The sequence below is a fragment of the Polypterus senegalus genome, chromosome 5 (assembly GCF_016835505.1).
Source record: "Polypterus senegalus isolate Bchr_013 chromosome 5, ASM1683550v1, whole genome shotgun sequence".
Classification (NCBI taxonomy): Eukaryota; Metazoa; Chordata; class Cladistia; order Polypteriformes; family Polypteridae; genus Polypterus; species Polypterus senegalus.
Window position 1 is genome coordinate 150,059,003 of NC_053158.1, and position 72,089 is coordinate 150,131,091.

The following is a 72,089-nucleotide window of genomic DNA, read 5'->3' on the forward strand; positions in this document are numbered from 1 at the left end:
CAGCATCTCCCAGCAGGTGGTGCTGTTTTGCAAAAATTAAATGAGTAGTAAGTTCGTCTCAATAGGCTTACATTTTTAAAAAATATTTATAAAAAATTCACCTTAGTCATCATAATCATTTTTTCCCAATTTCCCATGATATGCATAGAGCTGCCAGGGACGAGGAAAAGAGGAAGGCCTAAGAGAAGGTTTATGGATGTGGTAAGTGAAGACATGCAGGTGATGGGTGTAACAGAACAAGATGCAGAGGACAGAAAGATATGGAAGAAGATGATCCGCTGTGGCAACCCCTAACAACCCCAAACAGGAGCAACCGAAAGAAGAAGATGCTCAATGCAAATTCTTGTCTTAAAAAATATTTATTATTGGAGTATGTGAAATTTTCTTCGTGCTTTGGGTAGATGCTTAGACCCTGTGTTCCACACATACATTACCTTTTCTCATTTGTGTGACTATTCAGCCTGAATTTTTCAGTTTCACAGACACCTTTCAGGTAACCCCTTGGTTTGAATTTTTTGTGATGAAGTTTAAAGGGTGCATAAACTTGTACATCTCACTATTTTGGTGTAGTTATCATTATCAATATGAATCATGTTGATTATTCATGTACAGTACAATATAATTTACCACTTTGTCACTGAACACAGATTAGATATCTATGAATATTTATGTGTGCATTTCTGCTTCTGCTTCTGGTATTAAGTATTGATGCTGATGTTGAAATATCTTTTAATACTGTCCTTTAGTGGTTGTCCTTTTTCTCAAGCTTCATTCTGTGTGATTTTTTTATGGTATTATGATGCTAACAGACTAACACAAACACATTATGAAACGCTATGTCTCTTGCTCACTCTGTAATGGCTCCTTCATGTAGCTTCAATGATCTTTTCACTGCCTCATTCCCTGCCTACACATTCATTTTTCCAGATCCACCTCACATTGCTTACTTGGAGACAAGGTCAATACCATCTGCATTCACTTTCACTTTCTGTGAGCCGAGTCTATCCAAGACACAATCTTTTCCAAGATCACTGGCAGCTACATACCAAGGCTGTGGAATTGACAAGTGGAAAGGGTCTCATAAATTCTGATTTTTAGGTATTTAATCATCTCTCTCTTTCTCTCTCTCTCTCTCTCTTTTTCTGTGTCTCATCATAATTTTTATGTCAAAAAATACCTTTAAAAACTACTGAGAAAGAATAATTTGAATTAAGCCAATCAAACAAATGTAAACTAATACAGACCCTAAGCTGTAAGAGTGTATTCTTGAAAAACAAATGTACTTAAACTAACTTTTAAGGTAACTTTTGATATTGTATAACCAATTATTATGTGTGATGCTATAATAAGAATGTGCTGTGCATTAACCGACAGTATAACATTAATCCTTTTATAAGCTGAAATAAGATTCTTAAATTGTAACTGCCACATAGCCATTGAAGTGTTGTAAACCTGATGGTGCAGAAGAATAGGGAAGTACAGTGGTGTGAAAAACTATTTGCCCCCTTCCTGATTTCTTATTCTTTTGCATGTTTGTCACACAAAATGTTTCTGATCATCAAACACATTTAACCAAGTCAAATATAACACAAGTAAACACAAAATGCAGTTTTTAAATGATGGTTTTTATTATTTAGGGAGAAAAAAAAATCCAAACCTACATGGCCCTGTGTGAAAAAGTAATTGCCCCCTGAACCTAATAACTGGTTGGGCCACCCTTAGCAGCAATAACTGCAATCAAGCGTTTGCGATAACTTGCAATGAGTCTTTTACAGCACTCTGGAGGAATTTTGGCCCACTCATCTTTGCAGAATTGTTGTAATTCAGCTTTATTTGAGGGTTTTCTAGCATGAACCGCCTTTTTAAGGTCATGCCATAGCATCTCAATTGGATTCAGGTCAGGACTTTGACTAGGCCACTCCAAAGTCTTCATTTTGTTTTTCTTCAGCCATTCAGAGGTGGATTTGCTGGTGTGTTTTGGGTCATTGTCCTGTTGCAGCACCCAAGATCGCTTCAGCTTGAGTTGATGAACAGATGGCCGGACATTCTCCTTCAGGATTTTTTGGTAGACAGTAGAATTCATGGTTTCATCTATCACAGCAAGCCTTCCAGGTCCTGAAGCAGCAAAACAACCCCAGACCATCACACTACCACCACCATATTTTACTGTTGGTATGATGTTCTTTTTCTGAAATGCTGTGTTCCTTTTACGCCAGATGTAATGGGACATTTGCCTTCCAAAAGTTCAACTTTTGTCTCATCAGTCCACAAGGTATTTTCCCAAAAGTCTTGGCAATCATTGAGATGGTTCTTAGCAAAATTGAGACGAGCCCTAATGTTCTTTTGCTTAACAGTGGTTTGTGTCTTGGAAATCTGCCATGCAGGCCGTTTTGCCCAGTCTCTTTCTTATGGTGGAGTCGTGAACACTGACCTTAATTGAGGCAAGTGAGGCCTGCAGTTCTTTAGACGTTGTCCTGGGGTCTTTTGTGACCTCTCAGATGAGTCGTCTCTGCGCTCTTGGGGTAATTTTGGTCGGCCGGCCACTCCTGGGAAGGTTCACCACTGTTCCATGTTTTTGCCATTTGTGGATAATGGCTCTCACTGTGGTTCGTTGGAGTCCCAAAGCTTTAAAAATGGCTTTATAACCTTTACCAGACTGATAGATCTCAATTACTTCTGTTCTCATTTGTTCCTGAATTTCTTTGGATCTTGGCATGATGTCTAGCTTTTGAGGTGCTTTTGGTCTACTTCTCTGTGTCAGGCAGCTCCTATTTAAGTGATTTCTTGATTGAAACAGGTGTGGCAGTAATCAGGCCTGGGGGTGGCTACGGAAATTGAACTCAGGTGTGACACACCACAGTTAGGTTATTTTTTAACAAGGGGCAATTACTTTTTCATACAGGGCCATGTAGGTTTGGATTTTTTCTCCCTAAATAATAAAACCATCATTTAAAAACTGCATTTTGTGTTTACTTGTGTTATATTTGACTAATGGTTAAATGTGTTTGATGATCAGAAACATTTTGTGTGACAAACATGCAAAAGAATAAGAAATCAGGAAGGGGGCAAATAGTTTTTCACACCACTGTACATGTTTTGCAAAGTGCTGTCTCTGTAACTGTCTTGCAAAACTAGCCATAGCTGAATTGCATAGTCTAAGCTGGGTGGGAAGCCTGAGACTGTGGATATGCTGACAGTTCCTCTTATCTAAAGACTACCGTGTACTTCTGCACGTAATGATCTAATGTATCATCTTAAACTACTTGCAAACTCTCTGTGACCTCAAAATGAACTGCCATACTTCCTTGTTTTGTTTAGTAAACAATTTAGGTATAAAAAGAGGGAAACTCCCTGCTGACAAGAGGCTGCCTGTAGCAAACTGAGCTGACAGCTGCTGCGGTCTCCTGCTCACAAAAAATAAAAAAACTGCTTTTTACTTTACTTTGGTGTCCGTCTCCTGTTGTTCCTGGCTTTCAGCGACCACACTACTAAATATTCAATGCTCAAAATGCAGCAGCAATACTTTATTCCTTACTTACTGGATAAAGTAATTACTTTACTTTTATATTACTTCCCAAACTTATGCAAATCTATATTTTAATAATGAGGAAATAGCTGCTAACTGTGAAAGTTAATTCAATAATAAACTATATGGATTACAGTGAACCCTCGTTTATTGCGGTTAATCCGTTCCAGACTCTACCGTGATAAATTAATTTTCGCGAAATAGGATTCTTTATTTATAAATCGAATATTTTTGCAGTTAGAGTATAGAAAACCTGTTTACAACCTTCTAAATACTTTTTTAACATTATTAGAGCCCTCTAGACATGAAATAACACCCTTTAGTCACCATTACACTCGTATTACCCAATATATTAGACAAAATAAGAGAAAATAAGACATATTAGACGTTACAAATATCATATTATTACTAGGCTCACCCGCCTTTTAAGGCGACCGACTTTTATCCTCAATTTGTATGCGCTCCATGTGTACATCAGGCATGTAAGTGTAGGGAATGAGAACATCAAAGTGCCCATTCATAACATCTCCCGAAAAGTTTTTTTATCCCCTCAAGTGCCTGTCCAAAGTTGTACAATGTCAGCCCGAATCTGTACCGCTAAAGACGGAGTTTCATGCACAAAATAAGCTATAGATGAGAATAAGCAAGCACCATCTCCCCTGATATTTACTACGAAGTGAGGCATTTGTACTCCATCAACATTAATTATTTCCAGAGACATAATTTTGTCTATTTTTCCAGTGCATCGCGCATAAAAAGCAAGGGAACAATGGAAGCACCAGAACTCTGCTCACATCGTGTCGCGTCGCACTGCAAGCTGCAAGTAGTAAGTCTGTGATAAACGGAATACCGCTACGCTTTGCACTCACGGGATGGAAGGACAATCCCAACCGCTTTTATATAGTAGATTATTGTACTGTACATTTAATTACACACACACACAGTTCTTACACACAACCACTAACCTATGATGGCACAATCTCAGTAGGAGAATCTTCAGCAGGTGCGTCGTTAACTTCTTCCACTGAAGGAGTACTAGGAGTAGGCAGTGTGTGTCTGGGTGCGTGGCTGAAGAACAATAGGCAGTTGCTGGCGCTGTCTTTTCATATGCGTGAGGAGGCTTTTGTAGGGTATTGCCATCTTTGATCATATCCAAGAGTTTCACCTTCTCCTGGATAGTAAGCATCTTCCTCCCGCGCTTAGTTTTATTGTCAGAAGGCTTAGAAAAAGCAGCATGTTTAGGAGCCATCGTGAGGCTTAGATAAAAGTTCTCAGAAAGCACATGCGTAGTGACGTAAGTGTGTATGAGAAAAAATCGCGATAGAGGGAAGCCACGAAAGTCGAAGCGTGATATAGCGAGGGATCACTGTACATTAGCACTGTGCCATTTTAAACATATGAACACGCAAACAGAGGCCTTCAGTTCACAAAAAAACCTTCTTAACAAACATTTTTGCCCTAACAATCATAATCCGCTCAAGGAGATTTTTATTAAATTGCCGAATAAAGCTTCACTTAGGCTAGCCACTGCCTCTGGGCAAATTAAAGCACAGCACAACTGTGCACAAACAAATTAAAAATTAGCCAATTTATCCTTTCAATACTTTATTGTTTATTTTTATTACCCTGACTAATAAGCTATAGGTTTATAGAGTCATTATTGTTATGTGTACAGAGTATGGTGAAATATTTCTTGCACGCACTAATCAATATGCAACACATCACTGCTGTTTGGTGCCATGATTAGTTAAGTATATCTAGATAGAGAGGTAGAACAATAACATTTATTCAGTTAAATTGGTGTAATTTTCAATTGTATGTGCGTTACTCATTAACCAGCTGCCTTTCATTAAATATTTGAACAAAAAAGAAAAAAGTGAATGGAAGAGGAATTAATGACACAGCAGAATGGTAACAGGTATGACAGAAGAATTTCTAATTAAACATAATGTTCCATAAACCAAAAGAATTGAATTCTAATTAATAAATGACTTGGTTTCAAGGCCTGTGGCATCTGCATTCCAAGACTCCCCAGTTCTTCTCAAGAAACTATTTTTACCTAGTCAAATAAAATGTCCATTGTTATTAGAAAAAATAAAACAATTTAATTTTATCAAAATATGTGCTATATGTAGAGAGCAATATAATGATTTGAAAAATTGTTGTAGTGGGTGGCTTGGTGTATAGTCAATAGCACTGTTGCTTCATGGATCCAGTGTCCTAGTTTAAAATCACATGCCCAGTTATTGTCCAAATAAATTGTATTTGTTCTCCCAGTACCTGGGCTTCTCTCACATACATTGATTTTCTTCCATGCTCTTGAAGAAAGGTGTTATATTAATGATTCTAAATTGATTCCAGTGTAGTTATGTGTATGAGCGTTCTCTGAGATGGACTGATGCCATATCCAGTTATGTTTGAAACTTTACACCTGATGCTGCTAGGACAGCCTCTGGTCCAATGTGAAGGTGAATTAAATTAAGCAAGTCTGTGGATGTTATGTAATTTCAAATCTATACTGTATTATGAAAGGAGGGGCAGCATGGTGGCACAATGATAGCACTGCTGCCTTACAACACAGAGACCAAGGTTTGCGCCCTGGGTGCTCCCTGTGTGGAATTTGCATCTTCTCCCCATGCCCGTGGGGTCTTCTTCTGTGGGTGCTCTGGTTGCCTCCCACTGTCCAAAGACATGCAGGTTAGGTTAATTGGTATTGTTAAATTGGCCCTAGTGAGTGGATGTGTGTATGTGTTCACTCTGCAATATACGGAGTTGAGTGAAAATGACATCAAACTTGGAGACGCTCGTGGAAAAATATTTCTAAGTGCACAGTGCTGCTGAGGGGACGGCTGTGTATTCCAAATGGTTAATTATAATGAAAGGCTGGTTATGCTTGTGCCAGAATAATGAAAGACAGGCTGAATATGATGCAACCTCTCATCAAAACAAAAGCTAGACATGCAAAACATTTGAAATTAATCTACCCATCATATAGGTCCCATGTTATGAAAATACCAGTAAACCCCCAATTCTGTAAAGAATCGCAAATCCAAGAATGGCAATCACTTTCTGTTCCCTCTGATCTTTGTAGGGATGAAAAATCATGGAGAGTGGGAGTGTCCTGGGAAAGTTTTCATTTAATTAAATAAATATATTTGTACTAAAATTAACCAATTTATTAAAACTAAAATTAAAATTTAATTGTTACATCATTTAAGTCCAAAATTTCTTTGAGTTGCTGCACTCATAAGTAAAAAAAATATCGGAGTGCAAAGGTTTAAATGAAGTAAATTGGAAACAAAAAATTCATAAAATGGTAAATTCAAAATAGTTAATCAAAAATTTCCTTATAAACAACATTTTTGGTAACGATGGTTTCTTGTCCTTGAATCAGCTCTGCCTGGTATGGAGTAATTAAAACCTTCACTTTAACATCACACAAATACCGGACTCTTGAAAAGGCAACATAAAGTTGTCCATGTCCAAATACAGGCTCAGATAGGTAAATCCCTACTCTGTCCATGGTTTGTCCTTGGAGTTTCCTCTGATATTCTTTGTGATGAACAATTGCGCAAGCCTTCCAAACACTTCTCTCGTTGTTTTGTTGTCTCTTTTGCATGGCTATCCGATACCTGAGTTCTTTCTTTTTGGAGCCATGACTCCTTTGCTTCTGGTGTTTCAGAAGCATGTTGTAAGCGCCTTCGTTCATTGCTTTTATCCATGCGGTCTCGTTTTTGTTTTTCTGTGGCTGTGTCATTAGCTAGAAGTCGTTTGCTGTTAGGAATCATAATTGAACTTACTTTTAACACTGAATTACCCTAATGTGATTCAAATAAGCCACACTGACAGCTGCCACACTGACTGCTGGCACAGTGGATTAGACTACACTGACTGCTGGCACTGTGTATTGGAGTAGCTGCTGGCATTGTGGAGTTGAGTACTGCTGGCACTGTGTAGTGGAGTACTGCCGGCACTGTTGAGGCACACTGACTGCTGGCACTGTGTAGTGGAGTAGCTGCTGGCACTGTGGAGTGGAGAACACTGACTGCTGGCACTGTGGAATAGCTGACTGGTGTCAAGTTTAAATTAGTCACCATGGCAACTTGTTGGCGTGCACGCTTTACCTCAAGTTTACTTTACAGGTTGTGTTGTTTGTGTGCCACCTACTGACTCTGGGAAGCTGCTGGATTTGACTCTGGGAAGCCACTGGGTTTGACTCTGGGGTGCTTTTGGCACTGTGCGCATGCGCTTTCAGCGCCACCTAGTTCCCTGATGGTGACGGCGGTGGATTCACGTGCTGAAGTGGCCATGGTGGCGGATCCCGGCTTGGAGATCTACATTACTAAATGAAGGTTGTACATGTCGTGGTATGCGCATTCGCGTTCGGGCGGCGGTTGTATTGTGCGCGTTTGCGTTCGGGTGGCAGTTGTATTGTGCACGGCTTGCTTCTGGCCTCTGGCATCAATGCACATATACAACCTTCATTTAGTGATATAGATCTGTGTCCTGTGGAATTCATTCACATATTAAGGTGTGATTTTTACCAGTCTCCTTGTGTTCATGCATCTTTGCATACCATTTCTCTTTTAATTTAATGTATACTCAATGCAAAATGCTGGCATGTCCATCAGTAAACATGTACAAGCAGTTGCCTGCCTGGAGTTTCGTCACGCACAGCAACGTGATGAAGTCTGCATTTTAAGGTTGATCGTCCTCATTTTACCAGACATGTCCTCATTTTTGATGTGCCTTGGACTGTCCGGGAGGAATTTATAAAATTTTGAAAAGCTCTAGAATTTTGCCTCTTAAAATTTGCAAATCTCAATATCCTTATCATTGTTAAAAATTGAAAGCCATACACCAATCATCATTTGTGGAAGTAGTGCAAATATTTTTTTCCCAGAATCTTCACATTCACTCCGGTAGTAAACAACGCAGATATTGACAAGAATAGTCAATATCTGTCCAGATTGGCTTTGTCACTTTTTTAAATAAATAATCACCGCTCTCGTGGCGGCTTAGTGAGGGGGCGTTGGGCCATAGCAAGCCACGGGGCGATCTGCGGTGTGGGCGTTTCTAACCGAGTGCACAGGTGAGGGACTGCCCACATCCGTGATTGTTCCCGTGGTTAATGTGCTACGGCTGCTATGGCCCCTCGCTAGATAAAAGAAGTGCGAGTCAGTTGGGAGGATATAGATCAGAAATGAATAGAAGAAAAAGAAGGAAAAAGAAACAAAGCTCAGAAAAAGAAAAGAGAAGGAGACGGAGGTTATTGGGAAGCAGGTCTGTGCGAGAGAGAAAGAGAGAGAGAGAGAGAGAGAGCCTTGGCCGTGTGAGGAATTCCCAAGTCGCGGTCTGGAGGGAGCGGAACCAAAGCCAGGGATCGGGACACCGCCAGATCTGTAGTGAAGTGAAGGTCAGCTGCAGGTAGAGTGGCTCCCCTGTTGCGAAGGCTGGACAGGGAGAAGCAGGGGATTCACCAGTTAAAAGAAGGCACCAGGCTTATTGTTGGTTTTAAAGTCTGCTTCCTAAAGAATGTTTTAACCTCCTTTTTAAAAGGATTGAAGTATTGTTTTTTTGTAGTATTTTTAACCTCCACATTTCTTTTATGGATTATTTATTTATAAGACTTTGGAAAGCACTGCACTTTATTTATTTGAACACTTTGTTTTTGATTGTTGACTCTTTTAAATAAAACCACTTGTTCACTTTTTACCATCCCCTTGCTCAGTTGTTATTGCCTCCACTGACTAGCTCATTGGTGACATTACCGACGGTGTTGGGTTCAAGGGCTTCCAAATATCAGATGGGAGAATGGAGCCAGAACCCACATCGTCACAGTTGATCAAGTAATAAGTCACATCTTCAAGTAATTTAATAATATTTTCATAATTCTTTCATTTACATAAATTCAGGAATACCCATTAGGCCGAAAAGAAAGTGCAAGTTCACAGACTACATGAACAACAAATATCCATGTTTTTTCAAAAGGGAAGAACAGCTTCAATTGTATTTCTATTCATATGTATCCAAGAACCCAGCTTTACTGAGAAAAATAGCTTCAGTGGCAAAATATAAAACAATGTAGATAAATGCTAATAAACTAAGTTGAAAAGAGTAAAATTATTTTTATTTTACTAGAAGTAAAATTAACATGTGTATCATTTTTTTACAGGTTGCAACAGTTAAGCTACCCAAATAAGAATGGAAGGAATGAAGTCTGTTAATTTAAGAGGCTTGATATATTCAAAATATTTAATGGGTTATTAGTTTGTCAGTAACTGTGATTGTGGCCATCATATCCTAATTATAGTGATAAACTGCTCCTAAAGGTTTATATCATTTTAAAAAACCATGAGACAGTATAAGGCATATTATGGCATCATAGGGACAGGTGTCCTCAAACATTCTCATTTTTTGACCCAAATGTTCTCATTTCCAGAGAAAGAGAGTTGGCAGCCCTAGATTTGACCTAATGTAAAAGGGAAACAATGAATATACATTACTTGTTTTTAAATACATTCATTTGTGTTGATTTAAAATTTGTCATTACCTGCTGCTTACCTGCTGCTGAAAATGTCTGGCTCAGCTAAATATCTTGGTTTGAAACTGTGGCCCAACTGAAATTGTAATTGAATAGCCCTGATCTAGACTGATCAACATAATTGTTCCACTTTTTTTCTCATTTTATCTCTCTGTTATAAAAAAAATCTTGGAAGGAGAAGAGACGTAATTTTCTCGGAGAGACACTTATACGTTCCGCGAGACGAGTCCATGCCCGGGGCCAGAAATAAAGGACAAAGAGTAGATGACAAAGTAGAACATTGTAAAGAATTCAAAAACATTGGCGCTGTACACATGCAGAGCAGGTTAGAAATAATGAAAGTACGAAAATTCAAAAGTCTCAAAAAAAGGATAGCAAAGATTGCATTAGCTCTAACAAACGGAAATTATTACTCAGTGAAATAGCGGAAGTGCTGCTGCCTCGCAGTTAGGAGACCCGGGTTCGCTTCCCAGGTCCTCCCTGCGTGGAGTTTGTATTTTCTTCCCGTGTCTGTGTGGGTTTCCTCTGGGTACTCTGGTTTCCTCCCACGGTCCAAAGACAAGCTTTTTAGGTGAACTGCTTGGTATGTGTGTGTGTGTGTATGTGTGTGTGTGTGCACCCTGCGGTGGGCTGGTGCCCTGCCCGGGGTTTGTTTCCTGCCTTGCGCCCTGTGTTGGCTGGGATTGGCTCCAGCAGACCCCCGTGACCCTGTAGTTAGGATATAGTGGGTTGGATAATGGATGGATGGATGGATGAAATAACGGAACAGCAAAAAGAGATTTAATATATTGTTCAGATTTAAACTTTAAGTTGGAGACTTGTAGATCGTCTAATTTGTGTTGCCAGCAAGAATTAAAAGATTCCAAAAATGTTGGTGCGGTATGAAATCCAGTGAGACTTACAATTGTTTTCAAACAAGACCACGGTTATCTAACCTCAGTCGTGTGAATGCTTTTGTCAGACACACTTCCTGTGCTCTCAGCCCTTATAAATTTTATCAGGACAGTAATTTTATATGTTCTAGATGAAGAAGAAAGAGCACGGACCAACATTTGAAAAAGTCATTTTATTTATTACAGAGAAAGAAACGATATTCACTCACAGGCAGTTATACGTTGCGTTGTCACAATGTAAGTCCAAACACTGTATCAAACTTCAATGCGATCTTGAAGAAGAGTTAATTCCAAATATTCTTTTGTCACACACGTGTGCATTGGAGGCAGCTGAAAGGCTTAGAGAAGACTGATTATACATCTGCCCGGGGGGGCGGGGTGAGCTAGCGCTCTTTCTGAGTTCTCTACAGGTCTTTCCCGGGAAATCCCACCAGGAGCCGCCACCTCGAAGCGGGACACATCACTTCCGGTCCCAGCCCAGAGGACGACATCACTTCCTGTTCCGGCACAGAGGATGACATCAGTTCCGCCCACCATCCTATAAAGCCTCCTGCCTTTGCTCTGGGAGGCAGTTCTGTTTTAGACTCTGTCGTGTAAACTTGCCTTACATGAATCAATTGCTTTTGCAGCCAGGAAACCGAATTAAACGGGTGGCTGCCCCAAACCTTGCCATGCCTCAAGTCTCTTCTTATTACACTTTATACTAAAGTTTTAGAGTAAAAGTGAAAATAATGCATATGTAACAATTCCCATGAAAATAACTCTCTTTAAATTGTATATCCGGTAAACCAAACACAGGGGAGGGCAAGTGAAATTAGCAGGGGGCGGAGCCAACTACTTTCTGTGAGAAAAAGACAGAGAGAGAGAGAGAGAGAGAGAGATATGATGTATTTATTACATTTTAATAGAAATTTGAAAATGAAAGAGACATGGCATTGTTAATAACAAGTTACAAAAAGTGTACATGGTGTAATAGTCAAGTGAATTTGAAGACTTGGTTAACTGACTTGAAAGTTGGAGCATTTAAAAATTTTTTTATATATGTCATCAATGAGTCTTCTATTCCTTTTATTACATATTTTCTATAAATTAAGTAATATACTAAATGAACAGTGATAATCAAATGTATTTATATATTCTAGCAGACTTTTTAACAGTAGTTTACAACATCATATAGTTAAAAACATAGTGCAAATGGGCAACTCAATACCTTTCAAACACAGTAGATTCAAATTCAAGCAATGTAAAACCAGTAGAGGTTGATGTTTTATTGTTAGTTGCTGTTTGTAAAGGGTCTATGAATAATAATAGTTCAGATTTCATAAACATAACATTTTTGAAAGTAGTACCTTATGGAGAGTTTAAATTAGTGAGAGGTCTCAAGATAAAATTGCAGGACCATGATGGAGCTTGGCTGATAAAATGTAATGTGAGAGACTCCTTCTTCTTCTTTCTGCTACTCCTGTTATGGGTCACCACAGCGGATCATCTTCTTCCATATCTTTCTGTCCTCTGCATCTTGTTCTGTTACACAAATCACCTGCATGTCCTCTCTCACCACATCCATAAACCTTCTCTTAGGCCTTCCTCTTTTGCTCTTCCCTGGCAGTTTTATCCTTAACATCCTTCTCCCAATATACTCAACATCTCTCCTCTGCACATGTCCAAACCAACGCAATCTCACCTCTCTGACTTTGTCTTCCAACCGTCCAACTAGAGCTGACCCTCTAATGTACTCATTTCTAACCCTATCCATCCTTGTCACACCCAATGCAAATCTTAGCATCTTTAACTCTGCTATCTCCAGCTCCGTCTCCTGCTTTCTGGTCATGTGCCACCGTCTCCAACCCATATAACATAGCTGGTCTCACTACTGCCCTGTAGACCTTCCCTTTCACTCTTGCTGATATCTGTCTTTCACAAATCACTCCTGACACTCTTCTCCACCCATTCCACCCTGCCTGTACTCTCTTTTTCACCTCTCTTCCACAATCCCCATTACTCTGTACTGTTGATTCCAAGTATTTAAACTCATCCACCTTCTCACACTCTCCTCCTTGCATCCTCACCATTCCACTGACCTCCCTCTCATTTACACACATGTATTCTGTCTTGTTCCTACTGACCTTCATTCCTCCCCTCTCTAGAACATATCTCCACCTCTCCAGGGTCTCCTCAACCTGCTCCCTACTATCGCTACAAATCACAATGTCATCAGCAAACATCATAGTCCACGGGCACTTCTGTCTAATCTTGTCTGTCAACCTGTCCATCACCATTGCAAATAAGAAAGGTCTCAGAGCCGATCCCTGATGTAATCCCACCTCCACCTTGAATGCATCCATCACTCCTGCTGCAGCCCTCACCACTGTCACACTTCCCTTGTACATATCCTGTACCACTCTTACATACTTCTCTGCCCCTCCTGACTTCCTCATACAATACCACAACTCCTCTCGAGGCACCCTGTCATATGCTTTCTCCAGGTCCACAAAGACGCAATGCAACTCCTTCTGGCCTTCTCTATACTTCTCCATTAACACCCTCAGAACAAACAGTTGCATCTGTGGTGCTCTTTCGTGGCATAAAATCATACTGCTGCTCACTAATCATCACCTCACTTCTTAACCTACCTTCCACTACTCTTTCCCATAACTTCAGGCTTATCAATTTTATCCCCCTGTAGTTAAATACGGTCCTGCACATCCCCCTTATTCTTAAAATATCAGCACCAGTACACTTCTTCTCCACTCCTCAGGCATCCTCTCACTTCCAAGATTCCATTAAACAATCTGGTTAAAAACTCCACTGCCATCTCTACTAAACACGTCCATGCTTCCACAGGTATGTCATCTGGACCAACGGCTTTTCTATTCTTCATCCTCTTCATAGCTGTCCTTATTTCCTCCTTGCTAATCCGTTGCACTTCCTGATTCACTATATCCACATCATCCAACATCTTCTCTCAAAGTACTCTTTCCATCTGCTCAACACTCTCTCCTCACTTGTGATTATGTTTCCATCTTTATCCTTTATTACCTTAACCTGCTGCACATCTTTCCCAGCTCGGTCCCTCTGTCTAGCCAATTGGTACAGGTCCTTTTCTCCCTCCTTAGTGTCCAACCTCTCATACAACTTATCGTATGCCTTTTCTTTAGCCTTCGCCACCTCTCTCTTCACATTGCACCTTATCTCCTTGTACTCTTGTCTACTTTCTGCATCTCTCTGACTATCCCACTTCTTCTTTGCTATCCTCTTCCTCTGTATACTCTCCTGTATTTCCTCATTCCTCTACCAGGTTTCCTTTTCCTACTTCCTCTATCCTGATGTCACGCCAAGCACCCTTCTTGCTGTCACCCTTACTACATCTGCTGTAGTTTCCCAACTGTCTGGTAATTCTTCACTACCACCCAGTGCCTGTCACACCTTCTGCCTTTTTCAACTTCCACCATTTCATCCTTTGCTCTGCCCTCACTTTCTTCCTCTTCTTGATCTCCAATGTCATCCGACAGACCACCATCCTATGCTGCTTAACTACACTTTCCCCTGCCACCACTTTGCAGTCTTCAATCTCCTTCAGATTGACTCTTCAGCGTAGGATGTAATCTACCTGTGTGCATCTTGCTCCACACTTGTACGTAACCCTATTTTCTTCCCTCTTCTTAAAATGCATATTCACCACAGCCATGTCCATCCTTTTGGCAAAATCCACTATCCTCTGACCTTCTTCATTCCTCTCCTTGATGCCATACCTACCCATCACCTCCTCATCTCCTCTGTTCCCTTCACCAACATGTCCAATGAAATCTGCTCCAATCACCACTTTCTGTCCCTTGGGTACACTGTTAATCACTTCATCCAAACACAGTCCAAAAATCTTCTTTCTCATCCATTGCACACCCAACTTGCGCGGCATATGCACTAACAACATTCATCATCACACCTCCAATTTCCAGCTTTATAATCATTACTCTGTCTGACACTCTTTTCACCTCCAAAATACTCTTAACATACTGTTCCTTCAGAATAACCCCTACTCCATTTCTCCTTCTATCCATAACATGATAGAACAATTTGAATCCACCTCAGATCCACCTGGCCTTACTCACCTTCCATTTAGTCTCTTGCACGCACAATATATCAACCTTCCTTCTCTCTATAATATCTGATAACTCTCTCCATTTACCAGTCATACTGCCAACATTCAAAGTTCCTACCCTCAGTTCCTCTCTCTTTATCTTCCTCCTTTCCTCCTGCCTCCGGACACGTCTCCCCCTCTTCTTCTCCTTCTTATTCTTCTCCTTCTTCTTTGGCCAACAGTAGCCCAATTTCCGCCAGCACCCTATTAGCTAACAGTACTGGTGGCGGTCGTTGTTAACCCAGAGCTCGACCGATCCGGTATGGAAATTTGTATTCCTGTCCGCATATTGACTTGGCAAAATTTCCTGACATAACCCTCCCCATTTATCCTGGCTTGGGACCGGTGCGAAAAAACACATTGGCTTGTGCATCCCCTGTGGCTGGGTTAGTGTGAGAAACTGAAACAGCAATATGTATAGATTAATGCAACTGTGAGGTTTTTTTCAGGGTAATATAAATACTGAGTACATACAGTATTTACAGTATTCACTTTATATATAGATGGATGCTTGTGTTATTCCTTTTCTCATACATACATTTCTAGGTAAGTGATGTTTTATTTCTACTGTGACAGTTAACCAACCTCAAGCAGCAGGAGATGTGTGCCAGTGTACACGCAGCTTGCACGCACACTTCTCCCACTGCTTGTTTAGCTTGTATTGGTGACATATTTTGCATTCATCAGTATTGACTAAAAGAGGAAAACATGCAAAATATATAAGTTGATGGAAACTCTCTCAAGGGAAATTTGAAATAGTAAACTAATCTGTAATTGAAATCTCATAGAATGGCTTCTCTGTTTTAAGAGAGACGAGTTTGCATATTTACCAAGGTTTTTCAATGGAAGGGAATAAAATGTAAAATCTTTGTACAGCATTCTGTGTTTAAGATATCTCAAATAAAATGGAATTTTCCCAGAAAATTTCCTTGAAGAATAAATGTGCAAAAGTTCCACAATCAGTCCACTTGGGTCTCAGTTATATCATAGTTAGTTAGACAGACATGATGATCGCAGTAAATGCATTTTGAATTATTTGCATACAAGGTGAGACACAAAAATAACTGGGCTTGGGGCGTTCCTTGGAAAACTGTCTGGAGATCGGTAGAATGTGAATCATAGAACTATACCCCCTCCTACATGTCCTCTCAAACTGCCGACCGGCTAGGTATATCCTGTGAATAGCCCAGTCAGTATTTGCACAACAATCGATACACAAGATGCTACTATAATGTCGGGTCAAAAAATCTAACACCGAATCAACATTAAATTTCTCGCGAAATTGAACAAAACAGTCACAGAAACTTATGAAATGATAAAAACAGTGTACGGTGATAACAGTTTGTCTCGCACACAAGTTTTTGAGTGGTACAAAGGAAGGACAAGAAAATGTGGAAGACGTTCAATGGCCAGGTTGCCCACACTCGTCTCGGATGGATGAAAACATTAAAATGGTGAATCAGATTGTTCGAAATGATCGTACTGCTTCTTCCGCAAAGCAGTTTTTGACTGACAAAAACATTCCTGTCCTCGATCATCTTCTCTATTAGCCCGATTTAGCTCCCTGTGATTTTTACTTGTTTCCAAAAATTAAAAGTGACCTGAAGGGAACACATTTTTCTTCAATGGATGAAGTGAAGACAGAAACGGCAAGCCTGTTGAAGTTCCTCAAGCAAGAAGACTTCCAACACTTTTTCAATCAATGAAGATACATATGGAGAGGTGTAGAGATCGGGAGGGGGAGTATATAAAAGGTGACAATGTTTAGAGTACTATAATTCATCAATAAATATATATATTTTTTTACCAATCCGGTTATTTTTTTGTCTTACCTCGTATATACTTGAAAATCAAAGCAATCAGGATATTCTGCATATATTGTAAGAAGGTACTTTTATTTAACAGAATATTATAAATATGGTTAAAAGGTTTCAACTTCACAAAAAGGATTATTCTCCTATCTCCTAATCATTTTCAGGCTAGGATAAAGGACAAAAAAAGAGGCAATTCAGTTCAGTCCTTTGAGTAAAGTATGAACTCACTAATATTGATCTAAAGTTTTGTGTGTATGTGAAGTGTGTGCAAAAAGACATTGTCAGCTGTATGATATATTGAATATTTCGTGTCTTTCTTTTGGTGATATTCTCATTTATTTATTTCAATTTTCTTGGCACGAGAGCACATCACTAAAGCCAAGTTCAATTTCTTGTCACTCTGCCTGGGAATCACTGCTGCCTATGCAAAAATAGTTGACAATGTCCTAAAGTAGCATTTCATCCACATAACATTTTTAACGGTTTCTTACACTTTGTTGTCCCACAGTGCAATATAGTTAGACAGCAATTAAAAATCAAAAGACAGTTCAAAATAACTTTGTATCTCCAGAGAGAGCTGTAAATAAATGCATAAAACCAATATAATTCCACTCACAGTCTTTGATTTTCGGCACCCAGGTATCCAAGATTGCTAGCAATATATTCAATATATGTTGTGTGAGATTAAAAAATGAGGGACACCGGGTCATTAAAGGGTTAATACAATAATTGTGTCTGCTAGTCAGTGCTCACATGCCTTCTTTAATTTGAATCAAGAGACATTTTTCATCTATGTCTGGAGCTTGAGCTCTCTGGCAATCTAAATCTGGAGGCTGTCTTATCTTTCTTTGCTTATACATCAATCCACTGTCCTTGAAATCTGTTAAATCTTGTATCTCTTTGCTCTTACTTGATGGGCCTTTAGCATGAAGTGGCAATTACGACAGTACATTTCCAGAAACTAACATAAAATGATGAGCTTAACATGTTATACAATATGTACAAAATAATGCCTCTGCATTTTTAGGAGTTGCTTGGTGTAAGCTGTTTGATTCTCCATGGTTACAGTGCCCTAATAAATAAACCCATATTTATCTATGCTGTGCAAATTTCCCAATAGAGAAGATTTCCCTTCCACAGCTCTATCCTTGCAATGGAGAGACCTTTCAGTCAATTAAACTTCTTTGATTAGTGCTCTCAACTTACAAGTTTTATTCCAATGACCCTTTTTGTGAAGAAATATTTTCTGGTTTCTAATAAATGTCCAGAAGCAGGGCTTTGAGAATTCCAAGAACCTGGATTAGGTCCCTGGTGGCTTTGGAGATTTTGTGAGTTTTTGCTGTCTTTCTGGCTCTTAAAACATTTTTGCTTGTTAATTTATTAGTTTTCAACTGTTTGGTTTGTGTTCCTTGTTTTGCTTGTGTTTTGCTACGCTTGGCTTGATTGTATGAATTGCATATCATACTAGATGGGGTTCACCCAAACATAATACCAGGTATTACACTGCTTTTTTCATGTTTATTTTTGTGAATGCATAGTCAGGGTTATACATGGAATATTTTAATGGAGCATCCTGTCTTTTACCTTTATTCTCCATTCCTCTTTGAATAGTATTATGATGAATGTGAAGAGTTTAGTTTGCACCTTTAGCTACCCAGTTATGCCTTGTTATATAAATCTTATTAAACAACTAATCTGCTTTTCCTCTGCATTATCACGATGTGAAAAACCAGAAAGCAGTTATTTGTATGCCACTGTCACTGTTGTGACTGTCACCGGCTTTGACACTGTATATTGTAAAGTGTGTAGCATGGAATGCAGTTAGCTGCTTTGACATCTATTTCTAATGTGTAGGAGCTGATAGACATTGCTGTGCCTTAGAGCTGAGTTCTTCAGCCTCAGCATCATTTGAACTCAATACAGAGATGGAGTTGTATATAATTAATGCTTTGGCAACACTGCATAGATGTGATTTGATCAAAGAAAGCTCTCTCCAGCAGAGTTTCTGTATACACATTTATATAAAAGCTTAAGGATTTCTACTTCAAAAGGTTAAGCAAGTGATTTGAAAGCGTTTTACTGGAAATTTAAGTGAAATATTAGGAAAATTAGCAACACAATAAAATTTACTTTGCCATAAATAGGCAGCACTGTGTTTTGTTAGTGATAATTATCATTGTTATTTTCTTTGTGTACATAGCAAGTGTGAATAAGGAGCTATATAAGCGCCCGACCCGGCACAAATTCACACTGAGGCACGTATAAAAGGGACAGAAATCTTTTATTTTTTCTTCACATGTGGGGCACGACTTCCCAATGAACCGCACGGGTATAACATAGTCCTAAATCACCTTAATTTCCACACAGCAATCCTTCCACTGGCATCACCACTTCTCACAGGTAACCTCGTCCTCTTCCTCCCGATTCTGGCTAATGAGTGGTGGATGCTGGCCCTTTTATAGCCCACCCGGTAGTGCTCCAGGGGCTTAATCAGCTGTGGCTATTTGCACCTCCAGGCGGGGCTGTAGAGATGACCAGGTGGGCTCTGGGATCCATGCAGCACCCCCTGGCGGCCATCCCATATCCCCACTGGGTTTTGATAAACCCTGCAGGAAACTGAGGCACCATCGTTAGCCAGAGAGGCTGCTACCAAGTGTCCCAGGGAAGGTAGTGAGGAGCCCATGGCTGCTCCCCTGGACCATATACAGCAGGGGTGTCCCAACCAACCGTCCATTACACAAGCTACAAACTTAAAGCCTTCTATCACAAGTCTTTTTCAGTCAGATCTATCCATAGCACATCCTTGTCATTATATATATAGACAGGTATCCTATTTTGCACCATATAGTTGATTTTTTGTTTTCAAGTTAGATTATTTTTTTGCACTGAACTAAGCAGTCTTTCACTGGTGAAATGGATGTTATATAAGATAATAATGTTATTTTGGTTGTATTTTTGCAGATATAATACTCTAGTGATTTTGTTTAAAAAACGTGAAAACGTGGGCTATGATCAAATCTGACCCTGTATATAAAACGGACAATAGCACAGACCATATACAGTGGTGTGAAAAACTATTTGCCCCCTTCCTGATTTCTTATTCTTTTGCATGTTTGTCACACAAAATGTTTCTGATCATCAAACACATTTAACCATTAGTCAAATATGACACAAGTAAACACAAAATGCAGTTTTTAAATGATGGTTTTTATTATTTAGGGAGAAAAAAAAATCCAAACCTACATGGCCCTGTGTGAAAAAGTAATTGCCCCCTTGTTAAAAAATAACCTAACTGTGGTGTATCACACCTGACTTCAATTTCCGTAGCCACCCCCAGGCCTGATTACTGCCACACCTGTTTCAATCAAGAAATCACTTCAATAGGAGCTGCCTGACACAGAGAAGTAGACCAAAAGCACCTCAAAAGCTAGACATCATGCCAAGATCCAAAGAAATTCAGGAACAAATGAGAACAGAAGTAATTGAGATCTATCAGTCTGGTAAAGGTTATAAAGCCATTTCTAAAGCTTTGGGACTCCAGCGAACCACAGTGAGAGCAATTATCCACAAATGGCAAAAACATGGAACAGTGGTGAACCTTCCCAGGAGTGGCCGGCCGACCAAAATTACCCCAAGAGCGCAGAGACGACTCATCCGAGAGGTCACAAAAGACCCCAGGACAACGTCTAAAGAACTGCAGGCCTCACTTGCCTTAATTAAGGTCATTGTTCACGACTCCACCATAAGAAAGAGACTTGGCAAAAACGGCCTGCATGACAGATTTCCAAGACGCAAACCACTGTTAAGCAAAAAGAACATTAGGGCTCGTCTCAATTTTGCTAAGAAACATCTCAATGATTGCCAAGACTTTTGGGAAAATACCTTGTGGACTGATGAGACAAAAGTTGAACTTTTGGAAGGCAAATGTCCCATTACATCTGGCGTAAAAGGAACACAGCATTTCAGAAAAAGAACATCATACCAACAGTAAAATATGGTGGTGGTAGTGTGATGGTCTGGGGTTGTTTTGCTGCTTCAGGACCTGGAAGGCTTGCTGTGATAGATGGAACCATGAATTCTACTGTCTACCAAAAAATCCTGAAGAAGAATGTCCGGCCATCTGTTCATCAACTCAAGCTGAAGCGATCTTGGGTGCTGCAACAGGACAATGACCCAAAACACACCAGCAAATCCACCTCTGAATGGCTGAAGAAAAACAAAATGAAGACTTTGGAGTGGCCTAGTCAAAGTCCTGACCTGAATCCAATTGAGATGCTATGGCATGACCTTAAAAAGGCGGTTCATGCTAGAAAACCCTCAAATAAAGCTGAATTACAACAATTCTGCAAAGGTGAGTGGGCCAAAATTCCTCCAGAGCGCTGTAAAAGACTCATTGCAAGTTATCGCAAACGCTTGATTGCAGTTATTGCTGCTAAGGGTGTCCCAACCAGTTATTAGGTTCAGGGGGCAATTACTTTTTCACACAGGGCCAAGTAGGTTTGGATTTTTTTTTCTCCCTAAATAATAAAAACCATCTTTTAAAAACTGCATTTTGTGTTTACTTGTGTTATATTTGACTAATGGTTAAATGTGTTTGATGATCAGAAACATTTTGTGTGATAAACATGCAAAAGAATAAGAAATCAGGAAGGGGGCAAATAGTTTTTCACACCACTGTAATAGTGAGGAGGTGTATTTCAATTGCAAACATACAATAATTTCAATGGAAGGAGAGAAAAAAAACAAAGTATGCCCTTCTGTGTCACAGTTCTTCAAGGATGTTTTTTCATTTTATGTTTATATCACAGACTTTATTTATCATTTGATTTTTATGCAATGCCATCTTGATTAATCCAGGTGTGTTGCCCAGCCTGTATTCTGCGTTTTTCCCAGTTGATTGTGGGGTTCGTCTGAGGTGTGTTCTTGCTCCTACTCTGTTCCATGCTCGCATGGACTGGGTGTTGGGTATGGTCATGGGGTCCAGCAGCTGTGGGGCATCTGTTGGTGAAGAAAGATTCACTAATCTTGACTTTGCCGACGATGCTTTGATCTTCACGGAGTCCAAAGTGGCTATGATTGAGGCTCTCGAGAGACTGAGCGAGGAGTCTGAGTGTCTGGGCTTGCTAGTTTCCTGGATAAAAACTAGGATCCAGGTCTTTAATGACCTCTTGTGCATAGCCATCAGAGGTGTGTTTGTCTGCAAAGAGAATGTCGACCTTACTTCAGCAGCGAAATTTATGTCTCTGGTCACACTACCTATAAAGTCAGTAGACAGATTGGGAAGGCATGGGGGATCATGAGGTTGCTGGAAAGGGGTGTTTGGTACTTCCGATATCTTTGCAAAAAGGATGAAGGTCCACGTTTTTAGAGTCCTGGTGCTTCCTGTTTTGCTATATGCTTGCAAGACATGGACGTTATCCAGTGACCTTAGACGAAGACTGCACTCCTTCGTTAGTATGAGTCTTCGGAGAAACATTGGGTTTGACTTTGTGATGAATGAGCGTTTGCTCACGGAGTATCAAATGACACACATTACCTGCATTGTGAGGGAGCATTAGTTATGGCAATATGGCCATATGGAGCAATTCCCTGAGGGTGATCCGACTCACAGAATCCTCACAGACCCAGGGCAAGAAGACCCCACATAACACCTGGCTGCAGCAGACAGGTGGTCATTTCTGGGGTGTGACACTGGACTGCGTGTCTGCCTGTGGGGGTTGACAACCAGGATTCCGAGCTGATTTATTGTTTGGTGGGTGCGGCAACATGCTGTATCAGTGCATGCTGTCCAACCTGAGCTGACCTGACCTGACCTGTTGCCCTTTTCTCCTGCTTTGAACATGGGATGTAGTGGGAAACCTTTAGGTAGCATTTTTTAGCCTATTCAGTTTTCACTTATATTGCCTTTTGTCTAACTCTCTATGTAACCTAGTATAGTATGACCTAGTGTCCCATATATGGACTAACATATCAGATTAACATGTTATTAGCTATATCCTAATTATGCTGTATAGGATTCATAATACAAGAACAACCTGCTTGTATGGTATGCTCCAAAGAAATCTTTGTTAAATAAAGTTCTTATATGTATGTATTGCTGGAGTCTGAAGAACCTTTTTATGTATGACTGCTAAAGTAAACTGGGGATTAAGAAACTTTTTCTCTAAGAGGGCACAACCAACAACAACAACATTTATTTATATAGCACATTTTCATACAAAAAGTACCTCAAAGTGCTTTACATAATGAAAAAAAAAAGAAAAACAAAAGACAAAATAAGAAATTAAAATAAGACAACATTTGTTAACATAGAAAAGAAGTAAGGTCAGTTGGCCAGAGTGGACAGAAAAAACTCCAGACGGCTGGAGAAAAAAAAATCTGCAGGGGTTCCAGGCCATATGACCGCCCAGTCCCCTCTGGGCATTCTACCTAACATAAATGAAATAGTCCTCTTTGTAGTTAGGATTCTCACGGAGTCACTTGATGTTGATGGTAATACTGATTTCTGGCTTTTAATCCATCCATCATTGTTGGAACATCACGGTGCTTTCAGAAGGACACCGGAAACGGAAACAGAAGAGAGAATAGGGGTTAGTACAGTTTTAAGAGCCACCATGAATAGTTATTATAATGAGTTGGATATACAGAGTATCATGATTTTAATTACAGTGAAGTTATGAGAAGGCCATTTTAAAGTAATGTGTTTTCAGCGGTTTTTTAAAGTGCTCGACTGTATTTGCCTGGCGAATTCGTATTGGCAGGCTATTGCAGATTTTAGGTGCATAACAGCAGAAGGCCACCTCACCACTTCTTTTAAGTTTAGCTTTTGGAATTTTAAGGAGACACTCAAGATCTAAGGTTACGATTTGGAATATAATGTGTCAGGCATTCCGATATATAAGATGGAGCAGATTATTTAAGGCTTTATAAACCATAAGCAGAATTTTAAAGTCAGTCCTGAATGACACAGGTAACCACTGTAGTGACATCAAAACTGGAGAGATGTGCTCAGATTTTCTTTTTCTAGTTAGGATTCTAGCAGCTGCATTCTGCACTAGTTGCAAACGATTTATGTCTTTTTTGGGTAGTCCTGAGAGGAGAGCGTTACAGTAATCTAGTCTACTGAAAACAAATGCGTGAACTAATTTCTCAGCATCTTTCAATGATATAAGAGGTCTAACTTTTGCTATGTTTCTTAAGTGAAAAAATGCTGTCCTAGTGATTTGATTAATATGTGATTTAAAATTTAGATTACAGTCAACAGTTACCCCTAAGCTTTTTACCTCCATCTTGACTTTGAATTCTAATGTATCCAGTTTATTTCTAACAGCCTCATTGTATCCATTATTGCCAATCACTAAGATTTCAGTTTTCTCTTTATTTAACTTGAGAAAGTTACTATTCAGGGCGCAGTGGTAGCGCTGCTGCCTCGCAGTTAGGAGACCCGGGTTCGGTTCCCGGTCCTCCCTGCGTGGAGTTTGCATGTTCTCCCGTGTCTGCGTGGGTTTCCTCCGGGCGCTCCGGTTTCCTCCCACAATCCAAAGACATGCAGGTTAGGTGGATTGGCGATTCTAAATTGGTCCTAGTGTGTGCTTGGTGTTTGTGTGTGTCCTGCGGTGGGTTGGCACCCTGCCCAGGATTGTTTCCTGCCTTGTGCCCTGTGTTGGCTGGGATTGGCTCCAATGTATTTGGCTCCCCATGACCCTGTATTTGGATTCAGCGGGTTGGAGGATGGATGGAAGTTACTATTCATCCATTCTGAGATACAAGTCAGACATTGTGTTAGTGAGTCAAGAGAATCGGGGTCATCAGGTGCTATTGATAAATACAGCTGTGTGTAATCAGCATAGCTGTGGTAATTCACGTTGTAACATGAGATAATCTGACCTAACGGAAGCATGTAGATTGAGAAGAGCAGCGGACCCAGGATAGAGCCTTGTGGAGCACCATATTGGATATCATGTGTCTTTGAGTTGTAATTACCACAACTAACAAAGAATTTTCTCCCTGCCAGGTAGGATTCAAACCAATTTAAGACACTGCCAGAGAGGCCCACCCATTGACTAAGGCGATTTCTAAGAATATTATGATCAATGGTGTCAAATGCGGCACTCAGATCTAAGAGGATGATAACAGATAAATGGCCTCTGTCAGCATTTACCCGCAAATCATTTACTACTTTAACAAGTGCAGTTTCTGTGCTGTGATTTGTTCTAAAACCCGACTGAAATTTATCAAGAATAGCATGTATATTGAGATGGTTATTTAACTGAATAATGACTGCCTTCTCCATATTTCTTATGGCTACCAAGGTGGTTGCTGGTTGTATGACCATGCAACGCCACTCTAATTTATTTTTTATAAGGGCCAGTTTATACTTTACTCTCAGAACACATACGAGCATGTGTCATGACTACCATGCGTTCCCAGCCTTCATTTAACATGTTCTCTGAGCACGGCCTCAGAAATTAAACCAATATGTGCCAGAGTTGCAGTACCAGCAAAAAGTCAAGAGGGCAGTGTGTTCAAGATGGAAACATGACATCAGATTCTTTGTTTACTATCAACAAGCCATTTTGTAGATCCTACAGGATCAATGTGCATGCTTTGACGTTTGATGAATTGTTCGATGTGGTAAAGCAAATCATCAAACTTAAATGCTGACGTACAAATGTATTTGTGTTGCTTTTCTTCATCTATTTCTCACATAGACAATACAAGAGCCACATCTCCCATCATTATGATGCAATACATTTTAAAGGTCTCACATACCATCTTCTGTGCTGTCTTTTTCTGTGTGCCATCTTTGCAACAGCATTACAATGTACATAAATATATTTGAGCCACAGAGAAAAAACAATTAGGGGCACAGTGACTTGTGGTTTATTGTATCATTAAAGTAGAACATGTAAACATCATCTTAAAACTGACCCAGTTGTTAATTGCTACATGCTTCTGGGGCTTCCTCTTACACTGATAGCAGCAGCAGGCAGCAATTGCCACACAGAGCACATTAAAATTATGATTTTTCAGCTCTCCGTTCATTTAGAATCCTTAAATTTATACTTGATATCACTTTCATGATGAAATATGTTAAAACATGTATGTTACATTTTACAGATAAACCGTTAACTTCATTTAAATAATTAATACTGTTAGTAATTATACATATGGGGGCAGCGCAGTGGCAGAGCATTAGTGCTGCTACCTCACAGAAAGTCATGTCCCTGGTGTTCCCTGCCTGGAGTTTGCATGTTTTCCTAGTGGGTTTCCAAAGTGTGATCCAGTTTCTTTCCAAGGACATACAGGATAGGGATCTGGTGATGCTAAAATGACATTATTGTATGTGTGTCCTTGTATTCACCTTGTGATGTAAAGTATAGTATAAATAGTACACCGCTTGCATAACAGTAGTGTCTTAGGGGACTTCTACTGTTAGGTTTGGCAAGAAAATTTTGTGAATGCCTTTATGACTATGATCTTTCTTCTTTGGTTTGTAGATTTGTAACAGTAATAGTACTTTTTCACTTTCTTCTTATATAATTCCACTAGTCTTTTGTCTTTTCCCTGGACTCTTTTCTTGCCCAGGTACATGCACCATTTTTGTCCTTTTACTAACTAGCCTTTTTTTTCACCAAATGTCCTCCTCTATTTTGGAAACTTTGCTTTCATGATATATAGTCTCTTTCCTACCTCACTTTATACATCTTAGCAAAACTCCTGGCCTCCTCTTCCATCACACCAGGTGAGCACTTGCCTATTTCCTGCTCCCAGCTTCAAGCTTGTCTGACTTAAGATGTTGAAGATCCTTTTAAGGTTATTCTTGGGAACAGTATGGCTATTTTGACCTACTGGGATGCATGTCCTGGTCATCCTCATTCCTTTAGAGGCTCTGGATGAGCAGTACACTTTCCAGAAGTATCACTAGGAACCTGAAAATCTGCAGCATGTAAATGCTGCCCACTGGCCATTGGGGAAGCACAGAACCTCTAGATCTTGCCCACAGTAAAACATCTGCTTGCATGACATCCAACATAATTTTATAATTTCATAATTGTCTGCCTCATTCCCCTTACAGCTTGTAGGAATAAAGAAATATGACCAATACAGGGGAAAAATATTTAAATTAGCGTTTAGTTCATGGTTAATTTAAAGTAAAATATGATTTAGTTAATAAACATGCTCCCAAAGCTAATCAGATAATTTAGTGGACAAAAAAAGTAATTTAACCAAATCTGCATATTGCGAAATATTGTGCATGGAAGGTTAGAGTAAAATAAGCATGTTGTTGCAATGGCAAAATAAGCAATAATTCTGTAGTTTATGTAAGTAGATTATTAAAAATAGCATATTTAATCAATATTATATCATAAATAATGGCATTATTGCTAAACTACTTACCTGGGACTGTGTATATGAGTTAATGAACTAATTTAAGTTGTTAGATATGAAAGCTTCTGTGTAATTAAGTGAACCAAAGTGCAGATGGGCCTTTAGGAATTGTATGGAAGGAGGCATAAATTGGTTTGAAGAAATAATGCATGCCTCACAAAAAAAGACATCAGTTTTACTCTCATTTAAAACATCTTTACTAACTAACTAAATTTGTTTCCCGAAGTTAGGGAATTGTGAAGCACTTCCAGGATTCACCCTCTTCTGGCAAAAATGGGGTCTCTTTATAAAATCCTTTTGCTCGTGCATCTCTGCAGCATTATCAACTAAATGTCAGTAGGGCAATTTTCACCAGTCTTCAGATCTTTTGACATTAAATGATAATATATTCCCTAAAATTCCAAAAGTGTTCTTATTTTTGCCACATTAAACATAATTTTCTGTAAGATCTTTTCACCTATTATAGTATTGTTATGAGAGAAGGCATCAATTTAATGATCTTGGAACAAAATTACTGTTGCCTGTTAAGACAGTATAATGACTTGCGTTTGACTTTCTACCATAATATTATCTTTTTGATCTATACTTAATTGAATTATTTGAGGCTGTGCGCACAAAAATCATAGTCTTTATAATCTGTAACCTCTAATAGTAATGCCAATTTAGCGTTTCTTTTATGTATAAAATGTATGCATTATTTTTTTAATATGGGATATCTTCTAACTCACAGGGTATTTAGAAGACCTTCTAGTAAAGAATGACTACATGAGAGTCAGGGAAAGCAATAGCCTTGTACCATTTGGATGAGAAAAATGTTTTTGAAATGTCAATGATAGCGAGATAAGAAAATGCACTCATTCGTTTTTTAATGATTTAGAGTTAGCTTTATCTGGATCAGCTGTTCCTGCAACTGAAACCATATATATCTTCTCACATATAATATAAAAACTGTCAAAAGTATAAAGAACATTTTGTGTCCTTCCCAAAGACTATAAGTAAAAGGTTGAGTGCTGTGAATTGAAGTATACTTATATATACAGTATATCATCCATTATTTAATCTAATAATACATATAACTACATCTACTGAAATAAAATTGCATAGGATTTCTTTCATTCCATAAATCAACAGATTACAGACATAGGCACAGTGCTTATGTTTATGGTTGCTATTCAGGTTATTTATGGGGAATAATCTTCAAATTAAAGCCTTTAAATTTTGACTAAAACCATACAGTACTGTGAAAAAACATTTGATCCATCCTAATACCCTTTGTTTTTTTTCATCTTGTTTCAATAAAATCATTGTATTTAGCATAGATTTAAAAGTTACACTAATACATTTCATTTCATGAATGATTAACATGACAGAAAGCTATGGCATTTCTTTGGCAGATCTTTAATTGGCATTGTTTGTTATATTTTCAGATAAGAATAATTTGAAACATCCTAATACACCTAAACCTTGTATGCTTTAAGTGCACCAGCATTAAAAATGGGCTTGAACTTCACATCAGCAACACTTCAGACTGTACAATGAACAGGCAATAAATGGCAAATTGATTCTTGGGCTTCCATTGTGTTTTACACAGTTGTGTGTAAAAAATTTCACAGGTTAATAATTATTTATAAAATCAGTTTTATTTAACACATGCATATTGAGATTAAATCTCAGCACAGTAAAGACAAGGACAAAAGTTTCTGAGGCTAAAGAATCTGGGCTGGTAACTCGAAAGTTGCCGGTTCGAATCCTGGCAGTGATAGAATGCTACTCTGTTGGGCCTTTGAGCAAGGCCCTTAACCTGCAATTGCTCCAGGTCAGGTCAAGTCAGATTGGGGAGCATGCACTGGTACAGCACATTGCAGCACCCACCACATGATGAAACAACTACCCAAGGAAACGGTGCCCAAGGATTCTCCGAACAGACACAGTACCAAAGGAGTCGTGTCTTCATCTCAGGTTACTGGACAGCGTTTTTGTCTCGCAACCATATAGCAAGACAGGAAGCAACAGGACTCTAAAGACTTGGACCTTCATCCTTTTGCATATATATCAGGAGCACCACACAACCCTTTCCAGCAACTTCATGACCCTTCATGGTCTCCCAATCCATTTACTGGCTTCATAAGAAGAGTCACCAGAGACATGAATGTCACTGCCGACATAAGTAAACATCTCAATGCATTCGACACTCTCTCTGCAGACAGACACACAGCTGATGGCTGTGCCCAAGAGGTCACTAAAAGCCTACCTCTACAATTTAGCCTTGGGGATTAATATAGTATACTAAAAAAAACCTGTAATAATGCCATAAATGGTAAGGTAGTTAAGATTGTGTTTGCTTAATAACATAAGTTTTGAATTAACCCTTAATAGAAGTGTTTAAAAGTTGTAAATGCACTAAAAACAATGCATTTTAGAGCTTAGGACCAGCAACAAAGCCAATATATGGGAACAAAGAGAAAATGAAACTCTGAGAGGTGCCTCAAATGATGTGCCATGCATGACAGAATAAGACTGCAAAGATAAGTAGGAGCAAGGCACTTAAAGGTGGATCAAAAAATCGTATGCTGTATCCAAAATTTAACTGTGCCTATTAAGTTTTTGAAGTATAAGAGTAATGATTCCCAGCGATTGGATAATAATTCTGGCAGCTGAATTCTGTAAATACTGTAAATACTGTAGTCTCCTACATTCCTGTGATGAAACACCAAGCAGGAGGGCATTACAGTAGTCCATATGAGATGTAAACTAAGCATAGACAAAAGTTTCAGCACCACTGTATGTCAGGAAAGAGTATAGCTTGGAAATGTTTTTTCATTATAGAAAGCTATTTTAGTAATGTTTTTGATGAGAGAGTAAATAGAGGATCAATGATGATGTCAAAATTCCTCACTTCTGAAGAACCGTCAAAAAGTCTGCAAGAAACAGTCTAAATTATTCAAACTTCCTGATGATCTTTGCACTGGCAATAAAAAAGCATCACTGTATTTTCCCATTTCACTTTGACAAATTAGTTGTCTTCCAGACTTTTATTGCACTTAAAAACAAATTAAATCAACAAGGAATAATGTTTTTGATGGTTTGTTATAAGTGTAAGAATTAAATTTAAAATTTGAATATTCAATAATATGGTCAAAGGGAATCATGAGCGATAAACGTAATGTGGACCTAAAGTGCTAATGAAGCCAAAACTTCTACCTAACTATGTGACGTGTGGTCCATGGCACAGTTCTTATTTTTAAATAAATAATTGTGCCCGGTGTAGGTGCAGTCTCTAATTGGATGTGAGGGTTTGTAAATGTGCTTCACTCTGCAGTTATTGGAGGCACTTTCTGACTATGCCACATTCACGTGCTAAGACGGGCAGATCAATCAGGAGCCTCCAAGCTGCTGCAGAGGTAGTGGCTCCTCACACCTGCACCCAATTGTCTAACAGTTTTAAAAAAGAGCCTGCATAAGTTGCGGGGAGGAAGAAAGAGGAAGGAACATATCAGACGGAAAAGGTTATCGGAGGTAACAGATAATAGACATCTGAGAGCAGTCTTGTGTAGGATGCATCAGCCAGTTAGAGAGGACAGGCAGCATAATCTTGGGCCTCACAAAGGAGGGACTGAGTGGTATTGCAGGGGCTGGTTGACCCCACTGAATAAGTGTGTGGAGTGGGGTGAGCATGGTGGAGTCCTCTCCAGTGATCCAAGGTATGACTGTGGGTGTTAGGATGATGGGAGGAGGGCCGACATTATACAGTCTGGCTATAGCTGTGTGTGCAGCTAAGATGGAGGCTGTGATGAAGTTCGCGTCTATTAATGTTTTTCCTGGCTGAGAAAGTAAGGGGTAAGCTGAGCAAATGAAGGTGGGGTTGTGCCGGACTCGTCTGACTGTGCAATAAGGACCTGATGATTGTGTATTTTAACCTCTGCTTTTAATGGATTTATTCATTACAACTTTTTAATCTCCACCATCACATTCATTTTATTGGATTGTTTATTATGGATGATGCACTGCACTGCACTGCTTGGTGTGTTTTGTCCTCATCTGTCACGCTCATCCCAGTCATGTCTATTGATGGTGTCAGGTTCAAGGGAGCAAGAAGCCAACCTACACCATCACAGTATGACTGATAAAATTTTTACCAGGCAAGTGGTGTACTATTAACAGCAAAGAGTGTCTTCATGTAGTTCAAAAGTATATTGTGACTAATTGCATAAAAACATAAGCTGTGGGTAAAAAAGCACAGGAAGGTGACTTGTTATGAATAACTCAGAAAGAAAAAATTGAATACACTAAGGAATTTCTTTGCCAGAGATGTAAAAAAAGCATAGATAGAATAAATAAATGATATGGGAGATGTACATTCCAAAAAGGGAAATAAATAACAAACAGGGGTTCAATAGCAGAGTTAAAAATATCTAAAGAACAAAGCTCAAGATATTAACTAAAAACAATGTTCAAATATATGTGAAACTTTTTAAGCCATTTGATCAAACATACTAATAATACCTGAAAAGGGGTGAAACAGTAGAGGCGTCCAATGAAATAGCTGGGGAGCCAATTGCATTTAATGCTATGGTCCAAAATAAATAAGAGAAATAAACGCTTGATGGCACAACAGAAAATAGGAGGTTCAGGTACCGTTTCAACCAATTTAGCTTGTCTTCAGAAGAGGCTCTGTTAACACTAGAATCCGTGAAGCCTGCAAAAAAACTTGTAATCCTGGGCCACCTTAAATCCCTTCACAGCTCTCCGTCAGCATCTTTTGTTTTCCAAATGTGTTGATCAGCGCAAGCAGCAAACAGCCTGCTATTCCATCCTCCACACCACATCTCATAATTCTCTGAGCCTAAGTCTCTTTATCTGGCAGTGAGGTGCCTGGAGTTGTATAGGGAAAATAATATATCGTTATTTGGAATACATACATTTCATGATTTGTTCAGTGTCTACAATGGTCTGTATATCATGCATCATTAAGCAGTGTACAGGCAAGATAAAAAAAAAAAACATGTTCAAATGACAACCCATTTTCAAATGACATAACGTTTTCAAATAGTGACGTTTTCATGTATGAGTATGTGTGTGCATGCACCAACCTAACTCCCAACTCAACCCCCCCCCCACCGCCTTTGACACTGCTGTTTTCACATAAAGAGAATAAAACTGAATAAAAAAAAAACAAAGCTAACCTTTACAAGTATCATAAATTACACCGGCTGTTACAGACTGGAATCAAATGTATGTTTTTATTCTAAAATACAGTAGTAAGAATACAAGCAGCTCACTTCTCATGACGGACTCGCCGGGGATTGAACCTGTGAAGCTTTGATTACCTGTCAGCAGTTGATACCATTGCGACACCAAAGCTGTTGTAGGAACTTTGTGTCAATGTCACACCTTAACATGGGTTGTTTTTCTGTAGTTATATTTTTGAATGGAAGCACATTTGTTCTGTTATATTTGTACCTTTTGTGAAAGTGTTTCTTTGATATTTGGAATTCAGGCTGCACACATTACACACTTCATGTCTACATTTTGTCAATTATTACTAAAGCATGAAAAACATTTTTGTTTTAACGATGTGTTTACATAGATCATTGTAGACACGGAACACACGCGAAATGCAAGTGTTCTAAATAACGATATATTATTTATAAAAGGTGTAATTTTGCTTGACTTCTCACTCTATACAACTCTAAGCAACTGACACGCAGGTAAACAGACTTGAACTGAGAAAACTGTGCGGGGAGGGGGATGTGATAGCAGGCTGCTTGCTGTTTGCTACTTATCAACACATTTAAAGGACAAAAGACGCTGACGAAGAGGTGAGAAGCATTTTAAGGTGGGACATATCTACAAGTTTTTTCGTAGGCTCTGGTAATTCTAGTGATAAGTCCTTACCTCTTTGATTTGGTCATGGATGTTTTAACTCATGAGATAAAAGACCAATCCTCCATGATTATTTGAGATCATGTTAAGTTAAAATGTTTTTTTATTGCTTCAAAACAATTACTAGTTTATTTTTTGGTAAAAGGAAAAGTCAAAAAACTCGATTATATAACGCAAGAGTAGATGAGTTCTTTCTCTTAGTACAAGTGCTGCAGTTAGAAATATGTTTGATTTTTACTGAATTCATGATAATTTAACATTTTCCAATAAATCAAGTATTTCAAGTTTACTTTTGTATTTGTAATCTTACAATGGGCTGGCACCCTGAAGGATTGTTTCTTCCTTGTGCCCGATACGTGCTGGGATAGGCTTCAGCTTCCCCAAGCCCCTGTTCTGAATTAGAAAATTGATGGATGAATATATAAGAAATAAATTGAAATCTGTAGCATTTATATGCACATATATTGTTTTTTTTATAGGCAAATATTATTATGAGATATATTTCTTCCCCTATGACTTTGGTAAGTTGTGTTCAACAGTAATGTTTTTTTTATTAAGGTTAATTTATAGAATCCTATAGCTAGATCTCGTAAAACCATATGTACAATCACTGTGCCATCTGTGCACCATACATAAAATTTGAATATTATTAACATAGCAGTATGTAATTATTAGTCCGAATACAAATATTATTGGCATGTTAACTTTAAAACTGTTATTCTAATCAGATTTGTCTCAAAACCTAATCAACACATCGTCATCTCATAACAGGCTTAAGTTTCAAGTTTGGTGTTATTCCGTCGGGCCGTTTTAGCTATAGACTGATCTTAAGAATCTGTGACTCACAGACACATCATTGAGATATTGATATTTTCTGTATCAGGGGATCCCTAAATATTTGAGATCCATTGAAACCTGGAGATTGAAATGTTTGACGAAATGACTAAAGCTCATAATAATATGCCAGATATGCTCATGTTTTACACTGAGAGCAAGTACATACAGGGGAAACTACACAGCAATGTCTCCCCTGTCCAGACAGTTAACAGCCTCAAGTTCCTTGTTGTCCAGATCACTGATTGCCTCTCGTGGTCTGTCAACAACAGCTGCACCATCAAATAGGCTTAGCAAAAGAACTTTTTGCTCTGGAGGCTAAAGAGTTTTGTTTTGGGATCCAAAATCTTGGTGAACTTCTACTGCTGCACCATGGAGAGTGTCCCGACCAGATGCATTATGCTGTGGTTTAGATGTCTGACTTGCCAGGATCGCAAGCTTCTCCAAAGTATTGTCTGTACTGGTTCTAAAATCATTTGGACAGTCTTTACACAGCTTCATATCATCTACTCCACTAGATGTCTGAGGAGGGCTGAATTTATCATTTCCAATGCCAGCCATCTTGCTCATCCCATTTGCATTCCTGTGTTCTTGTAAATGCTACCTGTACCTCACCATACACTCTACACACTACAGGAACTGCTTCTTTCCCTATGTTATAATGTCACAAAACACTTTGTAATCTTATCATACCTAATTCTGCTACATGTGACATCTGCACTGCACTGTTTTTTTTGTGTTGCACTATAGTTAAACTGTGCAATCTATATGTCTGTACAGTTCTGTTTTGCACTATGTGCATTAGGTTATTTATTTATTTATTTATTTATTTATTTATTTATTTATTTATCATCTTCTAGCCTCATCACTCACTCTGAGCCTCCAGATAAAAGCAGAGGGAGGACCCAGAAGCATCTACGCCAGGGTGGTCCTGCCTCCTGGTGCTCTGCCTACAAAACAAATGGAATGTAGGCACGTTTAAAAAGGCAGTACATAAAACTATGGTTTCCAGCAACAGAAGGTTGGGTCTTCCATTATACTTGACTGTTCCTGATCAGGCTTTGGGTCCCCATGACACTGAAAATGGACTATTACACCCTTACAAGTTTACTGATAATTCTGGTTAACTCATACATTTGAAAGCGACAGGTATGAACAATCTGACTGTTAATTTTGAAAGAAATTATAAGATGAAGAAGAAAGAAATTACATAATAAAATTGATGCCTGTAAATCTATGTAATGATGTCATTACTTTTATTCAGAGTTATTTAAGAAGAAATTTACATCTGTTCTTAAATTAAATGTGCGTCTACAGCTGTATAAAAACAGTACATTGCCAGCACCATCTTCTATGTTGAAAATGTGAGATGCTTCATGTGTGTGACCTTCAATGACACCTTTTAAAAAGATTATTTAAGCAACAGTAAAGGAAAATGCTGGACAAAAAAAACCTACCATTTAATCTTACCTCATTTAGACTACTTATTGAGCACAGGGTTACTGTGAGTGATATGGAAAATTATATGATGCTTTCACCAGCATTTAAACAGATTATTGCAGTTCTCTAATGTCTTTTCCTGCTTCATATTATAGGCTCAATCACCTTAAAGCATCACCTCTAGTGTTGGTAACAAATGGCTTATAAATGTATTGTGATAATGGCTCTCTTCTCATTCTTGACAAGTCAGTTTCATTCCATGCACTTATCCTCGCTTTTAGACTGTCTTTAATCGTGCACCAAAATTCCTAGAATTTTGACATTTAAGTTAATTTGAACAAAGAATATATTCAAATTGAAAAGACATGTAATTCCTTTTTCATCAGATATATCAAAGAACTTTTCAGGGGGCTATTTAGTAAGTAATTAATTATATGTTAATTAATTTAATTAGGGTGCTCTCTAGTAAGTGCAGGGCCTTTGTTGAAATTAATAGGATATCACATTTAAAGGTTATGTTCATTGAAGATGGATTTTATAATCATGCCGAGTTATATAAAGACTTATGTTTGATGCACTTATGCTGTTTGAGATCAAATGACAGGGTCTCAAAACCTAACTCTGCCTAGGCTTCTGAGTTTATTCAAATGAAATCTTTGGTAAATGTGTGTATGAGTGGACCAGGTAATAAAAAGACAGCTGATATTTGGAATGCCACGAATAAGAAAATCTGAGATGGTGTTAGTTGTGAGGATACCTAAGTTGTTACCTACTTAGAAAGATCGGGCTTATTCTTAAGCCTACATATATATGTTTGGTATCATTCTTTTCAGAATTTATCAAACTTTAATATGATGTTGTTAGATTTTCAGATTCTCATTCTGTTTTTAAATTATAAACTAAAAAATATTAAGAACTCACGCCCTGCAATACAAGACTTTGTGCCAAGAGATTTAACCACACCCAGGCTGGAAATACAAGACAAAGAGTAAGAGATCTGCTGTACAATCTTTTAAATGTTCAAAGCGCAGCGTGACATGCAGATCACGCTGTACGGCAGCAGCAGCAAGCCAGCAGCTGATCGAGCAAAGCAAATGTAAAAAAAACTGTATTCATTTCCCATTGTATCACCATTTAAGAGGGGGTTTCAGAGGAGCGATTGCTTCTCCTTGGGGTGCGTTCAGCCCCCCTCTTCACAACGCGAGCAGCAGAAACGCAAAGTAGCTGGCGCATAGCGCAGGCTGGGTGGGTTGGCGAAGCGAGCGGGGGCAAACCCCTAGTTATATATAAAAAAGTATAAAAGTTAAATAACAGCTTTGCAACCTCGGCCAAGAAAGATTTTCAATAAAGTATTTAGCATGGTTATTTTAAAAACCTTTTAAATAATTAAAATATAAGAAGTAGGATTGGCCAAGGGTTTTAATTTCTCCTCCATTCTAATATTGAATTGAAGATATTCTTAAATGAATCCTTTTGGTGATTTCTAGTTTAATCTGATTTTGAACACCAGAAATAGGATATTAGTTCATTTGATATTTGTTTTAATTTGGACAGGTTTTTGAGAACACCTCTTCTTAAAATATAAATCCCCTTTCCAAATGCACAGATTTTTTTTAACATATTTGCAACAGCAAATATAAAAGCACTATGTCATACAAAATGCAATGATTTAAAAAACAGAATTTAAGCAATTACAAAAAAGCATGCTTCAAATTTCATGTAGTTAATAAAACATGCATTAATTTTTTCAAAAACAAATACATCTATCTATCTATCTATCTATCTATCTATCTATCTATCTATCTATCTATCTATCTATCAATTACCCCCGTGTTTGGACAGAGACATACTGTATTAAATGCTTCTAGGCAAAAATATACAAAAAGAAAGGAAAGAATTACAAAGGGATACAATTCGGCAGCATCCTGTCTCCTGTTTGAGTCTGGCCTCAACACCTCATCTACGTCACAAGAAATGTTCTCCCTGGCAAGACAGCAGAGAAATTATCTTCTGTAGTGATGTATCCACTCCCTGCATGCCCCCGCATCTGTATCTCCACAGGCCTCCTCCATTGCCTGGAGAAGTGGCACACATCTATATGGCTGGTGATCATATGCCTTCCACCTCCATGATGAGAAGAATTCTACAATTAGGTTTAAAAATGGATAAACTTGACTTGCTTGTATGGAATGTTATTTGATTTTAATAAAATCAATAAAATCCTTAAAATAATAAATAAACAATTTTAAAAATAACAATGGAGAGTATGGTGGGAAATACAGAACGGACATTGATGAATGGTTGCTAAACCAATTTTGCCAGACGAGTGGAAGCTCACATTATCCCAGATGATGACAACTGTGGACTGCTGTGATCCCTTCTGATGGTCATCAGGAATCAGGATGTTGTATAGGGTGTCGAGAAATGTTATGATGTGATCGGTACTTTATTGGCCAAGAATGGCATGGTGATATAAGAGACCCTTTTTTGTCCCATGGCAGCACATATAGTAATGTTACCTCCTCACTGTCCTGGAACATTAATAATGGCACATTGCTCTATGGCATTTCTTCCCCTGTGCCTTATTCTATTGAAGTTGAAACCAACCTTGTCAACATACAGTACTTGTGATGCATTCTGGTAGCATCTAGCTCCATGATTCTCTGAAAAAGAAATGGCAAGAACATTATAGAACACTCTATACAGATGTGGAACAGCCAATACTGTATGGTGTAACAATGCGCTGTTACTGTATACAGTAACTTTAACAACAATCACAAAAACAAAAGATAGGAAAGGCTCACCTGCACACTTTCATAACACAATTATTTTACTCTGCCAGAGTTCCTCTCAAATGGCACTCTGTACAGCTGCTTCATTCTGATTTGTTGCCATTGAAGTAGATGGGACAATGCTGACAAACAGACCCGTCTGATATTACTAAAGGTGGTGGTGTCTTGAGAGGATATGATTTTGAAGATCTCTTAATTGAATTCTGTTGTTTTCCAAGATCATATTCACAATATGCTCCTCATGCTATGGGGTAAAGAGACAGTTTCTTCCACCAGCAACTGGCCATCTTTCAGTTCTGCCTAACCTGTGAGTTTCCCCTTGGGATTAATAAAGTATCTATCTATCTATCTATCTATCTATCTATCTATCTATCTATCTATCTATCTATCTATCTATCTATCTATCTATCTACCTACATGATGTAATTGGTTATGGTGTAAGATGTTTTATTGCACAAAATGTTGTACATTTACTGTAATTTTTGTGTCCGTACAATATACATTATACGGTAGATCTACCATAGATGTGGTAGTACTACTGTATGTAGTGAGTAGTGAGTAAAAAAGTATTATAGCACCATGAAGTCTGTAGGTTACTTGCCTGATTTCATTTTCTCAATTTTAAGATGACACCAACTACCATGAAGTGATTAAGATTTGGCGGGACTCTTTGCCCAGCCTCCCTCATACTCAAACAATGGTTGACCACATGATCAACCAGGGTGGCACATATTTCATTATTAATGGAGACCTTCTTAGTCTTCTTCCTTGTCCACATCCTCCTCTTACCCTCACTCCTCTTCCACTCTGAGCAATATTTGCCTCCATTGTTGTTCAAAGCAAAATAACAAACTTATTGGTCATGCTGTCCTATCTAAGTGGAGAAATTAGCTGTGAGTGCTCTCACACCTGAGAATAGGGTGTAGCCAGTTAACTAATGAGTGTTGCATTTTGATTGGCTGTGTTTTCCAATGAACACACAACATGGTTCCAGTTTGTGTTTTAAAATTGCTGAGTGCTAATCAGAGCATGAGCATATTGTTTTGCAATCTTGGTAAAGAGATTTGGTACATGAGGTGATTATTTCTGTGACAGTGCCTCAGGTTCCAGTTTTTGTATGTAAGCAATCAGAAAAAACTGTAAATTCTAAGTGTAATAAATGATTTTTCAGGTAAAAAGTTAAATAAAAATTTTACAATATGAAAATCAAACTTCTAATAAATGAACAAAAGGAGGAACATACGGAGAACTTTATTTCATAAATGAGAAGAGACATTAAGTCCTGAAAGTTATTTTGGACAGCCAATAGATGATTTGCCAAACTATATATGTCAGAAGTTATCAAGTATTGATTTCAACAACATGGAACAACTTTTTTTCCAGAATCTGACAGCCCTTCTGTTAAGCAGTGCCCCCTGTCTAAAATGAATCAGAAAATTGTTTAGATGTTAATAATTTAGTTCATTGCCTCTGGAGCCATAAAAATTATTAACAAATACAAAGTATGGTATTTATAAAGAAGAGGTGTTTAACATCTGTGAACCCTCAGACTTGACTCCAGACACCACATAAAAGTCCAAATATCGACTTTATTAATACACAGCAGTGCACAAAGCACCCTCCTCTCCACAATTGTCATCAATAAACACAATACTCTCAATAATCAATTCCTCCACTCCCAGACGCGTTGCCACACTTCCACCTAACTCAGCTCGTCATCTGGGAGATCCCACAGTTCTTTTATAGTCCCTGACCCGGAAGTGTTTCCCATCCTTCAATCCTTTTCCTCACCCCGGAAGTACGTCATTCCTCCTGTCCATGTGACTCATACGTACTTCTGGGGCGTAGGGCAAATAGTAGTCCCTGGGTCTCCCTGCAGCGTCTCCTGGTGGTCCCAATGTTATCCAACAGGGCTGTACTGGAAAACTCCATAGTCCATGATGCCCTGCTGGAATTTGGGGCTTCTCCATGTCGTAGGGAGGGCTCCCTCTGGCGGCCTGGGGGTATTGGCAGGGCTGAATGGCTGACCATGGACCACACATCCCAGTTTAAGACACTCAGCAGTGTGGGTGGGTGCTTTTGTGGTTGAGAAGCTTGTTTCAGTAAGCTTAGATCACAGCTTTAAACCAAAAAGTGTTGCAATTTATACTAACAGAAAGGGGACATTTTCAAATAGGACATCTTGAGTGTCATATTAAACAGATTTTATGGCACAGAAACATGGATGTCTTTCTTTAAGGTGTGGCCTTAAAGGAGTTTTCACCATTTAGAAAAGATCTTGAAATATTGAAAACCTATGCAGTTATCACTGCAATTCTCCATTACAATTTCCCAGACCATGGAACATCTGTTTCATAGTTGTAGTTACATACCCTGATGTCTTTATTACATTTTGGAAGTACAGATACAATGTAACTATGTGAGTACACTTGTTTTTGGGTCGGTGATAAATTGTTACATTGTAATTATATAAACTGTGGAATAACAATGACAACTGAGTAATTAACTATAACGTTACTTTGTATTACGCAGCAAGTACAGAGTAATAACTCATAGTTACACTGTCCTTATACAGGTAATTACATAGTAGTTACAGTGTAATTATGGTCACTTCATGTAAAGTGTTACCTACACTTTTTACAAGTTTTAATAGAGTTTATTATTTATCATACAGTATATGCCTAGACCTGTACTGCAGCACCTGGTAATAAATGGTTCAGCAGTCAATGTATGAAACCTAAAACACACCAGTAAGTCAATATTTAGATTTACAGTTACATTTATACATTTATAATATACATTTATATTAGATCAAAATGTTTCTTGTAGGTTAAAATGAGAATGCTATAGTATCTTTAAGAATGGGCAATTGCAAGCTATGTTACGCAATATGAAGGTTTTAGAATTAGAATCAGAATCAGAAAACCTCTATTAATCCCAAGGAATATTATATATGTTACAACTGTATAAAGGCACAAGTAACACTAACAGCAAGTATAAAAAATTAGCATGTAAAAAATAGAATAGAAATTGTATTTATTTAAAACAACTAGTAGTTGACCAAAGTCCTTTACATACAATATTAGGTAACAATAGGAAATAAAACCTAATAAAAGAATTATTAAAAAGAAAAACAAAAAGGAAACTTTACACATACATGAACACACTTATATCAAAACACAAACACAAATAGCTTACATAAAATTACGTAAAAATAAAAAATACATATATAAGATGAACACAGTATAAACAATATAAATACAGTAGAAAGATTTCACCACTCAAACTCATAGGCTAAAAAGCAAATGAATAAAAGTGCATTTTAGCAGAAACTTAAATCTATGAAGTGTGGAAGCCGACCTTATTATGTGGGGCAAATCGTTCGATAATTTAGGACTAGCCACCATAAAGGCACAATCACCACCTCACCTTCAACACAGTGTCTGGGACAGTAAGCAACAACTGATCTGAAGACCAACACTGCCTGGCTGATGAATATGGAATAATAAGATCAGCTAAGTACAACAACAACAACAACATTTATTTATATAGGATATTTTTATACAAAAAAATGTAGCTCAAAGTGCTTTACAAAATGAAGAATAGAAAAATAGAAGACACAATAAAAATAAAAATAAGTCAACATTAATTAACATAGAATAAGTAAGGTCCGATGGCCAGGGTGGACAGAAAAAAAAAAACTCCAGACGGCTGGAGAAAAAAAAAATCTATAGGGATTCCAGACCAAGAGACTGTCCAGTCCCCTCTGGGCAATCTACCTAACATAAGTCAAACAGTCCTCTTTGTATTTAGGGTTCTCATGGAAGGACTTGATGATGATGGTCACGTAGACTTCTGGCTTTCAGTCCATCAATGTTGGTGCATCATGATGCTTTGAGTAGGTGGTGGTGGCGCAGGCCGCCACCACAAAGAAACCGGAAAAAGAAACAGAAGAGAGTAGGGGTCAGTACGGATTTTAGAGCCACTATGAATAGTTATTATGATGAATTGAACATACAGAGTATCAGTATTAAGTTAAAGTGAAGTTATAAAAAGGCCATGTTAAAGTAATGTGTTTTCAGCAGTTTTTTTAAAGTGCTCTACTGTATTTGCCTGGCGAATTCCTATTGGCAGGCTATTCCAGATTTTAGGTGCATAACAGCAGAAGGCCGCCTCACCACTTCTTTTAAGTTTAGCTTTTGGAATTCTAAGGAGACAATCATTTGAGGATCTAAGGTTATGATTGGAATATAGGGTGTCAGACATTCTGATATATAAGATGGAGCGAGATTATTTAAGGCTTTATAAACCATAAGCAGAATTTTAAAGTCAATCCTGAATGACACAGGTAACCAGTGTAGTGACATCAAAACTGGAGAAATGTGTTCAGATTTTCTTTTCCTAGTTAGGATTCTAGCAGCTGCATTCTGCACTCGTTGCAAGTGATTTATGTCTTTTTTGGGTAGTCCTGAGAGGAGTGCGTTACAGTAATCTAGTCTACTGAAAACAAAAGTGTGAATTAATTTCTCAGCATCTTTCAGTGATATAAGAGGTCTAACTTTTGCTATGTTTCTTAAGTGAATAAATGCTGTCCTAGTGTTCTGATGAATATATGATTTAAAATTCAGATTACAGTCAATAGTTACTTCCGTCTTAACTTTTAACCCTAGTGCATCAAGTTTATTTCTGATAACCTCATTGAATCCATTATTGCCAATTACTAAAATTTCAGTTTTCTCTTTATTTAGTTTGAGAAAATTACTATTCATCCATTCAGAAATACCAGTAAGACATTGTGTTAGTGAATCGAGAAAGTCGGAGTCATCAGGTGCTATTGATAAGTACAGCTGTGTGTCATCAGCATAGCTGTGGTAGCTCACGTTGTAACATGAGATAATCTGACCTACCGGAAGCATATAGATTGAAAAGAGCAGTGGACCCAGGATAGAGCCTTGTGGAACACCATATAGAATATCATGTGTCTTTGAGATGTGATTACCACAACTCACAAAGAATTTTCTCCCTGCCAGGTAGGATTCAAACCAATCTAAGACACTGCCAGAGAGGCCCACCCATTGACTAAGGCGATTTCTAAGAATATTATGATCAATGGTGTCAAATGCAGCACTCAGATCTAAGAGGATGAGAACAGATAAATGGCCTCTGTCTGCATTTACCGCAAGTCATTTACTACTTTAACGAGTGCAGTTTCTGTGCTGTGATTTGTTCTGAAACCTGACTGAAATTTATCAAGAATAGCATGTTTACTGAGGTGGTCATTTAAATGCATTATGACTGCCTTCTCTAAAATTTGACTTAAGAAGGGCAGGTTAGAGATGGGTCTAAAATTTTCAAAAACAGAGGGGTCAAGATTATTTTTCTTGAGCAGGGGTTTAACTACAGCAGTCTTAAGACAGTCTGGGAAGACCCCGTATCTAATGACAAATTAACTATGTCAAGAATATTGTCAATTAGCACGCCTGATACTTCTTTGAAAAACCTTGTTGGTATTGGGTCAAGGACGCAGGTGGAGGGTTTCAGTTGAGAGATTATACTATGTAATTCAGGTAAATCTATCCTGGTGAAAGCATTTAATTTGTTTATAATGGAGTACCGGGCTTTGGAGGTTCTGCAGTGTTGGGGAGATATACTATGTTATCTCTAATATCATTAATTTTTTGATTGAAAAATACAGCAATGTTCTCACAGGTTTCACTGGAAGTATTCTGGGGGCATTCCTTTGAGTTACCTGGGTTTAACAGACGGTCATTTGTTGAAAATAAGACTCTGGGATTACTAGCATTGTTATTTATAATATTAGAGAAATAGCAGCGCCTCTCAAGACGGACTGTGTTATTGTATTCTGTTATTTTAACCTTCAATATCTCATAATGGATAGTTAGTTTAGTTTTCCTCCATTTACGCACAGCTCTACGACATGTTCTTTTTAAATCAGACACTCTTTGGGTCTTCCATGGAATAACAATGCTAGAAGATTTTTTAACTGTCTTTTCAGGTGCAACTATGTCAACAGCAGCTCTTACTTTAGAATTAAAGTTTTCCACTTTACTATTTACATTATCCTCGCTATTATAGTTGGCATTATAAACGGACTGATTGCTTAGAATAGTTGTAAGTTTTAAAGCTGCTGATGAGTCAAAGAAGCGTTTTTTAACAAAATGCTTCTCATGAATGTTTTCTTTCATTATTTCTATATTAAATAGTATAAGGAAATGGTCTGATAGACCGATATCAATGACCTGTTTTATATCAACTTTTAGTCCTTTGGTAATCACTAAGTCTAACGTATGACCTGCTTTATGCGTAGGTTGATTAACGAGCTGTCTCAAATCAAAAGAGTCCAGGAGGTTCATGAATTCTTTTACTTTTTGGTCACACTGATTGTCGATATGAAAGTTAAAGTCGCCGACTATTAAGAGTGTGTCATAGTTCGTAATTTAAATTGACATTAAGTCAGAGAATTCCTCAAAGAAAGATGCATTATATTTAGGAGGTCTATACACGGATAATACTAGAAAGCAAGAATCTTCATGAATAACAACGGCAAGATACTCAAAGGACTTAAATTTACCAAAACTTACATCTTTACATTTTAACCGGCTCGAGTAAATGTTTGCCAAGCTGCCCCCCTTTTTTCCCTGGCGGTCTGCACGAGTAAAACTGTAATCCGGAGGTGCAGATTCAATTAAAACAGCCGCGCCGTCTGAGCTAAGCCACATTTCGCTTAGTACAATAAAATCAATGTTTCCATCACTAATAAGATTGTTTATAAAAAATGTCTTGTTAGTACGCTGAAGCTGACCCATGTAAGGCTTTAAAAACAAACACTAAATTCTTAAAATTCACCCTGTAACTAACAGGGAGCCAAAAGAGACACCAACACTGGAGAGATGTGATCTGTTTTTTTTGCTACGGTTCAAAACTCTAGCAGCTGAATTCTGCACCATTTGCCGGTGAGACAGTGTTGTATGGAATATCCCAACATGTAAGGCATTACAATTATCCAAATGAGGCATAACAAAAGCATGAATGAGCTTTTTTAGATCATAAAATGACAAAAACATCTTGACTTTATTGATCGTCCTGAGGTAGAAACAACTACTCTTTAGCACAGCATTTATCTGTTTGTCAAATTTAAAACCTGAATCCAAGATCATCCTAAAATTTTTAGCACATAGCTTTAAGTACCGGACAAGTAGACCCAATGTGCTAGCAATGTTTTGGGTAATAGTTGGTTGCCCCAATAGAATGACTACAGTTTCTAACTCATTTAACTGAAGTAAGTTAAATGCCATACAGTGTTTTATATCATCTAAGCAGTTAAAAAGCTTTGTCATAGACTCCATTTCACCCAATTGCAATGGGAAATAAACTTGGGTATCATCAGTGTAACAATGATAAGGGATGTTATACTTGTTTAGTATAGAGCAAAATGGTAACATATATAAAGAGAAGAAGTCCGGACCTAAAACCGACCCCTGGGGTACCCCAAAGTTTATCCAAGCAGTAGGAGACGCTGGACTACCCACATCTAGAGGAAATGTCCTGTTTTTGAGGTAAACTGCAAACCAATTAAGAGCGATACCCTGAATACCAACCCAATGTTCAAGCCTGTTAATCTGTATGTCATGATCAACCATGTCAAACGCAGTGCTCAGATCCAATTAAATTAGCACTGAGCACCACAGAACCAGTCTTCTGAATTTGTTTGTTTAGCCTCTTTATGTTCTACCAATTTCATGCTGCCAGCACACCACAGAGAAAAAAATGCCACTGGCAAACACACACTCATAAAACATCCATAGCATAGTGTTGCAAATCCTAAAAGATTTGAGTCTTTGTAGGAAATACAGCCTACTTTGACCCTTCTTACCTATGGTAAGTGAGTACTTGGAACAGTCTAGCTTACTGTTGATATACACCCCCAGATACTTGAATGATCTCCACATCCACAACCCTAATGGACATCCACCATCAGTTCTTTACTTTTACTGGTGTTGACCTGCAGCTGATTCAATTCACACCGGCCAACAGAACTGTTCAGTACCTTCCTATATTCTGTCTCGAGTCATCTGAGAATTCTGCAGATGGCAGCCCTCTGTGTTGTAGATAAAATCTGCAGTGTACAAGGTGAAAAGGAACAGTGGCAGAACTGTCCCTTGTAGAGCACCAGTGCTACACAGCACAATGTCAGATACAGAGTGCTGTAGCACAGATACTGTGGCCTTCCACTCTGATAGTCCATGATCTACGAAACTAAAGGAGCATCCACCTGCATTGCTGATATCTTACTCACCAGTCTGGCTGGCTGGATGGTGTTAGAAGCACATGAGCACATAAGAGTTCCTTCTGGCTTGGCTAGGTAACTGTAGACATGATAGAGCAGGTAAATAATGGCATTTTCAACCCCAGTCCTTACATGGTAGGCAAATTGGAGGAGGTTCACTGCTGACCTAACTTGGGGGTGAAGTATTTCCAGGACCAATCTCTCAAAAACTGTCATAAGTGCAGTGAGTGCCACTGGCTTGTAGTGAGATGGGGCACTAGGAAGTGCCTTCTTTGGAACAGGAACAAGACAAGATGTTTTCCATAGCACTGGCTCCTTTTGAATACTTGGGCTCATGTTGAAAATCCTTTGTAGCACACCACAGAGCTGTGAGGTGCAGATGTTAAGCACCCTTGAGCTGATGCCATCAGGGCCTGCTGCCTTGGCACAATGAAGTCTGCATAGTTCTCTCATGACTTGGTCTTCAATAAAGATGAATGGTGGTCTGCTCGTATCAGTCTTCTACACAGAAGAGGGGTTGGGGTGGGTTCAGCTAGTAAGAGGGGAGGAGGCAGTGATTCTACACACAGTTTCCCCTGCAATTAGGGGTTGGGGAGGGAACAGTGAATAAACTACGCCCTAATGGGGGTATTCAGGGGTACACTGTCAGCCACAGAGGTGAAGCTGCAGGTTGGACTGAGACAATTTGTCATGCCTATTAAAAAACTAATTAAACTCATTGTCCTTTTCTCTGTCACTTTCAGTCCCCTGGAAGCTAGAATTAAAGCCAGTGATTGTCCTCATATTCTTCCACACCTCTCTGGTGTTGTTCTGCTGCAGGTTTTGCTCCAGCTTTATCCTATATAGGGTGGTCCAGATCTAATTATGCAATTTTCATTACACTATAACTTATTAAATTTATTACATAGAAAATCACCCGAAAAATCCCGGACCATCGAGAAGTGTGCGAACTGACGACATGAAGAATCGTCTTCGCACCGAAGTGGAATCATCCCTGCATAAATCAAAGTCATCCAGACGATCTGGATCTTCATAATTAGATTTGGGCCACCCTGTAGTTGCACATCCTCTCTTTTATTTTAACAGACAACTGTTTCTGTACCCTCTTCACTGCTTCTCTGTCACCTGTGCTAAATGCTCTCTTCTTTTCATTCAGAAGGGCTTTAATGTCCTTGGTGACCCATGGCTTCCTGCTTGGGAAGCGGCATACAGATTTTAAAGGCACAGTATTGTCCACGCAGAAGTTGATGTATTCTATGACACAGTCCCTGAGACTATCAATATCCTCCAAATGAGGCTTGCAAAGAATATCTCAATCTGTTGCCTCAAAACATGATGCAGTGCTACACTAGCTTCCTTTGACCCTCATGGTCCTAAATTTGTCTAACTGCCTCTTCACAAGTGACACATAAAGGGGAAGGAGGTACACAAGATTGTGGTCTGATCTACCTAGAGGAGGAATGGTTATACAACTGTTTGCCTCTTTAACATTAGCATACATTAAATCCAATGTTTTATTCTCTCTGGTGGGACAATTCACAAGCTGGATGAAGGTACTAAGTGTGCTGTTCAGGGAAACATGATTAAAATCTCTGGAAATGAGGATCAAAGCATCCAGGTATTCCACATGGATTCTCGTAGTGATCGAGTGAATGATCACATGCAGTCATCGCATTGGCCGATGGAAGGATGTAAACAACAATGGTGATTGCATGTGAGAACTCCTTGAGCCTGTAGTTTAATCCCACCACTAACAATTCAGCGTCCAGGCTGTAGATACATTCTTTAATCACAATGTGACCCGGATGGCACCATTGTTCATTTACAAAGACAGCAAGCACACCACCTCAGCGCTTTCCACTTTACGCCAGTCTTGATTCTGCCCGCATACACTAAAACCCAGCAATGTTAATGGCACAGTCAGGGATAAGCTTGTGCAGCCATGTCTCAGTAAAGCACATTAAACTGCACTTGCGAATCTCCCTGTTGTACTTAACAAGTGCCACAAGCTTGTCCATCTTATTATCCAGTGATCTAACATTGACCATAATAACGGAGGAAAGATACAACTTGTATCATCTTCTAGTCTTACTCTTACTTGCCTGTTGCACATTCCTCCAAGGCATTCCCTTTTCGTCTTTCTCCTTAACCCGGGAGGTATATCTAAAAAGGTTTGTCTGTGCTCTGCTGCATCTGGCTTCAGCGTAAGCAACTGATTGTGTGAGTAAATAAGGAACCAGTCCGTGTTGCTTGCCACTATGGCAGAAGCGCTTGGTTGGCGCCGACCCGATACAAACTGATACCGGAGGCACATGAAAATGAAAATAAAAGATTTATTTATTCTTCAGCCATCCCAAAATACACAACCAAAGAAAAACACCCACAAAAATCACTCTCTTCTTCCTCCACTCCTCCCAGGCAGCTTTTTCCTGCTCTTCCTCCCGACTCTGGCGCCTTGAATAGTGGTTGTAGGCTCTTCTTATAGCCCCCCTGGAAGTGCTCAAGGTACTCATTGACCTACTTCAGGCTGAACTTCTGGGTGTGGTTGCATCACAGCCCACACGGGCTCAGGAAGCTGTGCAGCTCCCCCTGGTGGTGGCCACGGAGCCCATCAGGACTGCGCTCCTGTGTCCCATGATTGTGGCCCCGTTGCAACCCAAGGGGGCTGCCATCAAGCATTCTGGGGTTGGGTCTCAGCCGTCTGCCACACCACATTAAAATTAGTGGCACTCAAGTAAACCAAATAAGTCACCACAAAAATTAAAAACGTGATAAAAACTCTGTCAAACTTCATGGTTAAAGAGGGCTCCAATTACACTAAGAAATTACGCTACTATTGCTAAGAAAACAGAAAACATCTAAAAAACACTAAATTACATAGAAGAGACCTGAAGCAGTTGTAAAAGATGAAAGGAGACTGTATATCAGAAAGTAATGCTGTGTGTATTGTAAAGACCTGCACAGGCAGCAAGAAAGATGTAAGATAATGACACAGATATATTAGGAAGTTCCCATCAAATTAGAGTTAATTGTCCAACACTGCAGGGAAGCAGAAATACCTTTTAGCCAAGACAGCTTGATTTATGGACAGAGCTATTAGAGATGCTAATAATGAAAATCAAAAGATTTGGACTGTTGACTCTGGAAGGTATCATTCATTTATAAGCTACATAAATTATTCATTCTACTATTATTTATAACTTCCATGATCAAAGAGAATGGTTTTAATGATCAAAGAACTAATACCAAAAAAAAAATTATTGTAGCTGCGTTTTTCCAAAATTACCAAAGTTCAGCTCTAACTTAAAAAATGGGATTCAACAAAAGCCTGACATGCCAAAATGATTCCACAGACAAAAGTCTTCATTTTTAAAAGTTTTAGTTAAAATTCAAAGGAAAACAGTTCACACTAAAAAGAAAATTTAAATAGCAAAGAATAAAAACAAAAAATCTTGTTAAGAAACGTTCTGTTCAAAGCTTAAATCTTGTTACATTTCAAATCATTACAAATCACTTCAAAAAACATTTCTGAACCATTTCAAAATGGCGCTCAGAAAATTATATGCCTACTCCATTTCTGAGTACTGGGACCTGTTCTAAACAACAACTGACTCAATTGCCACACTGTATCTCAGTTATAACAAGAAAGTTCTATCGCTTAAACTTTAAAGAAGTGGTGAGGCGGCCTTCTGCTGCTATGCACCTAAAATCTGGAATAGCCTGCCAATAGGAATTCGCCAGGCTAATACAGTGGAGCACTTTAAAACACTGCTGAAAACACATTACTTTAACATGGCCTTTTTATAACTTCAATCTAACTTAATTTAACTTAATCCTGATACTCTGTATGTTCAATTTCCTCATAATAATTACTCATGGTGGCTCTAAAATCCGTACTGACCCCTACTCTCTTTTTCTGTTTCTTTTTCAGGTTTCTTTGTGGTGGTGGCCTGCGCCACCTCCACCTACTCAAAGCTTCATGATGCTCCAATAATGATGGATGGATTAAAAGGCAGAAGTCTACATGACCATCATCATCAAGCCCTTCCGTGAGAACCCTAAATCCAAAGAGGACTGTTTCATTTATGTTAGGTAGAATGCCCAGAGGGGACTGGGCGGTCTCATGGTCTGGAATCCCTACAGATTTTATTTTTTTCTCCAGCCGTCTGGAGTTTTTATTTTTTTGTTTTTTCTGTCCCCCCTGGCCATTGGACCTTACTCTTATTCGATGTTAATTAATGTTGATTTATTTTGTTTTCTTATTGTGTCTTTAATTTTTCTATTCTTTATTATGTAAAGCACTTTGAGCTACTGTTTGTATGAAAATGTGCTATATAAATAAATGTTGTTGTTGTTGTTGTTATCTCTTACTGACTTTTACAAGGAAAAGACTATACCATTGTCTATGACTATGAAGGAAAATTATATTCTATTCAAATTAATCAAACACTATTATGAGTTTAACTCTAAGCTTTAACTTTCTAATATTGGCTTTTACAATTATGTTGCCTATTCTGTTTTTACAATCTGTTAATTTATAGTGTTTTATTTAGATGGAGCCTTCAATACATAAACCCATTTTTGGTTTTCTGTGGCTGAAAAAACACAAAACAATCAGTAATTGAAGTGCCGTATTGTGTCATGAATCAATGACACACACAACCTAACCTAATCCTAGTGCACATTGACTAAATTACCACCTCATTATGCAGGTTATGTATGTATTTCCATTAGGCCAATAATTGGACTGCTAAGTCAGTCTTGTACTGTATGTTTCTCTAAAAATAGACTGCAAACTGTTACCTTGGCCAACAAAAAGCTATAATAATTTAATTAAATAAGAGATAACTAAATCCATCAAGTTCACTCATTGACATTTACTTCTGTCTTAGTGTCAAAAGTGATAGGTCACTTGTACCCTCTATTGATTTCAAAGACCAGACAATAATTAATGATTACAAACTAATATTTATCTATAACTGATCCTATCTGTTTTAAATGAAGTACAGTAATTCACTACATATAATTTTTGATCCATTTGTTAATTAGTATGTTTCGGAGTTTGCTCTGTGGTCTACAACAAGTGCTCTTTCGGAATCCATATATGTATAGGGTTTTCTCATGATTCTCCTAAAGCAGAACATATTCTTAATTTCCTTGTAAATTAGCATTTTAGATTTATAGATTTTCCAGTCTTTCCTATTACCGCTTAAAAAGAAAAAGAACTAGAAAAGAAGCACAAAAATGTGCACAATGTGGAGCACGTGTATTGTGTCAAAACCTTAATAAAACTAATCAAAGTATAAAAATAAGATTCTGATTAAACTAATAGATAAAAGACACACAAAGGTACTAAAATAAACAGGATGGTACCAAAACCCCACTGTCTTTTTGGGACGCCCTGAATGGGATCTCTGTGGTGGGTTGGCACCCTGCCCAGGATTGGTTCCTGCCTTGTGCCCTGTGTTGGCTGGGATTGGCTCCAGCAGACCCCCGTGACCCTGTATTCGGATTCAGCAGGTTGGAAAATTGATGGATGGCTGAATGGGATCTGAAACCCTGTCCAACAGGTGGGGTGGCTTGCCCACTTGCTCACTTTAAATTGCTGCACCATGACACTGTATTTTATCATCCACCTCTCCCTCTCACTCTAATACCTGGCCTGCCTCACCTCCCAAAAGTTAAGCACTTATCCTTCTGCTGCTACTGACTCCATACTCAAAAAGCATCAAAAATATGGGACATAAACCTTATCCCAGAGTAAATGCTGTGCGAGCTCCAGAATTTAACTGCACCAGTGTCACCAGACTAACACTCTGTATGTAAGCCCCTGGTGTCCCTGCACATCTGACCCTTTCAGTAGTCTTAAAAGGCTAGTATTACAAGTCATATCCTCAGCTGCCTACACTGCTTGAGAAACTGCACAGTCCCATACATTGCCTTGTAGTAATGTGTGCCCTGTAGCAACCAGGAGGTACTGCCAACACCTAACCCTCTGTTGTTAATGGGGACAAGGAGGCATTCTTAGGATTAGGCAACCTTGGCTACTGCCAGCAATGTGCTGTTTATAGCCCCGGAGGGACATTTATGCTACCCTCCAATTTTTTGTCTAAATATAAAAATTGAGAGGTATAACTCAACCAAAAAAATGTGTACAACAAAGTACATAATCAAAAATATATTTAAATGCCTCACGTAACCTATCCCTATAGCCTTTTGTTTATCACTTTATATTCTTATATTTGTAATGCTCAATAAAATTATGCCTATTTCTAGTCATTTTTATACTTTTTGAGCTTTTTTTATTTATATCTTGTTGTTTGGCTCACTACTCATATTGTTCCTGTGATCCTAGTTGGAGGTGACATCATTAGGGCAAGTGGTGGACATTGCCATATTTATCAGCTTGTGACATCCCTGCAATTCTAATAGAAAAGCCATACTGCATCCTTTTAATGATCTTTTACTTAGCAAGTTGCTGCTTTGCAATGTTCCTATTTTCAGAACTGTGGTTGTTACTGTGTGCTCATTAGTGTTGTCCAAGGAGCCTGCACTGATAAATATTTTGAAAAGCGTTAGAAACAGAAAAGAAAATAGAATTTCTTTATAGCAGTAGGCAACCTCATGGCCAGTAAAACTAACAGAGATGTTCATCAAAAAATCAAAAGGTTTAATGAACAAAGCCTAAAAATAAAATTAATTTGTAATTAAGCAAAAGAGTAAAAGTCAGGCATTTTCTAACCTGCCATGAACAGGGTCGCAGGAGATGCTGTAGCCCATGCCAGCTAACAAGGGGCACAAGGCAGGAACAAATCCCTGGACAGCGTATCAGTCCATCGTAGGATAAGCACACACATACACCTACCACACACTAGGGCCAATTTAATAACAGTCAAAAGCCAAAATAAACACAGGCACATTTTAGAAAATATTCAAAAGCTAGATAACAGAGGCTGCTGCAATGCCCTTTTTTAAATAGTCAGTGCATGATGGCCATGCAATATGTTGACGCCAGTTGCATGTTAATAGCCATCCTGACAATAATTAAATTGATTAGAAAAAGGTCCTGTTACATTTTCTAAACACTATTCTTTGTTTTCTAAGTTTTCCTGTTGCTAGAAGAAATCCTTAATGACTCAATGGCACATTTATGCCTTCAAATCATTTTCACTTGTTTTTCAACCTCCATTGAGATGCAGTGGTAATATAGTGCATGAAATTAATTTTCTGATAACAGTCTGTTGGATCCTACTAAAGAATTTCTTTCCAGTTTATCTGTACTGATTCATATTTCTTAGTTTTCTGACATTCTAGTAGTTCATTGTGGTCATGCAATCAATGATTGGAGGTCAGAACTTAGCTTTTGTTGAGATATGATAGGTCCAAAACCAATTTTAAATGATGGGACCCTTTGAGGCTGACAATCCTTGTCACATCCAGTAATTCACTCTATTTGAAAATAAACTTGCCACACATACAAAAACTAGGTTGTGATCAATGGGTAATAAGTATCTGTCACAATGGCAAAGTTTAATCCTAAATAATCCCAAAGAAATCCATTTAGCTGTGTTTTTCTTTTGAAGGAGCATTTTCTGCAAAAAAGGAGCTTTTCAATTGTAAGAGATATCAAGCTATAGTATTCAGAATTCAGATTTTTAGGTATGAAGAATTTTGCCTAATATATGCACATAAATGATATTACACATTGAAAGTTACAAAAATACATTATTGGTTATAAACATACAGATTAATTTTTATTCTAGCAAGCAATAAAATACTGAATAGCAAAAATGAAAATTTGAAATGTGTAATCTACATATATATATATATATATATATATATATATATATATATATATATATAAAGTCACAACTCAAGATTCCACTTGGTTTTATTAGTTCATCTAATGAATTAATTTTACTTTAAGACTTAGCACCACCTTCTGCAACTAGACTTTTGACTTCCAAACTAGCAGACTCCAACATGTGCGTTTTGGCACTATCACATACTCCTGTCAGTACAGGCACTCCACAGGGTAATGTGTTGCACCTCTTTCTGTACTCCTTGTTTACCTCTGACTCTGTGGCCAGACACAATTTCAGCTTCTTCATTAAAATTGGTGAAGACGCCGCCTTCATAGGACCGATCACCAGAAATTATGAGACAGCTTTCAGAGAAGAGGTCTACCTACTGACATAGTGGTGCAATGACAGTAATCTCACCCTTAATGTCAGCAAAACCAAGCAGCTTCTCATAGACTTCAGGAAGCAGAAGGCATAACCCACCCCCCAAACCCCACCCCCCCTACCATCTATAATGGAAGAGATGCTGTTGAGTGAGCAGTGTTAAATGGAGTGACTGTTACTGACAAGCTGAAGTTGTCTCTTGTCAAAAAGTCCTTAAACATCTGAGACAGCTCACATTTCTCCATCTGTTCTCACAGACTCCTAAAAGTACACAGTGGAGTTCATCATCATTGGCTGTATCACATCCTGGTAATGGCACATGCTAAGCTCAAGATCATAAGACACTACAGAATGTGGTGTGGATGGGACAGAATATTACTCACACTTAGCTGCCCTTTTATTCAGGTCATATACAAGACTTACTGCCTTAGAAACGCAAACAGTGTTATAAACCTCAACCATCCTGCAAGGCCACTTTCTCACTCATATCAGTAAATTCAGGGACAGTTACTAATCACAAGTTATAAGGTTCCTGAAGTTTCAATCTAATATACATTATATTGATAAAAGTACTGGAACACCTGACCATTACACCAACTGGGACTTTAAAGACATTGTATTCAAATACATAAACTTTACTATGGAGTTCGTCCCCCCTTTGAGCTTTCACTGTTCTCGGAAGGCTTTCCACAAGATTTTCAAGTGTTTCTGTGGGAATTTGTGCCCATTCATTCTGTAGAGCATTTATGAAGTCAGACTCTGATGCTGGACGAGAAGGTTTGGCTTGAAATTTCCATTCCAGTTCATCCCAGGTCATCCCAAGGTGTTTGATGGGATTGAGGTCAGGGCTCTGTGTTGGCCAGTCAAGTTCATCCACGTTGACCTTATCCAACCATCTCTTTATGGACTTTGCTTTGTGCACTAGGACACAGTCCTGCTGGAATAGAAAAGGGCTTTTCCCAAACTGTTTCCACAAAGTTGGAGGCATAGCATTGTCCAAAATTTCTTGGTATATTGAAACATTATGATTGCCCTTTACTGGAAGTAAGGGGCCCAGCCCAAACCCTGAAAAATAGCCCCACATCAATATTCCTCCTTCACCAAACTTCACAGTTGGTACAATGCAGTCAGGCCAGGTAATGTTCTGCCGGCATCTGTCAAACCCAGACTCCTCTATCTGACTGCCAAACATAGAAGAGTTATTCATCACTCCATACCATACGTTTCCACTGCTCCACAGTCCAGTGTTGGTGTGCTTTAAACCTCTCCAGCTGACACATGGCATTGAGACTTGCATGCAACTGCTTGGCCATGGAAACCATTCCATGAAGCTCCTGCCACACAGTTTTTGTGCTTATATTAATGCCAGTGTAAGACTGGAACTCTTCAGCTATGGAATCACCATAGCAATCGTTGACCCAGCTCTGTGACTTTATGTGGTCTTCCGCTTCATGGCTGAGTTGCTGTTGTTCCTAAATATCTCCATTTTCCAATAATGCCACATACAGGTGACCATGTAATATCCAGCAGGGATGACATTTCCTTTTGCCCATATAATGTAAGTTTAAATTTTTCTAGGGGAGCATGGGAGTGGTGTGCCTTGTACTGCTGACAAACAGCTATATGCTTTATAGTGAACGACTCCACCCCAGTATGTATAATTTTTTTCATGAAAGACTCTGCATAATCATTTGGATTCCTTGTTAATAAGTGGGCTATAAGTTCCCTTAAATAAATATATTAACCTGTATGGTTGCCGGCCCGGACACAGACAGGCAAACACGTTCATGTCACCCACAACACGTTTATTATACATACTGTACAGTGCACAACAACCCCAAAGTCCTGGCCACAGCACAAATGCCTTATTCCTTCAGTCCGCCTCCTTGTCTCCTCCAAGACCTCGTCCGTCTTCCACCCAGCTCTAACCCCTTTTATAATCACGTGGATATGCTCCAAGTATGTCCCGGCAATCTTCCAACAACACGCCTCAGTGTGGCGAAAGTGCTGGCTGCATCCCCGGAAGCACTCCGGGTGTCCCTGCTCCTTTTCCCCCCAGCACTTCCAGATGTGGTGGAAATGCTGAGGTCCAGGACTCCACGGGCCCCTACAGGGTTGAGCTTCAAAGCTCTGTACCCGTGGCCCCACATGGTCTAGGGAGGGCGCAAGCCCTCCTCCGGTCCTCCTGGGCGTCCCAGCTGGGTTGCCACCCCAGCCATCTCTGACACCTGTTAGAAGATTAGAACATTAGAATACTCTACAGCAAAGCTTGCCAGTCCTATCCACTTATTTCTTCCAAAACCAAGTCGAGTTTTACTGTCTACCACACTACTTGGTAGCTTATTCAAAGTGTCCATCGTTCTTTGTGTAAATACAAACTTCCTAATGTTTGTGCGAAATTTATCCTTAACAAGTTTCCAACTGTTTCCACGTGTTCTTGATGAACTCATTTTAAAATAACAGTCTCGATCCACTGTACTAATTCCCTTCATAATTTTAAACACTTCAATCACGTCACCTCTTAATCTTCTTTTGCTTAAACTGTAAAGGCTCAGCTCTTTTAATCTTTCCTCATAATTCAACCCCTGTAGCCCTGGAATCAACCTAGTCACTCTTCTTTGAGGCCTTTTCTAGTGCTGCTATGTCCTTTTTGTAGCCTGGAGACCAAAACTGCACACAGTATTCCAAATGAGGCCTCCGCAGTACATTATAAAGGTTGAGCAGAACCTAGCCGAGCCAGGTAATGTTAATAGCCTTGTGTTACCTGCAAACACCAAGTAAAATTTACTTACCATGGGGACCTTTATTGATGGGTTGCACTCTTCTAGGACTGCGACTTAGAGTCGGCACATTTCCTTCAGCTTCACTTAGTTTTTCACCACAGTAAGGGCAGCACAAAGGTATCCCCTTTTGTCCCTACAATGTGACCCTTATCCTCTCTGTGTATGCTAATGTCAGTGAAGATGAGGTTATTTCAATAAGTTGTGATATATGGCCAGCTGTTCATCCTGGCCAATACCCCCACGCCGGCAGGTGGAGCCCTCCCTGCAGCATGGAGGTGCCCCAAATGCCAGCAGGGCATCATGGACATTGGAGTCTTTATTCACAGCCCTGCTGGATACCATGGGGGCTGCTAGGAGATGCTGCAGGGAGCAATAGCAATTATTTGCCTTACGCCCTGGAAGTACGTCTGAGTCACATGGACGAGAAGAATGACGTGCTTCCAGGGTGAAGAAGAAGATTTTTTTATCTGACCCGGAAGTGATAGGAAATCACATGGACTGGGGTTTGGAAACACTTCCGGGTCAGGGACTACAAAAGGACTGGGAAAACTCCCAGACGACGAGCTGAGCTGGGTGGAAGGGTGGCAACGCGTCTGGGAGTGGTCAAGTGATTATTGTGGTTATTGTTTATTATTTAATGAGTATTGTGGAGGGTGCTTTGTGCACTGTTGTGTAATAATACAGTCAACTATTGGACTTTTACTTGGTGTCTGATGTTTGATCGGAGGGTTCAAGGGAGCGATAGCACCCCCATCTGTCACAAAGTTAACTACAAACTTTTATTTTTTTACTTTAATATATCATGCAGAGAAACCAGACATATCAAAAACAGAATAAAGAGAAAAAAAATATACAATCTGAGTGAGAGTCAATAAACAGTAAGCTGCATCTCCAGCTGGTTGCCTTGATCAGCTGAAGGATTCACAGTCTTTTATGCTAGCTGTGACTAGCTGCCATGTTTAACTGCTTTTGACTGTAAGGACACTACTGTACGTGGCAAGCTTAACAGCATTATCAACAGTGTTCTTTGCAGCAGTCTCTTTTATATGATTTTAAATGTGAGAAGCCTTGTTAGTTTGGAATCCACCATGAATCAGCATGTCAGTATCCCGAAGCCCAATCCAGGTCACGCTAAATAGGGAGGCTGCATGACCACAAGTTAACCTCAAATTATATTTTCATGCACAATATTAGAAAATATAGATTGACCAAATCTTGTTAACCCTAACAACATAACGGCAAACTCTTGTACAACAGCATACACTGATTATTTTGTCTGAGCATGAAGCTTGTACAATCTATTGTCATGGCCCTAAACAAACATTTGCTTTTGCAGCTAATGGTGGCATAACTCCTTTCAGCTCTCAGACTGTTATCAGCAGCATGCTGACATCTTTCCAAAAAGCACTTCCCCATCCCAGCCACTAAACTGTAGTCTTTTGAACATATTAGCTTTTCCTTATGAGGTCTATATTCTTATATTTATATTTTGTTTACTTAAAGGCTGAATCTCATCTAATAATCCTATATTCCTTTATTAACACAGCACACAATCTATATATATAATTCACTAAGCAGCCGACCATGGCACGCAAGACAGAGACCATGGGATATGCACGACAGAGCCACGCCCGCCAACTCACAGAGCCGTGCCCACCAACTCTAAGACCATAAGATAAGCATGACAGAGCCCCGCCCACCAACTCTAACCCTCCTCCCGCGGAATGAGATACGCACGACAGAGCGCCGCCCGCCAAGTCTAACCCTCCTCCCACATCCACCCTCGCTCTCAAGGCATGAGCACTGCCTGCTCATGTTTGTCTCTGCTATAGTCCACATGCATCTCTGAGCCACGTTGACTTTTTATTGTTCTTTTCGGTTCCGGCTGCTTTTCTATATACTAAGTCGACCATGGCACGCAAGACAGAGACCATGGGATAGGGATACACACGGCAGAGCCACACCAGACAACTCTAACCCTCCTCCCGTGTCATGGGATACGCAGGACAGAGCCCCGCCCACCAAGTCTAACCCTCCTCCCGTGTCCAGCCTCGCAAACTGTTTTACACACTGCATACAGCGATTCCCATCCACGACAAACATGCTTCTTCTTAGATGGTCCTGCAGGAACAGGGAAAACCTTTCTCTACAAAATCATGATTCATACCATACTAAGAGCATAGTGTTTTTGTTGGCTTGCCCGCCTGCCCACCCGCCTGACTGTTACCAGCATTCACTGCAATGTACTGGAGTGTAAAACTATCGCAGCTGCTAACTCACAAACTGTCCTTATTCCCTGACCCCATCAGATTCAAATTTGCCTTTTACTTTTACATGCAGACAATTTCCTGTTAGATTGGTTTTTGTAATGACAATTAATAAGGCACAGGGCCAAACTTTCAAAAAGATATGCCTGTATCTGCCAAAACCAGTTTTCAGTCATGGACAATTGTATGTTGCTCTCTCCAGAGTTCCATCTTTTCATTCACTCACAGTCGTATCCTCAAACCCACCCCATTTGGACAACTGTGTCTTTCAGGAAGTGTTCACCCATCAATAAATAATTATGCGGTGTATGCTACGCCGTGGGTTGGCTAGTTTTAAATATTATGTCTTATTATCACATAATGTCAAAAATATACAGTAAATATGTCAGTCAAAGCACACATCCAGTTATGCCAAGTGAGGCCTTAAAGCCTCTTAACCTAGTAGCTTTTTAAACCCTTCATACTACAGCATCTTGTAATTAGATTCCAGCTTGTGCCTTGCCTGAATGGATTATCTCCAGATACTCTTATCCTGCTCTACAAACTTTCAAGATGTGCAGATTAGATTTTGGACCACAATGACTGAGTGTGGCTGTTTCAATGAGTACTATATGTCAGGTGATAGATAGGTGCCTGCTGTCAGCATTTTAGGAATAGACTCTGGTTTATTGTGATCCTGTCATGCGAGTACACAAAAAAATGAATCAAATATTCTGAGAAAAACTTAAAACAAAATTAACAGATCTAGAAAAGCTTTCATCTAGATATCCGAGAAATTAAACTGAAGTTTTACATCAAGTAAGGTGAAAAAAAATCTTTCTAGTTTTAATATTCAAGGCATGTGATCATTCCCACAGTGCTTCTTCAGTTATTTCTAACTCACAGGCTCTGTTCCATAACAGATTAATATTTTATGTGTATGCTGTCAGGGAGGATGATTTTTAAAAAACACATTCTGGGAAAAAAGTGTTTTGAGAGAGTTCACTTTTGGTTTCCTTGCAGATCTTAATTTTATTTTAAATTTAACTCTTGTATTACAGTTATCTCTGCTAAGAAAAGTAGTACATGATTTGTGTTCTCTTACTCTCGTACAAATTAATATCTCTGGGTTGTGGGTCAATCAGCTCCTATAGTATGAGGCTTTATGACTGTTACTAAATGAGAAAAGGAGAGCCATATAGTTTTCAATTTTGAGTCGTAAATCTATAATTGTCAGTTATTCTGATTGAGGAATGTACAATTTCACAGGCTGGGTTTTTAGAAGATGCAGCCCTCCAGTGTCCACAAGAAATATCCTCAGAAAGACAACAATGCATTAACTTATGGGAACGTATGTGCACTAATGGGCACAGTGTATAATGTGGTCACCAAACTGACCATTACAATTCACTAAAAAGAGCTATCTGTGCTAGTCATGATTCCTAAACCATGCACAGTGTTAATTGAATTGCTGTTAAAATCTAAGGATTAATAATCATTTTACTTTATTAGTAACATAAATAACATTCTCAAACCTGCTCAGTTCAATTCATGAATTGCAAATTAACATAATCTACTGTACACATATTTGGGGAGGAAAACCAAAGTATGCAGAGAAGACCTACACAGATACTGTCTTCAGACAGAGAGCATCCTGGCACAGGATTTCAACTTAGGACATAGAATCCATGAGCAGTGCTGATCTGATGAATGATGTTACATTATGTGAAATAGTTTTGATGTTGACTGTTTAACAGATATTATCTGACATTACAGTACCTTGCTGACACATTGTTGAGGATTATTTATTACCACCATATAGACCTCAAGAAATATACGTGTTATTAAAGCCCGCCAATGTTAGTTGACATATTAGGTCCTGAGTGCTGTTGCATTGAGAGCACATTTTTAAATTTCACCAACACAAAGGGCATCTTTCTTACTAGTTAGTCTTTGGTAGAATTGTGGAAAAGCACCATGCAAACAACTCTAAAATACACAAAAGAGCAATTAGCTCAGATTAACTTCAATTGCTGGTTAATTTTATTGGTAGCTAACATTACTGATTTAGTTAAGATCTTAAAGCTACCTGCTGTCATTGGAAGAACACAATGAAGTTTAGATTAAATTAATGCTGTACATGTAGCTGATGTATTCACATGATCATTTTAAAAACATTTGAATATTCAGCTTCATTTTGACCCAATATTTACTGCATTAAGTAAGTTTGTTAAACATGTTCAGTAGTAGTCGTAATTTATATTATTATTAGTATTGTTAGTAGTAGCAGTATTTTTATTATTAGTATTAGTAATAGTAGTAGTTGAAGTATTTATTATTATTATCTCTCTATTATAATAAAAACGTTTTCCATCATGTCTGTGTGATTCAGCCTTGACCACTCCCCACCACATCGCTCGCCCAGTCATTACACCTACTGCACACATCCTTTTTCCATACCACCTCGTGACTCTCTCAGTGGTAACTCACCCTTCAACGCAATCGGTTATAATTGGAAGGCAGAAAAGCAAATTTTCTATTCAAGAATGTCAGATTTTACATTGTAATAGAAAAAGAGCAGCAAGAGCTGATAATGAACGTCGAAAAACAATGAATGAAAAAGAGATACACATAATAAAAATCAAGAATAAAGAGAATTGTCCAATAAATGAAAAAGAGAAAAATATCCCGAACTATATGCAAACAGTGATGCAAAAAAACCAATATTTAACGAATGTAAGTTAGAGAATAAAGTAATTCATAATATAGTTTTTGATGAAGCGTTAATATAATTACATTTTTTAATTACTTTTCATTATATATTTTTTTTTCGATATTTAAAATGGACAGTTTTAGTGAAACACTCAAGTAACTAATTTTCTATCTATAATAACTAAGGACTAAACCAACTTCCTCTACTCTTCTAAATACAATACAATAAGTAAAATCACTTTCTTTAAAGGAGCAGCGTACTGACGCCCTTTGAGAGGCTCATCCGTGAGATAGCGGGCCGCCAGCGCCCTCCCCCAGTGGATGGCAAATGAAGCTAGCAGGGGACGGAACCCCTTAGTTATTATTATTATTGTTAATAGTAGCATTAAAAATGTAGTTTTAGTTGTTGTATCACAAGTCACAAGTAATACTGTTGACTATGTCAAGTAACAAAGAATAACAAAACACTGACCCTGGACCATCATCATCATCATTATTATTATTATTATGTAGGCCTTCATTTATCTTCTTTCGGCTGCTCCCATTAGGGGTTACCATGGCAGATCATCTTTTTCCATATCTTCCTGTCCTCTACATCTTGCTCTATCAGTTGGTTAATCATTAAATATTATTAGATTCCAAATCTATGGATGGCCTTCTGGATTGCAGCAGCCCACTCAGTTACAGTTGCATCGGGATTAACAAACTATATCAAATCAAAAAAATCAAAAATCTGCTCTCAGTTACAATCTACATTTTGCTCTCAGGATTTTCATATCATAGCTACTATAATATTACGTATATTACTGATTGAAAACCATTTCAGCTAAGTAGATAAAAAGTATATTGTCTATTGCTGTTCAGATTCTTTGGTCATAAACATTTTCTTTAAAAGAAAGTAATTATTCATTTTTATCACCTAGGCAGGATCTAACTCTATATAGTGGAGATAGCGGACAGTTGCAAAGAGCGCAGTTTGGCACTTGTGTTATGGAAGAATGACAACAACGTGATTTTTCAACTGCTGAAAATGATCAGTTTTAAGGCCCACTTGTTGTTTTTCACTATGCATACTAAAAAAATGAAGATATTTGTCTACACTCTCTTTTGTATAAAGACCAAAAATGACATATTTTTCTGGTTTTAAATATGATGTTTGAAAATTAAAATACTGTGGTGGGCTGGTGCCCTGCCTGGGGTTTGTTTCCTGCCTAGCACCCTGTGTTGGCTGGGATTGGCTCCAGCGGACCCCCGTGACCCTGTGGTTGGGATATGGCGGGTTGGATAATGGATGGATGGAAAATTAAAATAACTAAAAAGTACACAGAACTCTCAAAAATGCTCTCTATCTCCCATTTCTGTAGTGCAACCATTAACTTTTATATTACTGTAAAGGACTCTGTGAGGACTACTAGCAATTAGGGGCAGGGATGTGCACATACACACTCTCTAAAAGGAGTAGTGGATTAAGCATATTCGCTGAAAGTAAATTGAATTTACAAAAACATTACAGAGCAGGTAAACTCTTTTAAAAGCTAAATTCTTTGATAAAGTTGAGTTTAAAAAGTCTGAGCATTTTACCCGTCTACTGTATTGTTTAATATGGTAATGAGCGTTCTGCACAGTTTTATCAATATAGCTTATTTACCAGCATGAAGAATGTTGCAGGTACAACATGCTAAAACACTCTTGTAGATCTGTGTGGTATAATTAAATCTGATGTTGAATGGGAGCGGACTGAAGTCTGTGGAATTCTTTACCTCATTACATTAAGGAGTCACCCTCAATTGAACTGTTTAGAACTAGACTGAAGACGCATTTCTATTCTCTGTGACCTTCAGTGATACTGATGGCTACTTCCTCATAGTCATTTGTTTCAATTTACTGCTGGTTTGTATTGTGTTTTACTGTATTTTATTCTATTTATTTTATTTATGTTTATTGCATATTTTATTGTAAAGCACTTTGGCTACAGATTTACTGATGTTGTTTAAATGTGCTCTATAAATAAATTGACATTGACATTGACATTGACATCTATGAAAATATGAGACTTCAGTTCAGTTTAAGGTGACTTTTACTTCAATGCAGCAGAGCACCATTCATAAGTTTTTAGAGAGAGTGGAACGTAATAGCAGTGAAAAGCCATACTTTAAATAAATAATATGATCTAATTTGATCCTACATGGTGGCTTCATTGTGTTTGTTTTTTGATCATTACAAATAAAATTGCAACACGATGGCTTATAAAAACACATCATAATACTAAAGTAAAACAAAAATCATTACCTGCTAACTAAATTTGTATTTGTTAGTTTCAGTAATTAGAAGTATAATCCAATTTCATTTTGGTTTAGAGCTGCATGTTCAACACCACATTTCAGAATCCTAACATGTACACCCTCTCTCAATGTCTGGTGATATACTTTAACATGCTTAACTCCATTGTCTAAAGTAAATCTGCAGGGACAAAGTATAGCTGAGAATCAAATGACTCTGTCAGAGAATTAGAAAATTTGGGCTGAAACTACTGGGCTGAAATTCTAATTAAGGCTTGGTCTTGAAAAGAACTCAGTCTTGACTTGGTCTCACCATCATTTGGACCTGGCCTTGAATTGCAACCCTCTATAGACTTGGGCTTAACTTGATCTTGACTGGTTGTGGTCACAAAGGTGGTCTGAAATACAGGACTACTGTAAAGTGACCATTGTGTCTTCTGTTCCTAGCATTGTTTGTCTGCCACCAAAAATGCAATGATGACGATATTGCTTCTCTGACATGCAACTCCCCTTGGAATTTGTAGAGGAAAATGATAATTTGCAAACTCAGTAAGGTGCTTCAGGCCAGTGTATCCAGTCCTCTTTTTCCCATAGGAAAACTGTACTGCTCCAAAGCTGATCTTTGGTGGCTGAAGAGACTTAAAAGAGATTCTCATTTATGTTTCATTTAAGAATCAACTTTATCACTGATATTTCTCCTAAAATTCATTAGGAGAAACAGCATTAGGCAAAATAACATATTGATACAACTGAGGTAAAAGCAGTCAAAATAGTGAATTTGGTTTGAAGAGTATGTTATATTATGTCTTCTTTAAATCTTTTTCAAATCATCATATTTTTACTTACATTTGGACTGATGCCTTTATCCAAGGTGACTTACACTATCTGAGATCCAGTTGCTTATATTTCTTTTGTTTTTCCAGTTGGATCATTGGCAGATGAAGTGACTTGCTCATGGCCACACAATGTTAGTAAAGGATTTTGAACCCCCAACATTAGGGTTTGAAGCCCAAAGTCTTAACCTAACTGGAGCACAGTAAAATGGATTGTTGCAAATAATAGTATTATTCAGAAGCAAAGCTAAACAAAAGTAGAAGTAAAACGCATTAAACACAAAAAAAAGGAATAACACATTTCAGAACACACACACACATATATATGTATAAGTACAGTGAATATATACTATATATAATACGGAAATACTTAAAAAATGTGATCTGAATGTAAATAAAGCCAGTAAATCAAAACAAATTAAATGGATACAATGCTGTAAATTTCCAAATATAGCAAAAAAAATAACTTCACTGGCTTTGTTATTCAAATGGAGAAAAAAACATACTCTCTTCCATGAAGGCAATGGAGAACATGCATGCAGGGATGGCGTCAGCAGCACGTTTGCTTCCGCTGCAACTTATATATATACAGTGGAACCTCGGTTCACGACCATAATTCGTTCCAGAACTTTGGTCGTAAACCGAGTTGGTCGTGAACCGAAGCAGTTTCCCCCATAGGATTGTATGTAAATACAATTAATCCGTTCCAGACCGTACAAAATGTATGTAAATATGTAAAAATATGTAAAGATTAAGCACAAATATAGTTAATTACACCATAGAATCCACAGTGTAATAGTAAACTAATCTAAAAACATTGAATAACACTGACACAAAACACCCAGGCTCCCTGATCAGCTACACGAGCTGGTTCACGCGCTCTCTCTCTCTCTGTGTAGCGCGAGCGCACACGCACACACACGCACACACACACCACCCACTCCTATCCTCCCCATCAGCTGCGTGCTCTCTCTCTCTCTGTGCTTGCTCGCTCGTGCTCTCTAATCTCTCAGTAGCACGAGCTCGCGCAGCATTTTTTTTAAAATGAGTTTTAAGCACAGCAGAAAAAAAAGGAACAACAAATCCGAAGCGCTTGCAAAAACCAACTCACAAGCAAACAAAAAAGTAACATTGCAGGAGATCACGCTATTAAACCTAAAGCCTGATCGCTGTAAACGAGTTTTAAGCACAGCAGAAAAAAACATTGCACAAATCCGAACTGCATTTAAAAACCAACTCACAAGCAACCAAAAAATTAACATTGCAACAAATCACACGATGAAGTCCTCCATGTAAAAATTTTTTTAATGAGTTTTAAGCACAAGGAAAAAAGCGAACATTTGAAAAAAGAGAAATGTAACATCGCACCTAATCACATTATGAACTAAAAAATTAACTTTTGAAAAATCCGTAATACAAAAACCACCAAGAAAACTAACCTTGCATGAAACAAGTTCTGGCATGAAGTGTTTTCCTTCAGGTGTTTTCTCTTGTGATTTCTTGGGTTTCTGGTGCTTTTAGCTGTTTAGCTGGTGGGAGTGAAAGCCTCATGCAGCCATTCCAAAAAGAAAGTTCTTGTGACCCTCCACATTACTGGCAGTCAGGCTTTGTTTACATTATGCTGCTTGAAAGCACGAGGGTTCTCAGATTGGTAAATGAGTAAACTGGTAAACAGTTTTTCCACCTCTTGTAATTTCTTTCTTTACTTCGATTTCAATTTTCTTCAAAACTTTCTTCTGACCACTCTTCGCTTGCTTAGAAGCCATAGTTAACTGCAAAAGCACACAAAATAGTGTAGAGCACAAAGAGAGTGCACGTCTTTTTGAAAACAATGAACAAGGAGCGGCTTTGCTTAAATGAAAAAGCATGGCAGCTCTCTTTCCCTCTCAGGCTGCCTGTGGTGGGGGGGATGGTTCGCTTGCACTACAGCCTACAGATAGCCAGGCAAACACGTGCAGCAATCTCCTCTTCCTCCCCCAGCAGGCACGTGTTCGCTCGCTCTTGCTCTCTCCCTCTCTCTAAGCTCAGGAGGCAAGGGAAACTGGCTTTTTCAGCAAACACGAAGCAATCTCCTCCTCCCCCACCCCAGCAGGCACGTGCTCGCTCGCTCTTGCTCTCTCTCTCTCTCTCTCAGCTCAGCTCAGACACGCAAGGGAAACTGGCTTGTTCGTATACCGAGTGTGTGGTTGTGAACCGAAGCAAAAGTTTGGCAAGCTTTTTGGTCGTGAACCGAGTTGTACGTGAACCGGGACGTTCGTGAACCGAGGTTCCACTGTACTAGCAACTTGGCGCGCGCTACGCTGCGCGTTGGATGACCACAGTTGAAGGACTCAATCGTAAGGCCCTCTCGTCGGGAGTCTCATTGACACGCTTTTGCCTCTTTCTTTTGCAATCACTGCGTAATCTGTCTTCTCTCTCTGTAGGGGTTTCAGTTGCCTTTCGTTGTGCGGCAGAGATGCGTCGTTGAGCTAATCTGTGTGAATGCTGAGTGTCCGTTTCTTGCGAGAGACTGTCACGCCTTTGCCACTTTGCTTTGTGATCACGCTGTAATGTGTCCTCTCTCGCAGCAGCAGGTTTAGTTGTGTTTCGTTTCGCCATTGTTCCGTAAGGTCTCCCCCGTACAAGTGCACATGGGTAGCTGAAGACGGAAAGGCATAGTGGGCATAGTGAAACACATGAATTGGTGACCAGGGGAACCATCCGACTCAGACGCGGGGCTCGAAAAACTCAAGTGCACATGTTATTTATAATTAAATTTTTTTATTGTTATGAACTTCCCCAAAAGAGTTGATCCCTGTAAATAGTTAATAGTATATGAACAATATAATATGTTGTAGTACGGGCACACCTAATAACCTGCATACACCACGTGTTTGGCTGTAACGCCAGAAGCGCGGTGGACGCTGTAAGGGTAGGTTGTGGTTTCTGTTTCTTTCGTGATTTTTTTATTTCATTTTATTGATTATTTATTAGGCAGAGGGGAGAAGACGTTAATGTGATGCTCTGTCTATTTCTTTACTTTTGTTTTGAGATTTTCGGGAACAGGAAAAATAAAAGGAAAGGGGAAAGACCGGAGTTGGGTAAGCAGGAATTCTGAGAGGGGACGGACTGGGGCTTTTCTACGGGGCGGCTATACAGCCAAAAGGAACGCAGACCCGGATATGGACACGGAGACCGCACTGGGCTTTTATTATATAGATATATACTGTGTATATATATATATATATATATATATATATATATATATATATATATATATATATATATATATATATATATATATATATATTCATTTTTTATTTTATCATTATCATCCTTTCTCTTGTAATTAGTTTCCCTTCTTTCCAAATATGATTAGAGCCAAAGAGGACAGGGCACTTCAATTCCAGCTCATTCTTGGATGTTGCTGCTGATTAGTAGCTAAGTTACCTGACTGCCAATAAAAGAAAGGACTTTCAAATTTTCATGCCTCCTTGAAGCTTTACAGTTTGTATTTCTGCTCTCAGTGTTTGATTTCCTCAGTATATTGTGTATATCGTGTATGTGTTTAGTCTATTTTTTTTTTGCATACAGAAAACTTTCGTTTTTTTTTTTGGAATTTCCAAATGTGTTTTTCTGATGTTTAATTATTTTTATATTATGATGATTACATTTTCACAAAGCTGATTTGAAAGAATTGCTTGCTGTGTTCACCACCATTCTGTGATATTTTCAATTGGTCACAACCATATGTTGTTTATGGGTTGCTATGCCTGTTTCCAGTTAGTGTGTGTCAGCTTAATCAGCAAATAAAAGATGGCAACAAACACATCCTGGTTATTTGAATTTTGGGTCAAATTTTATAATCAAATATTCTATAATGATTCTTCTAGATTAAGACAGGAGTAAGAATCATACATTAGTGTGGGACTTTGCAACTTTTTTTTTACCCTTACAAGGTTTTTTTGGGAGTTTTTTCTTGTCTTCTTAGAGGGTCAAAGCTGGGGGAATGTCAAAAGACAGGATCTGTTAAAGCCCACTGCAGCATCCTTACAAAAATGAATTGTAAATTGTAATTGTAAATTGTAACGATGGACAAGAGATTCCATTTTACAATGTTTCATAAACTTCATTTTATTTGTATTGTGTTGGGGTAAAAACACATTTCAGTAAGTTCAAATAAACTTTTTTTTATTTTTAGCATGGGAGATTTGTAGTCAACAGACAGTACATTTTCAGCAGTTTTTTTCATTGCAGGATAAACAAAATGCCCACGTTTCGGTTGCTTTGTTATGACTGACATGCTAAATTTGGCAAGGGGTATTTTGGAGAGTATATCATAACAGCTGTGTCAAAAGAACATAAATTATTATCTTAAAGTGTGGTGTAGCTTGAAGTCCTTTAGAAATAGAAAAAAAATTGCAAGTTTTACAAAAATGTAAAAGCATAAAAATCTTTAACAGAACTGATAACCTTAGATCCGCAAATGAGTGTCTCCTTACAATTCCAAAAGCTAAACTTAAAAGAAGTGGTGAGGTGGCCTTCTGCTGTTATGCACCTAAAATCTGGAATCGCCTGCCAATAGAAATTCGCCAGGCTAATACAGTGGAGCACTTTAAAACACTGCTGAAAACACATTACTTTAACATGGCCTTCTCATAACTTCACTTTAAGTTAATCCTGATACTCTGTATGTTCAATTCATCATAATAACTATTTATGGTGGCTCCAAAATCCATACTGACCCCTACTCTCTCTTCTGTTTCTTTTTCCGGTTTCTCTGTGGTGGCAGCCTGCGCCACCTCCACCTACTCAAAGCATCATGATGCTCCAACATTGATGGACTAAAAGCCAGAAGTCTACGTGACCATCATCATCAAGCCCTTCCGTGAGAACCCTAAATACAAAGAGGACTGTCTCATTTATATGAGGTAGAATGCCCAGAGGGGACTGGGTGGTCTCATGCTCTGGAATTTCTGCAGATTTTATTTTTTTCTCCAGCCGTCTGGAGTTTTTTTTTTTGTTTGTTTTTTCTGTCCACCCTGGCCATCGGACCTTCCTCTTATTCTATGTTAATTAATGTTGACTTATTTTATTTTCTTACTGTGCCTTTTATTTTTCTATTCTTCATTATGTAAAGCACTTTGAGCTACATTTTTTTGTATGAAAATGTGCTATATAAATAAATGTTGTTGATGTTAATTTAAGTTAAATTACAACTTAATTTAGGCATTTGTTGAATGTCAGATGGTAAAAATGGGAAAGGTCAGCGTCCAATTTACAAAAAATATGCTATAGTCAGATGGCCAAGGAGGATAGGAAAACAGAACTTCAAGGCAGCATGCATCCTGGAGAATATAAACCTCTATGGGTTCTAAGAGCAGATGACTGCCCACCCCCACCAGGGAAATCTATAGTTATTAATATCTGATTTGAATATGGTGCACTCCTTCAGCCTTCTTGTCAAGAGTCAATATTTTGTGCTGTTTTGTTTAGTTTAAGAAAATTACTTCTAATTCAATCTGTAATACTAGAAAGACACTGAATCAGGAAATTGACAGTCTTAGCATCATCAAACATGTTATATATGTACAGTTGTCTGTTGCCTCCGTATTATGAATGATCAAATTTAATTTAATTTAGTACACTACCTGTAAAGCCAACCCACTGTTAATGAGAATGGCATGAACAATAATATCAAATGCAGCACTCAAGTCTTAGAGAACAAAGTCTGACATGTCATTTGCATTAGTATTATCCTGCTAAGTCATTAACTGCTTTGATAAAAGCAGTTCAGTTTCTGTACTATTTTCAGATCTAAACCCTGATGTGTAGTTTCTAAGAATATAATTCTACTCAAATAATTATTTAACTGTGAAAAACAGAATTTTTCTAAAATAACGAGTAGGCAAGAGATAACTTTAGAATTATCCAAAACAATCAAGGTGTTTTTTTCCTTCTTCTAAAGCTTTACTACAGCAGTTTTGTAAAAGTTGAAAACATGACTAGAATCTGCTGTGCAATTAAGTATCTCCAGTACACCCTGAATCAGGCAGTCAGTGACTTCATTGAAATTGTCTGTAGTGTTTGGATTGAAGATGCAGTTGGACAGTTTAAAATGAGAAATTATTCAATTTAGGTCTAGTGCATTTATTTTGCTAAAAGGATTTGATGTGTTATTCATCTTTCCTAGTTCCATAGTTCAATAGTTTAATATAGTCCTTAGTTCAATAGTTGGCAATATTGTGGATTTCGTACACTATCACATATTATTTTATAAAAATAAGACAGATTTTCAGACTAGATCGCTCTATTGTATACAATTATTTGAATCCTCAAAATTTTGTTTTTTGCCATTTTTATTTGATTTTGCAGGAATCTCTACAGAATTTATAGCCTTTTTGAGTTTTCCACTGAACTGTAGTAGTCATTGATTTTTTAACAAGTTTTTCTGGGGCTACAATGTCAGCTGCAGCTTTCTGCCTAGCAATAAAATTGTGCACTTGG